A 65,000-nucleotide genomic window follows, 5' to 3' on the forward strand; every position below is an offset into this window, starting at 1 on the left:
TGTCCCAGCGATGGGAAATGTGGGTCGCTACCTCCCAGTGGAAAGCTAGCAGCAACGGTGTCGCGCTACCCAGGTGTCTGCGTGTTTAGGTGTATTCAGCCACCTGCACTTATGGCAGAATGACCAAGGTCTTTTACGTGCCATTGTGGTCACACGGGGATGGGACATGGCTTCCGTCTCTGGGTTTGCACATAAAGTTGACCGATGTCCGTCCCGGCCCGAATTCGAACCTGCGACCTTCCGATCACAAGTCCAGTGCTCTACCAACTGAGCTACCGGGCATAAATGTGTGTACATTTCATGAATATATAAACAGTAATAAAACATTTTTTTAGGTTTAGAATGTAACAGATCCTGTGATTGGTCAGATTATCGGTGTTAATCTCTGTTGAACACCGAAACATTGCTCATTGAACACCTGCTGGCGAGGCGCATTGATACAACCTGAACTAGTCTCGGTTAACATTGAGGATCTTTGTTTCAAGTAGAAGGTCGGAACACACCTACACAATGATGTTTGCGAAGGGATAGCGTCAATTGCATGACTTAAAGGCAGAGTAAGCCTCCCGTAAACCATCACAGATACGGTCAGGCTTTTACACACAGTACAAACACCATTTCATTTAAACACTCACCAATGAGCGCTTCTGCTAGGCAAAGAAGGATAACTCTTCGGTACTTCGCCGCTGGGGGCGCGCGAATACCAGGACTCGCTTTTACTTCCGCCTGTCCGCTATCTACGCTTTCGCTTTGGACTCGTTCACTCCACGCTCAGTTCGACACTTCTTACTTTTTTCGCATCAAAACATGTCGAGGCCGTATGGTACCTGGACTTTGTCCGAGTTGAAAGCTGAACTGCGACAGCGGGATGCACGAACTTCGGGTCGGAAAGCAGATTTGGTTGAAAGGTGAGTTCAAAGTTGCTTCAGACTGAAGTTCAGTGATTTCTGTCAAGTGTGTGTCAGTTTGTGATCGCCGAAACTGACTGAGACTGACGTCGGCACGGTTTTGTAGCCTTTATTTTGGGCTTAGTTTGGAGAAAATTACTGCGGAAAAAATTAAAGGTTCTTGTTTAAAATTTAGCCCAGATTACTATGATAGTGGCACTCTTGACTCTTGTGCTGACTGAGTAGGCATGTTTTGAGACGTTCGTGAAATATTCTCCCACTCCACTTCCCACCGATCAGCTGTCATGTTCCCTCCACTGTGTGATAAGACTTAGTTTAAATTAAAATGTAATGCAGATACAGACACGTTGCTACACAAAAAAATCATAATTAGAATTAAAATTGTGAAAATCAGACTTAGCAACTTAATTACTTAGTTATAGTCATTGAGTCATTGTCATGGCCCAGTGATGCATTGAGAAATTGGACTGTCCCAGAACATAAATAACAGAAGACAATATTTTGAATATTCAGCTATATTTAGTTTATATTTATTAGCTCTACTGCTTGTAGAGTTTACATATGAACATTTAAATATGCACACATTAATTTCATACCCATTGTGTGATTTCAGGTTGGAGTTCTATGGGATGGGCTGAACAAACAACTACATCACTCCCCACATCTACCTGTACCATTAGTACACATAAAAATACCGGATAAACCCTTTAAAGGAACAGAGAAATTTACAATCACTGAGCCTCACATAAGCCTCAATCACTGAGAGGATATTTGGATAATCAACCACCAGTACATGCAAGTACACCCCAACAAGGGAAATGAATAATAGTCATCTATAAATGATTATTCTCAATCGAGAAACAAAATGATAAGGATATGGATTTAAATAGTTGTCCCCTGATGAGGCTACCTTTCAGTTTCCCAAAAAAAAACACTATACAATCACACATTCAAAGAAGTTGTCCAAACAGCTTGAAACTGTAAATATAGCCGAAAAGTACCATCTTTGGGAGAGGTACTTAGGGATCTCTGGGCTGCCAACTGCATTTGCCGGGTTTCGCAGACTCTTGATTTTTAACCCCTATTCTTTAAATTTAAGAGTTGTTGCAGGTCAGGTTAGTTTCAGTTGTTCATGGTTTACTTGTGTCACTGTGTGATGAATAAAGTGTCATATATATGCCTGAACGAATTGGTGAATGTCTGTGTGTGATGAGAGTGATAAATGAACGAAGAATTGTGCAATGCATGGATGGCATTTTGTGTTTGGGCAGACTTCTGATAATATAATATTTTTTGCAGTTTGCAGCAAAAAATAAAATTATTATCTGAACTTGATCGGTCAATTCAACTTTATCCATTAGCTGTATATGAAATATCAGGAGGATGCATAACACACTGTCAATCATTTTGCAATTGTTTAAAAAAAATGTGAGTTTATGAATTCAGAATCAGATTGCTAAGACTGTGTAGTGCTATTTGGCAGAATATATTAATCTGTGAAGAATCACTTTGATCTTAATTTGAGCATTGAATGAACTACTGTATAGCTAATATCTCCTTGTAATCTTGCAAGAATGAGCACTGAAGATGTACTGATTCATAGAGTAGGCTTAGCTCTCACTCACTGATGCATATAAAAAACTAAATAAGCACACGCACAAGACTCAGTATTCACTGCTCACAAAATCAATGCATAAAATAAACTGTACACACAGACAAATGTTAATGTAAAGTTTCAGTTGATTAATCACTAGTACAGTAATAACCAACAGTTAAACAAAGCACACAGACCAGCACAAAAAGTGAACAACAGTGATGTGCACCATTATACAACACTCAGTACAGTATATGAAATATATCTTGGCAAACAGATTCAAGCCTGCCATATCACATACTGACTAAACACAGACATTCCAGGTACTATGGCTCTGTGGTGGTGACCACAAACTAAACAGTTCCAGCTAGCAGCAGATATTTGGTCAGTCACAATGGCTCACACCTGCATAGATGAGCACAGCTATATGTGTGACTGTTCACAGTTCAGTGTACACTGAACTGACTGTGAACAGTCACACATATATTATAGCACACTCACACATATACTAAATAACCTCTGCTCATGTCTTTCAGTATTGGCGTTAACCGCTAATTACCGGTATTTTACCGGTTGAAACGAGAAAATACCGGAACAAAATTGGCTGCCGGTGTGACGTTTTCATCTTTCGCCGTGTTGATATTTCGCTTCTCGGCCTCGTTGATCTAGAAAAAACTCTACACTGAACAAAAAAAAACACCCTTCGATAGTACTGATGAGCGACCTTGTGTACCTTACATTCATGGGGCCAAATTTGTCCAACCAATTTGTTTTATTTAACTTAGAAATTTGATTCATCCTAAAATGTTTCCTTCTTACTCAAGGGACGTAACCACTCAGTACACGTTTTCGAAGAATTCGATTTTGGGGTTGAAATCTATTAAATGTTACCACCAATTTTCTTCACATGCAAGAAACTGACATGCTTTTCTTCCTTAAATAATTTCACTTCTTAATTTTACCAGGAAACAACATTTCAGTCTTGAGGGGGAAATATGTACACAGGCGAAAGATGAAATCGTGACACCGGTATGACCGACGAGGTTGATTTTTAGAACTACCGGGTTTTTTTTCGCTGGTTAAAAAATAAAATCAGTACTCTGAGTTGGACTCTTACTGGTTCCAACGACCAGCCTACCGTTTTTTTCTGGACTGTTTGCATCATTAAAGTTTGCGTACCGGTTTGAAAAAATACTAGCGCCATCACTGGTCTTTACTCAAATCGGATAATGAATTTTGGAATTTACCCATTAGTATCACTAATACATTGATCCGCCACAGCTGCATTCATATAACCAGTGAACAAAAAAGTGCAACAGGGCTTATTTGTGCCCTATGATGTTCAGGTGAATACCACTATCCCAGATGCCTTTAGAAACAGATGTGAAAAAAAAGTTTATGATTTTCTCAAGAAAACACAAATGACTGTAGTATTATGCAGTACTTGTAGAAAGAAAAGTACGCATTCATATCAAGTTAGGACACGTCTACCTCAGTGTGAGCATGCCTGCATAAAACAAAATAGCTTTGGATTTGACTAAAAGAACAAGAACAAACATTATGCATGTTTAGACACGACGTTGTTCCTGAAGTTGCAAAGCGCAAAGCACACAGACAATATGACTGTGGCCTGCTAACCATCCATCGCTTTCTCCTTTCAACATCTTTGGAAAACTTAAATCCCTTAGCTTTGTTGCAGTTCACTACACAACACTTGTTCGGCATTCTTCCGCAAAATATTATCTCTGCCGCTGTATCCCGGTCAGTGACACGACTGTGTTACCCTTCCGCAGCGAAGCGAAATTGCGGGCCCGCCGCTGGAGCACAGGCCTGATTCTCGTGCGCCACCTAGCGGTCAACCCGGAGAAGCGTGTTTCCAGCAGAAGCGCTCATTGAGAACATCCTAGGTGCCCTCCGTAAAGAGCGAACAATTTTCAAAGAATTTATTTTTGCGTGGTTTATCTTACCCCTGAGCCATCGTGAACCCGTGTGATCCAGTTTTCCCTTTTCACAATGCAGTCGTCATAGTTAGTCATTTGAATGCGACTCGACGTGAGCTTATCTACAATAGCACGTTTTTTTTATGCAGGAAACAACGGCTGTGGTTCACAAGAACTCTAGCGATGGCTTTTGACTGTTGAGAGGAACGGCGATTTGCACTGATAAACCGGCCGTCGTCTGCTACGACCCTTGCGTGACCCTGCTTCCGGGCTTTTCTTTTTTTAAACTTTCACAACTTCGAATTGTTCTGATCTTGTCTTGATGAAAAACGAATTCTTTTATGATTAAAGAATGTTTGTGTAACAAGCTGTCAATTTATTATTTATATTTTAAAAGTTAGGTCTAGCGCAAAAACGAGGCGCCGTTGTTGTTAACGGAACAAGTCTACGAAAATAAATTCTTTGAAAATGTCTCACGCTCGACAGAAAGCAGCCAGGATGTTCCCGTTCGGTGAGCGTTCAAATGGAAGTATGCTTGTACTGTATTTAGACGCTCGGGGAGCTCTGTGATGGTTTACGGGAGGCTTACTGTGCCTTTAACTCGATGATATGAATTCTTCTGGGCAACGTGGGTCAATTCGAAAAAAACATTCTTTTTTTTCTTTAAAAATGTTTGATTCAGGCAATTTTACATTATGTCATGCAAAGCATAGAAGTGACATAATACTAGAGTGGATATGACGGATAAAAACATATTCAATACAACATACAAGCAATTATAATAAATGCTGTTCCACAAGGGTATAGTATTAAGCCCACTTCAGCCTAGATTGTCCATAATTCAATTATGTACAGTGGATATGTTTATCAATCTTGTATGTGTAGGCCAGTTCCTTTAGAAAAATGTTCAATGTTTGTTGTAGATGCTTGGGGTGCTGAAGCATTTATTAGGGTGTGGGGAATGCAGTGTTGCAGTGGATTCACACCCATTCAGCCCGATGTCACACAAATGAAGGCTTGTCCAACAGGTTTGGTTCCGCAAACGAGGTTTATTAGGTTGTTGAACCTGTCGAAAACTGTTTCGACCAAATTTATTATCATGGCAAAAAACATCATTCATACAAAATCATTTACACAAAAAACAATCAACACTGGCAGCAGCAGCAATCAAAGGGTAAATTTCAGAAAACAAAATTGCGTTTCAAGTTCAGATAAATCAACCAATTTGGGTGAAAAAATATTCAATGTCCAGTTTCAAGTGAAAATCATGTAATTGTTCTACAATAAAGGGTGAAGTAATCCACCAAACCGTCGACATGTTCAGTTGATCACTCCACAAAGCAAACACAACAAAATGCTACCAAACTGTATAATTTTCACTGTGTGTTCAATTTAATTCAAAAATAAATCATGGTCTGAAATTACAATGACATAGCAGTCATCCGTTCCAATATCAATATCAAGAACAATAAATAAATCAAATTATATTTTACCCCAATGATCGCATTTGCCGACAGGATGATATTTCAAGAATTCATTTCAAAAAGCGCAATAAAAGCGCAATAAATTCAGGCTGTTCAGTCACATTTCATATCAAATCACAAAAGGATACCCAAAAAAAAAGGGTTCTCATTGCGGTCAGCAAGATTGTCTTTATCCTTTTTATAAAACTTTAAAACTGGCAATTAAATTAGTTCATCAGACCTGTTTACCCCAAAAACATTGCATGTGTATTTTCTGGGAGCAAAATGAGGCAAATGTGTAGTTTTGTAATTGAATGTGTAGAATTTCTCGTCGACCTATCACAACAACAAGAACAATGATTGCTACTTTTTACCACATGTATTGATTGACTGACGGAAAAATGGGAATTGCAGACAGTGCAATGAGCATGATGTTTTCCTTTCCGCGAAGACAAGGCATGGGTAGTCCTGATGATATTTTGGCAGAAAGACTTGGTTCGGCACATTGCTCGTGTTTTTCATTTTGGTCGGTGGCCTTTCGGAGTCATTTTCTTCACAGTTCTCATCTTCACTTTCGTGTGCTCTGCGTTCAGCCATTGTGTCGAAACGCCCGCATGGTTTGGCAGTAACGCTTTCAGTTGTGCCCGGCATTTGCTTGGAGAAGCCTATTCGGCATTAACAAGCTACAACGCAACGCCCGTGGGCGCTTTACGCGCTGCACGCAGCAAACGACTGCTGGCCGAAAACATGGATTGGAAAATGGATCGGTCAAGGGAGATGAAGAAAATTACGGATTGTGATATGCGTAGCCGAAACAATACCGTTTGCGTGCAGGGACGGGGCGGTGTGAGAGCACAACGGGACAAGGAACAGGTGTAAAGACGGAAAAAAAAAAAAAAAATAAAAACAAAAAAATTTTTAATACTGTTTGCGTAGAAAACGACAGACTTGCGTAGTTGCGTAGTATATTATTCAAATTCGTAGTTTACTACGCTCAATGTGTAGTGTAAACAGGTCTGGTTCATAAAAAGGCAGAAAAACAAGCACAAAAAAGGAATAACAATTTATCACAAAGAAAACAACAACAAAAATGTTTCTATAAAGAAACTTGACTCAAAAGGGTTTTAAGTTCAAAAGGTCAATTGAGAGTTCAGAACTTTTCTTATGCCAATTCCAAGGTTTATACTTTGAGAGAAGCCAAGCATTCTTGTGCCAAACTTAGTTGAAAAACAAGTCAAATCATAACTTATGCGCTACAAGGCACAAAAACAATAGAAAATTCAACACCTTTGTTTTCATCATTCCTAAAGATGCTGACCACAATTTGACACTGTTCCACCACTAAATTCTAGCCTATTTTCTGTCAATTCGAGACTAGCCTAATAAAACTGGATTTTATTTCTAGGCTGCAAGGCTAAACTAAACATAAAAAGTAAAAGTTTACCTATTCCTGGCCTGTGAGACTTCGGGTTTTCAGAGATAACTTCTGAGTCTTCTTAACTTCTGGAGATTCTTCTTCTTCATCTTCAGTGGGTTCTTCTTCAGACAATTCAACTTCAAGGGACGACCCTTCGCCTACCAGCTCGACACACCAACTGAATTCTAAGTTCGTTAGATGCAGAGACTCAGAATTCTTCACGTGACAGAGTTCACTCACAAAAAATAGACCGATTTGGAAAGAGCGTGACACCGAGAGCGGCCTTGAAGGGGAGCGGCTATTTTTAGTAAAACGTAAGTTTGCGTAATGTCAAAAAACGAGGTCACAACTTCTCTACCAGAGGTTATAAAAAGGGTGCCGTTTCTACTAAAAATAAACAATTAATGGTCAAAATATGCGCTGATCTAAATTTTAGGTTTTTACTATTTCCATACCTCCCTTCGAATCTCTCCATTATAAATCTCGGTGCAGCGAACCAACATAAGAATCTCAAGATCCACGCAAAACACGTGTGGCCACAACATGCAGTGTCGTCGAGCAGCAAGTTCTAGATTTCGATTCAATAGGCCTACTTTTGCAAAGGCCCACGATCCAAGGAGAGAGTGGAGGTTGGGGATGAGAGAGAGAGGGGGGTAAAGCGGGTTGCTATGCCGGCAGGCACATTGGCTTTATTTTATCTATCCTACATTTGTATACAAAAAGTGTGGCCTACAATAAAATACAATCAAAACCTTCATCAGTGTTTGTTATGCCGTCTTGTCCAAATAATACAAGTGTGGGGTTTAACTCAATTCGAGCCTGCTGCAGTTCAAACCTTTTTCTTTCACAATTATACTGTTTAAGGTTGTTCCAAAAGGTCTGAACTTGACAAATTCACACTTCCATAAATAATGAACAATGGTGTCTCTTTGTAAATTGCAAAATGTGCACAGGTTACTTGTTGTTACCCCCATATTCTTCGAAATAGAGTTTGTACTGTTTATATTTATGGCCAAACGTTTGTATTATCTATACGTTTTAGGATTGTGATAGAAGTGCACTGCATTGGTTACTATCTCTTACCAGCAACTCATGTGCGCGAGAGTGTGCGTGCGAGTGTGTGTGTGTGTGTGTGTGTGTGTGTGTGTGTGTGTGTGTGTGTGTGTGTGTGTGTGTGTGTGTGTGCAGTATGGATGTGGGTGTTCTTACTTCGTATGTTTTATTGTTCTTATTTTTGTTTGTTTTAAGGTTGTTGTCATATGTTGGTTGGTTGTTTTAAGAGCAGTTGAACCACACTTTTACATCCATTGTATTAATTGTATGGACAATAAATGATATTATGCCTTATGTCTTATGTCTTATGTAATTAAAATTCGGTAAGTGTAGGTAAGTGAACTGAAAGGAGTACGTGAACAGAACGAAATCAATTCTGTCTTGTTGAAATCGCATGAAAGCGTTATCAAGTTCCGTGACAGATTGAGTGACAATAACAAGAAAGCAAGTAAGGTATAAAGCACATCTAGGATTAGTATGTTAGACAACCGAGGGATCAAGAAACTGTCGATAAAAAAATGGAACACAAACTTGAGAAGAGTCGAGAGAACGGAAGAAGCTTAACCACCGGAAGGCGTAGGAAGTGTACTAAAGCTGGAAAAGATGTCAATCTCCGGAAACACACACACAATACCCCACCTCCGGAAAAAAAATGGCGACAGATGTCTTCAGCATGTGATACAGCATTCAATCCCTGCCCAAATCTTGTGCAGCAAACGCCCACGAGAGTTCGATCGATAATGTGTAAGATCTCTGTCGCAAAGACAGTATATATTTGTTAAAAGGATGATTAAAATTGACCCATTGAATTATAACTGGAGCCTCCAACCAGACTTTGATTGATGGCAACGAATGTTTTAGCTCAGCAACAAAGCCTACACACGAGGGGCAGAAGCTGAAAGGCCAGGAATATCCGTTAATAAACATTTATTTTCGTGTAAACAAACACGTTCAGTGCTACAGACCTTCACCTGCCAAAACATAAACAGCCTAATGTTTCATTTCTTCTTCTTCTGCGTCCATGGGCTGCACCTTCCACGTACACTCGTGTTCTGCATGAGTAGGGTTTGACGTGTATGACCACCCCCACCCCCCCCCCCCCCCCCAAAAAAAAAATAATAATGGCAGCCATACTCCGTTTTCGGGGGATGAATGCTATGTGCTTTCGTGTTTCTATAACTCACCAAACTCAGACATGGTTTATATGATCTTTCCGTGCGTCCTTGGTCATGTGCTTGCGTAGGGGGATTAAGCGCTATAGCAGGTCTACACATAAATTGACCTTTGGGAACGAAAAAATATCCATCTTTATCCCACCAAGCGTGTCCGGGATCCGGAACATCGCGCGCTTGACACATAACCTTTTTTACATTTAGTCAAGTTTTGACTAAATGTTTTAACATAGAGGGGGAATCGAGACGAGGGTCGTGGTGTGTGTGTGTGTGTGTGTGTGTGTGTGTGTGTGTGTGTGTGTGTGTGTGTGTGTGTGTGTGTGTGTGTGTGTGTGTGTGTGTGTGTGTCTGTGCGTGTGTGTGTGTAGAGCAATTCCGAGTAAACTACTGGACCGATCTTTATGAAATTTTACATGAGAGTTTCTGGGTATGATATCCCCGGAAGTGTTTTTCTTTTTTCGATAAATACCTTTGATGACGTCATATCCGGCTTTTTGTAAAAGTTGAGGCGGCACTGTCACACCCTCATTTTTCAATCAAATTGATTGAAATTTTGGCAAAGCAATCTTCGACGAAGGCCGGGGTTTGGTACTGCATTTCAGCTTGGTGGCTTGAAAACTAATGAGTGGGTTTGGTCATTAAAAATCGGAAACTTGTAATTAAATTTTTTTATTTTTTGTTAAACGATCTAAAAACAATTTCATCTTATTCTTTGTCATTTTCTGATTCCAAAAACATATAAATATGTTATATTTGGATTAAAAACAAGCTCTGAAAATTAAAAATATAAACATTATGATTAAAATTAAATTTCCAAAATCGTTTTAAAAACAATTTCATCTTATTCCTTGTCGGTTCCTGATTCCAAAAACATATAGATATGATATGTTTGGATTAAAAACACGCTCAGAAAGTTAAAACGAAGAGAGGTACAGTAAAGCGTGCTATGCAGCACAGCGCAACCGCTACCGCGCTAAGCAGGCTCGTCACTTTCACTGCCTTTTGCACTAGCGGCGGACTACGGTCTTTGTGAAAAAATGCAGTGCGTTCAGTTTCATTCTGTGAGTTCCACAGCTTGACTAAATGTAGTAATTTCGCCTTATGCGACTTGTTATTTTGTATTCCTACACTGGCGTATGGAAAATGAATTGCTGGGCGAGACAGAAAAAAAACCTTACATTCGCCCTATCATAATCCATGATAATCCATCAATCAGAACCTTCAAAAGACGTTGACTCTCTTTGTCTATCCCAAAGGGTCACTGAAAAATATGTCCAAATTCACAGATGGCATTACATTCATAAACATCTGTGTTACAGGCGCACACGCATACACGCACTAAAATTCGCTCGAACGCTTACGGACACAGACACAGATAAAAACACCTACCCTACACACATATATGCGCGCGCGAAAGCACGCACACACACACACACACACACACACACACACACACACACACACACACACACATACACACACACGCACAAACAAACAAACAAACAAACACACACGCACGCACGCATACACACACACACACACACGCACGCGGCAGACACATACACACACACACACACACACACACACACACACAAACACACAGTTAAAAGTAAACACACACAAACACACATATGGACACACACACACACACACACACACACACACGCACGCACGCACGCACACACACGATTTCTCAAAAACTATCACGATGATGTACATTCTGTTTATGTGAGTGACAGTTATGTCGTCGCCTGACATCATAAAACAAGACATGCACGCACTTCACAACCTGAAGCAACAACTTATCTCACGATCATGATCTACTTAGACTTGAAATGATAGCCTACAGATGACTCGCTTGTCAAGTGTGTGTGTGTGTGTATGTGTGTGTGGTGTGCGTGTGTGTGTGGGGGGGGGCGTGCTTGCGTGCGTGTGTTCGGGTGTGTGTGTCTGTGTGTGTGTATGTGTGTGTGTGTTTGTATGTGTGGGTGTGGGTGTGTGTGTGTGGGGGGGGGGACAAGCGCTTAGAACTGTACCCACGGAATACGCGCTATATAAGCTTCATATTGATTGATTGATTGATGTGTGTGTGTGTGGGGGGGGGGGGGGGGGTTCAAATCAATGTGAACAGTTTGCAACCTATCCGGAAAAAGAAAACAAATAATCGTCGCTGACGTTAGAGGCACAACAAATCAGAAATTGCCACTGTATGACAAAATAGCCTCTCTGTTGGTACATAAGTTTGTTTAAAAAATATGTGATCAAACAAGAGCATTTTTACATGTTCGTTTCAGTAGAACGATATTAAAATACAAGTAGTGTCGTTTCATAATTAAAATATATATTCTACCGTTTCTTGTAATGAATAACCTTCGTATTAGTCTCATTTCTGACCACAAATCCCACGGTGCAGAAATCTCCCTTGAGCGCAGAAGAAGTATAGAACAGAAGAATTGAATACATTGAAAAGTGTACACAATTAAATCAAAACAGAAAGTAGAACGCCTTGATCCCATTCCAGGAAAATCCGTCAAAATAAAGAGGATAAATATTGTGTTGACGCTGCGCTGTGAGCACATCTTATACATCATTGACGCGAGCTCCAAAACAGCCTGCAGCTTTCTGTTTTGGAGTGGAACACACACACGCGCACCGCAAATACACACACACACACACACACACCAGGCGTGCCAGTCGACACGAAACTGAGTTACAGAACGAAGCGCAGAGATCCTGACGAAATGCCTCTTCTGATAAAGTTGGTTCACCTTTAGAAGTAAAGTCGGATCGCACCTTCCTCCTACGTTTACGATGGAATGTATGTTGTGAATAATTATCTTGCTTGTTAAAAGATACATGTATCGCAGAAACTGATGAGTCGTGGGTTAATTGTAAAAATGATGTCGTCAGCGATCGTATTTTGTTGTTATTTTTTTGCATTTGTGTGTGCTTGTTTCGCTCTCATAGTTTCTTTGTTGTTTGTTACTTTGTTTCTTCCCGGTCTTGGGTTTATGTTTTTGTTGCTGCGTGTTTGTTGTATCTCTTCTGTATCCATGTTTTCCTTATCTATTCTAAATATGTCTACATAGAGCCAAATTTGCATACCGTGCTGTACCTCAACAAATTACTCTCAACATTGCAAAACAACTAACATAAAAAGTGCTCGAAAACACACGTGCTTCCTTATCAATACTTACTGCAAAACCAAAACAGAAGCCTTGACCTTTCCCGGAAATTCGATAAAGGGAAAGCACTCTCTTTCATAAGGTCGATTCGTAGTAATGTCCTACTTTCTCTTAGTGACGCGCATTTCAAAACAATCTCAACTTTCATTTCGATTCGTCGTTAGCTCGTAGCCTAAGATTTGTGGAACAAAATACCGGTGCAAACGTTCAGTGAAATCATCGGCGGAGCTTAGAGTGAGAATGTGATATTGCTCGAAGTCGAACAGAAACGAGAGAGGAACGGAATCACGAATCTCTAAATAACGTACATCGGGAGCTAGCAGGAAAAGGCAGAACGCAGTACTAAACAGAGCGATGGCAGCGCAGGTGAGTGAGATGTTCTTAAAAGGTCATGTTATATCTCGCATTTCATCATGCAAAAAAACATCCGGACGGAAATGTAGAGGTTTATATAGTCTATGGACCATTTCGAAGCTGGGTTGGGAGTGGGGAGGAAGAGATAGCAGAATCTTTGTTTCAGCGTGCCGCGTGACGAAGATTTTCTAAATGGTCGCTTGGCTATTATATGTCGATATTTCTTCCGTAAACACAGAGCACACCATTAACTCGATAACTATGCACGCAGACATGGCTGTACATCAAGAGGGAGTTCTTTCATGTTGTCATATCGTTCATCTGTCACACTGTCTTCAAAGACTTAAGGGTGATTTTAACTCCACAAAAATTGCACATTAAGTTAAAATTCGTGTGCTCTTCCATTCCATATGAAAAGCAATTTTTAAACTAGTGTTGAAACGTCAGGGGAAAAACAGCTTCTCTGTAAAACCTTGTGACACAAGAATACTGGTGATTTCATTTGTCACATGGAAGTAAAAACGTCACCCTTTCTCTTGAATCAAGCAAGATTATTTACAACTTATTGCTATAAGATATAATTATTTTTCACTTTTTCACACCGTTCATATTTCATTTGTTGACCGTGTGTTTGCAGGGATGTTAACCCTCGTTCGATAGCATATATATAATGTTTATTTTTAGTTTGATACAAGTCTTGAGTTACTAACCGATTTCACCTTATTGTCTTCATAACAAAGGTTTCTGACGTGCTTATGAAACTGGCTTATGTTAACAAGCACACTTTTGCATTTTTTATTTTTATTTTGTTATACTTTTCCCTACATAATTTTGTTTTATTTGATTTTTTTGATTTTTTTTATTTTTTTTTTATTTTTTTATTTTTTATTTTTTGATTCTTCATATTTGTTCTTTGTTTCGTGTGTGTACTATAGTAGGGACTAGCTGTAAGAAAGGACCATATGGACCTAATGCTATCATCCCTCGGTAATACAGTTTTCGAGTTCGAGTTCGAGTTCGAGTCACTGTAAACAGCCCTACAAAATCTGTTTGCTTCAAGAAATACGAGCAACAACAAAATATCTGCCATTAGCCTACTTATTTATTTTGCAAATCATCTGCGCGCTCTGCTGCAACGGTGCAAGCCCACTTTTTATTACGTACACAAGCATATAGGCTAATGTAAAGAAAATGATGTATGGATATATTCATCTTACCTGTCACTTGAATTATCTGCATAACTGGGGTAGGCTATTCTGATTGTGTTAAGAAATTGCACACATCACTCAGAGCATCATAAGAAACATCATTTTCTTCATTTGATTGAGTCTGGTTTTAATTTCGTGCAAAAGGTAAATGACTTATTGTTTCTGGTATTGTTAGGAATTCATTGGCGCCGGAATTGAGAAAACTGGTGCGAGAACCACATTCTGCTGTTGAATACGGCTTGTGTGGTTTGTTTTTTATATAGTATTTAGGCGATATGATTTAAAATCAAGCAGCACTGACCAAAGCCAAACATGAAAAGTATACGCAAGCATAGGCCCACATATGTGACCCTCCACCACGGAATGAGTCACATGTCACATTATTATGATTTTCATATTTTTACATTTTCCCACAGAGTTTTTCATGCTCTATCCAGTGGTGAAAACCGGTTTAGAAAAGAGCAAAAACTGTTTGAGTTATCAGCCTGTGACTAAGGTGATCCTCACACTGTTACCAGACACTTCCTGGACTTATATTAAGCCTAGCGCAGAACCGCGCAAGGTGACATGCGACTCCTTTCGTGGTGGAGGGTCACATATATAAATACGAGAGAGACATTCTGCAGTGATACATGCTACCTTTCATTGTATCGTCACATGGGTTATTTGCCTAACTAGGTTAAACAAACTAGCTGTTTCATTGTCAGCTATTATCAAGAGCGTTGATGAATTACCTACACCGAGCCATTGTATCAAAAGATAGCTTTGGTTTAGATGTAGGCTATACAGTGCACGGTGCATTTAAATATATATGCATGTACCTTCCTTATCGAATACAATGATTAGACATAGACATAGAACACTTTATTATCTCAACGAGGAGAAACTCAGGTGTGGTGTATACAGCATTACAATAAACAACATAAAACGTAAGAACATAAATAAAATATCGAGGCGCAAATAGTCCACTCATAATAGTCAAGATTAGGACGACAATATCAAAACTAATCTCTCTCTCTCTCTCTCTCTCTCTCTCTCTCTCTCTCTCTCTCTCTCTCTCTCTCTCTCTCTCTCTCTCTCGCTCCATTCACATCACAGTCACTACGTCACAAGCAGACGCGCGGGCTCATACTATAGGTGCATGCAATCATATATATATGTTAAAAGTTGCATGTTTACCTCCACATATTATTCTGTCCAGGCTCTCCTGTTCACTTGGACACCTGCCAAAGATGAATAGTGTAACTACAATCTGTGCAGAGGTGGATTTTCTGTTGGATCAATATAACAGATTGAAATAGGTGTCAACACACTCTTATGACAGTCTCGTGTAGCTTACAATTGATTTGATACAACGCCCGTCACACACACACACACACACACACACACACACGCACGCACGCACGCACACACACGCACACGCACACACACACACACACACGCACACACACATTTGCCTGTCAAATAAAACTTGGGTGAAGCTAGACAGTGTTATCAAGTATATCTTGGACTGCTATATATATGTTACACAACCGAGGGGTCAAGAAACGGTCGATTTAAAACTTTGGACGAGTCGAGAAATTTGAAGAAGCTTAATCACCAGAAGCCGTCGAAAGTGTACTTTACAGCTAGCAATGATGCCAATCTACAACTTACATTCACCCCCCCCCCCCCCCGACACCCCCCCCCCCCTCCCACCCTTACGCGCCGTTTTCAGGACTTTCATTTCCCTTTCACGCAGTTTATATTACAGAATAACAAATGTACATGACAGCATGACAGTGACAAAAGGGATAGGGGTTATCCTTTAGATCTGTGTATTTTGTGACATGTATGTCTATAACATCCTTTTAATGTTTGTAATGTTTGTGATATAAGCTAAACGATGAATATAATGTAATATTGCTACTTCATATGTTACGTGGATTTCCATTGGTCAATTGGGTAAAACTGAGCTCAGTGCAAAAGTGATATCGACAACATTTCCGTCGATATCAGTTTTGATATCGACGACCTCTTTATTGCTTCCCCACTTCAAAAACAAAAACACCTACATTTAAAAACAAACAAATATATATGAAAATTTAATTATCCCAGAATTTAGTTCAGCAAGTGACTAAAGACTTTTTGAAAGAAAAGACATTTTGAAATACTGAAAAGTACAAGAAAAGAGTGAACAAAAAGAAATAATAATCAGAGGGAGGGATATGGAACAGCCAAAACTGAGACAAATACTTTTGTAATTTCTTTACAGTAAATACAAAATGTCCAGTAGCAATATATCTAACATTGACTGACTGTGTGACGATATCTTCTGCTATTGGTCTGTTTCGACAGTGGATCTCGATTTTGATATCACTGTCTCAACAGACCATAGGCATAGCAGAAGATATCATCACACAGTCCGTCAATATTGGGTATTATCATTTCTGTCATGGACGCTCTACTTTGTCAATGATACCACACACACACACAAAATGCACTACTACACACACACACAAACTACACACACACACAATGTACATAACGGATATTTGCTGACGTTTCATAAAATAAATTCCTTGTATATTGGTATCTAAATCCATTTTGCATAATATATTCTGATTTCCACGTTAAACAAGTAATGCACTTTAATTGCTTGCATTGAATTTCAACAAATCAGTCTCAGCTGGTGTTTTTAGACATTTTCCTTGCAGGGTAGCAAACATGTTTGGAAACCGCATTCATAAATGAAGGCAACTCATATGGTGAAATCTTCTCATTGCTCGCGTTGCATGGTTAATACCGGTACCAAGCTTTACATAAGTACCAATCGATAAGTAAATAAGATGGATTCTTTATAATATTATGTGGAATATTCTCCAGATCTGTGAGCAGGGAACTTATGTTACGAAGGTGATATGTCTTTACTTAACTGAGACATTGTAACCATACACATTGATTATTTTCATGAATAGTAATAATAGTATATATCCTTGTCCTACAAAGAACTTATTAGAAATACTTGCACATTTTGTTTGTCTACGTTCAGTAAATTACACGGGTTTCAAAGTACATTACCTTCGTAACATGGAAACCAAAGGGTGGTACATGGATTTGAATACTAACAAAAAAAGAAGACACAAATAAGTGTACCACTATGTTTCTGTTGCATGTCTGTATTATAATCTTACTGGAGTATTACTGAAAAAGTAAAGGGAATACATTCTAGTTGCCTTTTGATATACGTTATGATTATTTAAGAGGACTGAAAATGCATGTCACAAAATGGTATACAGCGCTGGAGAATAACCTACACATCGATAAGTAGATATAATAATAATAATAATAATAATAATAACGGGTATTTATATAGCGCTTTTACGCAATATATCACGCATTCACATCGGCCAGTAGATCAACAGCCTATAGGCGCTGCATCCACCTTTCACGGCCTATTATTCCAAGTCACACGGGTATTTTGGTGGACATTTTTATCTACGCCTATACAATTTTGCCAGGAATCGTGGGATCTTTAACGTGCATACCCCAATGTAGTGTACACTCTGTTCATTACACACTGTGTACTAATGTGTTGCAGGGATTACAGTTCACGGAGATCGTGGGTGACGTGTTTACCCGGGATCCTCACGACTCCATGGCAACGTGTGTTAGCAACGAGTTTAAAATGAGCAAAAGCCTGGCAAAGCAGTTCAAAGACACCTTTAAGGGAGTGGATGAACTCAAAGCACAAAGTAAGACAGAAGACTTTAAAACATTAGAATATTATGTATTGTGATGTCAAAAGATCTGATACACAAAGGGAAGTAAGCGCTCTAAATGCATACAACATGTGTAATAGAGTAAGTGAGAATCTTAAACAGAATGAGGCAGAGCGATGTTAAGGCAAAAAAAAAAAAAAAGTCTGTTTACGGTATCCCGACCGACCCTATTTTTTCGCGCGACCCTAGACTTTTTGGGGGCATTTGGGGGAGAGAAAAAAAAATTAAAAAAAGGCTTTGTGTTTTTTGCAAAATAACTTAAAAAATACGGTTTTTTGAAGAAAATAAAAGAAAAAAAATCCCGACCTACCGACCCTATTTTTTTGGCCTATGTTACCGTAAACAGACTATTTTTTTTTGCCCAAGATATCAAATAACCAAAGGGAAGTAATCGCTCTGTATGCATACGACGTGTAATAGAGTAAGCAAGATTAATAGATGTAATAGGTTCCGTACAACTCTTGCTTACTCTATTACACATGTCGTATGCATAAAGAGCGATTACTTCCCTTTGGTTATTTGATATGGAGTAAGTGAGAGTTATACGAAACCTTTCTCCTGGCACCTGAGAGAAGGCCAAGCATTGCAATGAAAAAACGACTTTCATCCTCAAATGTTGTAATGGCAAAAGCGTCTTGCTTGTTTGTGTGTTTGTTTGTGTGTTTGTTTGTTTGTTTATTGTTGTTTTTGTCTCAAGATCCCAGGGGGTCAAGCAAGGCCGATCTTAATTATTTTTTATTTGTTGTCGGTCTACCCTTTAAAAACTATAGTCTCATTTAAGGCGTATAATCACGGTAAACAAAAAAATGTTCCTTGTAACTCAGATTATTTGACAGTCGTTAGTTTAAATCTTTTTTACAATCCTGACTCTTTCAAAAATATTTAAAAATATTATGTCCGGGGTCACGTCCCAGAATGACTAAGAGCCACGCAAAGCACTTTGGTGCATTTTGGATGGAGTCACGGAATTCCAAGCACAAACTACACAAGTCTTTGCTCGCATGCACACGTACGGTATTGGCAGCAATGTGGAAACCAAGTAACATATATCATGTTTAACCGTTTTTTTGGTTTAAGGCTCTTTTGTTCAAAGCATAGCAAACCAGTTGCATTGCTAACTGCAAAACAATGTGCAGAAGAGCAGTTCAGTAAAATAACTGTAATTGAAGAATAGTACTTTTAATTTTTCGTTTTCCGTGTATCACTGTGTGGTTCAATTATTGTAGGTGTGCACATATGCCTCAAACAAACAGTTACACATGCAAGCACATAACTGGTGAATTAACCCACCCTTTCTCTCTCAAAAAGAATGTTCACAATTTAAAAATTTAAATGCATCAGAGCTATCATAGAGATATCCCTCGAGCCTACTTAAATTCAACACAAAGTATATTATGTTGACCTTCTAGTGGGAGATTAAAAGCTGTATTCTAGGTATGATTCTATTAATTCATCAATGAACATATTGATTCATCAATTAAAGCACGGGCTAGAACTGAGAGACTTAACGAGGTTTAGTTTAATTTTTAGACACACTTACATTACGGTTCATCACAGCTGAAGAATGTTAACTATAATTATGCCTGCTCATTTTAATCTTAGTGTGTCTTAATGATGTTTATTTTTCTTCTTTTGCTTCATTCTTTTAATAAATGTCTCTGAGTTCTAAGTAAAGGTTCCTATATAGTGTAAATATCTAGTACTCTCACTTATGCTTCACACATGTTTTTAGCTCAGTCACCCAATTGTGACCCTCCACCACGAAATGAGTCGCATGTCACCTCGCGCGGTTCTGCGCTAGGCTTAATATAAGTCCGGGGAGTGTCTGGTAACAGTGTGAGGGTCACCTTAGTCACAGGCTTATAACTCAAACAGTTTTCGCTCTGTTCTAAAACAGTTTTCACCACTGGATAGAGCATAAAAAAAACTCTTTAAGAAAATGTAAAAATATGAAAATCATGCAAAGGTGACAGGCGATACATTCCGTGGTGGAGGGTCACAATTGTTATAGTTTTTTAGTCTCGTTTCCTTTGTTGTGTCACTTGCATCGGTCGCTAATAGCATGAAGCTGCTGAAGAGACAATAGACAATAATAACCAACCAATCTCTTTCTCTTTTTCTCTATTTACATATGTAATACTCCATCAAAACGACGTTAAACACCAAAAAAAAAAAAACTTGTGTGCTTCTCTGCTGCTGTTGTTGTTGTTGAAGTACTAGTTTTGTTCTCGTTATTCTTATTATTGTTGTTTTGATTTGATTTGAATGACGAATGTACAATATCGTCCGCCAATTCATTATTTTGTCTCTAAGAGCACATTCATAAGTTTATCTTGTTGTGCTCTTTTAATAAAACATATTTTTCATGGCTTTGTAAAGTTGTATTTGAATAAAACACTGTTAAAACCAACCAATCTTATCATTCTTTCTCCTATTCCTTTCAAGACAAAAGTACAGGAGAGGTGGCAGTGCTGTATCGAAACGGAACCTATATCTACCACCTGATCACGAAGGAACGAGTCTTTCACAGGCCCAGCACTGACACATTGCGGTCTTGCCTGGTCGCCATGAGAGACCACTGCAGGCAGAACAACGTTACCTCCCTTGCCATGCCGAGGATTGGATGTGGGCTGGATAGGCTGAACTGGAGTGAAGTTTCGGAGATAATCAAGGACGTGTTCAAGAATACAGGCATGACAATTAAAATATACAGACTATGATCTGTGAGATGTTTTGTGATTTGCAGAGTTTAGTTTTCTATTTTGCTTCGTGAAAACTGTACACATCATGTAGATCACTATGGCCGAAATTGTAATGTATTTCCTTCGTGCCTTACAGGAGCAAATTAATCAATAAAACACACACAAACACACATATACACACACGCGTATGCGTGCTCACACACACACACACACACACACACACACACACACACACACACACACACACACAGGCACACGCGTACAGACACACACACAATAACAACACACACACACACACACACACACACACACACACACACACACACACACACACACACACACACACACACACACACACACACACACACACACACACACACACACACACACACACACACACACACACCATTGCTGGTCAGTAGCAGGTGCCTGCTTGTCGATTTTTCCATTCCATATTAGTACAGTTGACATTACTGGAAAGAGAATAATTTGATCACAAGTTTAAATAAGGAAACGAGAATCACATGTCAGATATGAATGCAAGATTTGTTGTTGGTTTTTTGTGTGTACTTTTTTGCTTTTATCTCGATGCACGATTATATGTTCCTTTGAGCGTTGTGGATTTAGTAGTAATCATCAAAAATGAATGAAGTTATTTTAATCGATTGTCCAGTATTTAATTTAATTCTCTATTTTTGTATGAACTCAAATGTTTAGTATCCCCCGCGGGTTAGGGGGAAGAATTTACCCGATGCTCCCCAGCATGTCGTAAGAGGCGACTAACGGATTCTGTTTCTCCTTTTACCCTTGTTAAGTGTTTCTTGTATAGAATATAGTCAATGTTTGTAAAGATTTTAGCCAAGCAGTATGTAAGAAATGTTAAGTCCTTTGTACTGGAAACTTGCATTCTCCCAGTAAGGTCATATATTGTACTACGTTGCAAGCCCCTGGAGCAATTTAAGCTAAGCTTAAAATTGCTACGCCCTAGCAAATAATCACAAGCATGCAACTGTTCGCTTATTTTTTGTGAGCTCTGGTACTCATTTCTGATTAATTCTCACTCCGTGTAGAGGTCGGAATATCGGTCATAAAACATTTTCCACACTAAACAATGGCACTTCAGACACTCTCTATTGTTCTTGCTTTCCAATGCAAAGCGCCATGACACTGCCATTCGGCGGTGAACGGCGCTATAAAAAGAATGTTTTATTATTAAATAAACTTTTTTTTTAAAGTATATATATATTCTTGCACAAAAAAAGCATAAATGCGGATGTGCGAATAAATTTCAGACAATGCTACACTTAAACACCATTGTCTACGTTGAATGTTTTTAAAATTTAATATTACAAGGTTTAAGGCTTCACAACGGTTGGCAGGTGTGTGGGAATATACTTCAATGTCGCGTGTGGATTCCGCTACTGAATTGGGAATCTATTCGGTAAAAACCACGAAGGTTATATCGCGACGAGGGAAAGGGGGGAGATGAGATAGGGGAAAGGGGGGAGATGGGATAGAGCCACTTGTTAAGTGTTTCTTGTTCACAAAAGCACTAATCAAAAAATTGCTCCAGGGGCTTGCAACGTAGTACAATATATGACCTTACTGGGAGAATGCAAGTTTCCAGTACAAAGGACTAAACATTTCTTACATACTGCTTGACTAAAATCTTTACAAACATTGACTATATTCTATACAAGAACCACTCAACAAGGGTAAAAAGTGAAGAATTTTATGGGTGAGAAAAGGAAAGTAAAAGGACTTTGGGGAGGCAGAAATAGAGAAGAAACAAGAAAAAGATCCTAATTAGGTTCACGGCATCGAGAGTGATGCGACCTTCTCTCAGAAGTTAGTAGAGAAGGCTCCCCCATCCACCACCCGGGGGACGCGCCTCTACGCCAATTAGGGGGGGGGGGGGGGCGAGGTGTTAATCTTGTCTAAACATTTGAAAAGCTGGCTTGCCCCTGTCACCGAATTTCAGTGAATCGATGTTACTATTTCTGGCCATGAAAAAACGTCTACTTGTCTTATTTGAGAATAATTAAGTTCTCGCAGCTGGTCCCTCGCTCAGAACAAGGTTAGAATGTAGGTCTTCATCCCTTTCTTTCATTTTAAACAAACCTTCCTCCCCGTGTAAACAATCTGAGCGTTTGTTTTACATCCACGTGGACACATACCAAACACTAACAGCCTGGCTGCGGTTGGCCTAGTGGTAAGGCGTCCGCCCCGTGATCGGGAGGTCGTGGGTTCGAACCCCGGCCGGGTCATACCTAAGACTTTAAAATTGGCAATCTAGTGGCTGCTCCGCCTGGCGTCTGGCATTATGGGGTTAGTGCTAGGACTGGTTGGTCCGGTGTCAGAATAATGTGAATAATGTGCCTGTGCTGCGACTTCTGTCTTGTGTGTGGCGCACGTTATATGCCAAAGCAGCACCGCCCTGATATGGCCCTTCGTGGTCGGCTGGGCGTTAAGCAAACAAACAAACAAACAAACAAACGCCTGGCTGCTTCGTGCGCAGACTTGAAGTTGTCTGCTAATTTACTCATGTATAACCTTAACTTCACAACTTTACACCCATTGAGAATGATAACGTCCGCTTTTATGGCAATCGTTACGCAGGCCTGAAAGAGGCGAGTATTTTATTTACTCGCCATGGCAAGTAGAAACATTTAACTGCATGGCGAGTAGAAATGTTCATCTACTCGCAAAATACGAGTAAAGTTGCTGAAACAAATTGTTGGTGTGGCAAGAAAAGATTGCTTTCTGGCTAGTACATTTTCAGAATCACTAGCCAAAGGCGAGTACACCATTAATTTGTTGGACTTTCAGGGCGGTTACCTCCCTTTCGTGGATACAAAGCAACAGTTACGTACCTTGACTTCTGGGACATTCTCAAGTTGTAAGTGACTTCTATGTCAATCTGCAAAATTAGTTCAGTAAAAGATGTTCACACCAAAACTAAAGCAGTCATGCTGTAATGTTTTGGATATGTGTCCTAATGAAAGATTGCTATAGTCTCATGTTTAAGCTGAGACTTTCTTTCTTTATTTGGTGTTTAACGTCGTTTTCAATCACGAAGGTTATATCGCGACGGGGGAAGGGGGGAGATGGGATAGAGCCACTTGTCAATTGTTTCTTGTTCACAAAAGCACTAATCAAAAATTTGCTCCAGGGGCTTGCAACGTAGTACAATATATTACTGGGAGAATGCAAGTTTCCAGTACAAAGGACTTAACATTGTTTACATACTGCTTGACTAAAATCTTTACAAAAATTGACTATATTCTATGCAAGAAACACTTAACAAGGGTAAAAGGAGAAACAGAATCCGTTAGTCGCCTCTTACGACATGCTGGGGAGCATCGGGTAAATTCTTTCTCGTCCCAACCAATATGGGACTCCCCTTAACCCGCAGGGGGTTTAAACTGAGACAAGACTAGTGATTCACAGAACACTGTAAACCGAAGTGTTCTACTTTTGAACACACTTTTTGTAACCACTGTGTGACGAACTATATAATTCTATTCGGAAAAAAAATTGCACGCATGGTAAAACGCTATTAAGAGTTAATCATGTATGCTAATGTTGCTAGAAGAAGTATTTAACACAGTGTTTAGGCCTACAACTAGTGTGTTCAAAAGTGAAACACTTCAGTTTACCGTGTATGGTTTAAAAGGAAAGGAAAATTATCTTTAAACGCGTACTTTACTGCATTCAACAAAAAAATCTTCAGCCATGAGGTCAGAGGCTGAAAAAAAAGAGAAAAAATAAATATTACTTCAAGCACCTGTTGTTCACAGCGATCGTGGCTTTCCGACCACAGTTGCACCGTCTTTTAACGGTCGCAAGAGGATGTATGTCTTTAGGCAACAGGGACCTGTTTTTTGGACACACAGTTTCAGAGGCAACTATATGCTTTTTTGAGAGGTCAGGCGTGCTATACATCACAGGGGTGACAGTATTCGTATTCAGGCGGATAGCCGAGGCTACAAAAAGTTACATATTTGTATGCTTTCAGTCTTAAAACATTAAGGAATTCTAACTAAAATCGATCGATACATTTTTTTTTTTTTTTTTTGGGGGGGGGGGGGACCATTTTACACCGATCTTGACAGTCATTGTTCCCCTCGACCACAGGCGCCGTCTCGGAGGAATACTGAGTATCTCGATCAGTGTAAAATGTAATCAAATACAAATAACGTATAATACGTGAACTTACTTTTCAATCCAAAGTCTCGCCTTTGCGTTGCTGAAAGAGCTTTGAAAATATAGCTTTTCGTTTCGGAATAACAACATTTTCTTTAAAACTGGCAGTGTAAATGAGTGCTTCGAACCAATACATGCACCAATATAGCCTGGCGGGTTGTCTTATTTAGACGCATTTTTTGTTTCTTCATTGTGCAAAAAAAGCCTTTAGAATTTCAGCATAAATCCTCGTGGCATTTTGGACTTATAATAATGATAATAACTGGACCTGTGGCTCTAGGCCCTTTACAAAGAACATAATTATACAGAATAGAACAATTAATTTAATAGACCTTTCACTCAATAAAAAATACAATATTTAAAAGAACAACAAGCATACTTCTATGTTCCCTTTCTGCACTCCAAGGGAATCAATTACACGCCGCAGGAATATTCTTCTTCTGCATTTGGAATATTTCTGCGGAAACAAATTACTGTTATCAAAAGGTCTTTCTGTCTTGAGAAAAAAATTGTGTCTGTTTCGAAATGCATTTTCATTCAGTATATATTCAGTTCTTCCTTTTTTTCTCATAAATGAGATCGGACACAATATTTAAAGTAACTTTCCCTCTCGTTTAAAACATCAAGTCATCAACCACGAACATTGTATCTGCCTAACTTACTTCTTGGGATGAAAGCATCTTTTCTCTTGGGCATAATTATACACTGAGCAAATTAAGTTAAGGATATTTTTCAGGGGTATATCCGCTTAGGTGTCAAACAGCAGCGTTTTTGGTCAGAAACATACGTGTATTTGAAGTTCTGCCTTTCTTCCGCTCAAAAATGGCCGGGTTTCTTAAATTTAAGCAATGTTTGGTTATGACGTCACAGGTCCCTGACCACGCCTACCCTCAATAATGGCGTATTTTGACGGCATGATTCACTTTCAACAGTCCAAACGGTGACTTAAACTGAACGATAATTTACATTGTTTACATCCGAAAGTTTGTTTGGTGCCTTACCTAACAGGACATACACATTTAGTTTAAATCCTCTGCGCAGTCAGGCTGGTGTTTTTGCTGGTTAGCTGCAGTTGATATCTAATAAATCTATAACTACACGTAGCAGCCTCTCCAAATTTCACAGAACGATGACAAAGACCCTCATCTATATTCGTTCTAGTACGTAGAGCAACAGAATCTGACTTTGTAACGATTTTTCGTTCACATGTTGTAAACATTCGTAACGCCCCAGAGACAAAAGTGACATGCATGCAACTTTGTATGCTTAGCAAAGGATAACTAGTGCCATTACATGTGTGCCAAGCTTCAGTAATATTTTTTCGCGGGATCAAATGTGTATGCCCTGTTAGGTAAGACACAAAACAAACTTTCGGATGTAAAATATAGTTCAGTTTCAGTCACCGTTTGGACTGTTGAAAGTGAATCATGCAAGGGGGGGGGGGGGCAGAGAGAGAGAGAGAAATACACACAGAGAGACAGACAGACAGACAGACAGACAGACAGACAGACAGATGGAGAAAGACTGACAAACAGACAGAGAGTGATAGAGACAGAGAGACATAGACCCGGAGGATATGTTTATCGTTAAACACACACAATAGACATTTGACACCATTTTAAAAACCTTTGACGCTGTTTTCTCAGAATCATTTTTTATTTAGCAACAGTGCCGTCTTTGGGACATATTCATCTTCTAGACTAACTGTCCAATCTTCTTGCTCTTTTTTGTATTTTCAACAGAAATGGTGTCTTTGTGCAGTAATAGAGAGACATTTTAAGAATTACCAAGGAATGATTTTAGGAATTTTGTCAAAGCACAAAAACTTGCCTTTTTTCTGAAATAAATTTTTTGCTTATGATATAATATATACCCAGAAAATAAAATCAGTTTATAAATCTGAAGAAAATGCTCTGTTGTTCCATCCAGGGATCATTTTTAGAGTAAAATAAATCATACTGCATAATTCTATCTTTATGTTTGTGGAAGATAAATCTGTCCCCAAAACTACATGTTTTATCCCCAAAAGTCGCACAAAACGTCCATTTTGACCCATAATGCTTTGAACAACTATCGTTTGTATGGACAAAAAACACTTTTTCTGAAGATTTTTATCGAGAACCTTAAAACCAAACTTGAAAGTTGGCCAAAGAAGCAACATTTAATGTCCGTGCCACCTCTGCCCTTTTTGGGCGTCCAAGGTTCCTCCTGGTGGAGCATCTGTGACACCCCGCTGATGTTTGTTTATTTTTTGTTTTGTTTTTTTCTTCAAATGTTCCCTAAAATAACAAAAAAATACATTGTTTTCATTCAAAATTATGTCAACATTTATTTTCTTATAAACAAAATATCTACATATTTTCCAACCCTTCATCACCTCTTCGCAATTAAAAAAAGAAATGTTCAAGGGTGTCTAATTCATTACAAAATTCACACTTATTCGATGTTCGTAATCCCATTTTGTTTGATAAAATATTGGTTGGGTATATTCTATGCAATAACTTCCCGTGCAACAACCGTAGCCTTTCTTCTTTTCTATTTTTTACAGCCAATAACACCCCGCTGATGGTCTACACGTTCGTTCACAAGGGAAAAGATGAGAGTTTATAGCCATGGCAGCCAGACAAACTGAGGAGTTGCAGTCAATAGCTTGTATTTTGATACCAAAAAACTGTCACAATCAATTAGAACCCGTTAGAGCGATTTCTTGGCATTTTCACATACAACCTAGTATAACTCCTTGATTTCTCGGTTAAGCCGAATGATACTTGATGTGCACTGGTAAAGGGACAGATGATGGGCAGAATGAGTAAGTTAACAGGTTATGGTTTGACGAAAAAGATTAACCTGTCACAAATGACAATTAAAGTAGCCCATGAAAATGTCAGGGTCGGAGTTTTTGCACTACATTTGTCAATTTACCCTGATGGTTTGTTAGATAAGTAAACTTATGTTTTATGCACACACACACAAACACACACATATAAAAACACACACACACACACACACACAGACACACACACACACAAACACACCTTGGGAGACAAACCTCACCCTCCGCCCTCGCTAAATTATTCAGTCATCCTGGTTGCGGCTATCTGTCAAGAGTGGGGTTGGTTTGTGAGTGCGTATATGTGTGTGTGTGCGTGCGTGCGTGCGTGCGTACGTGCCTTTTAAATACAACATTCTGAGCTCAAGGTAGGAGGTGGGGAGTTTGGGAGGGGAAAGTGAGTTTTGAGGGGAGGGGGGGGGGGGGGGGGGGGGTTGGCGGTCGAGGTGATGAGGTAACTTAATTGTGAAACCAGAAACAAGGACAGCTGTCCAAGGGAGCGCACCTCTGGTTGTTAATCCTCTCTAACACATTTCGATCTGAACAGTTGCGTCCCTTATAACGGTACTGAATTGCAATTGAATTACATAGGCAGCACTGTCCATCGTTGCAGTAACAATCTATTCAAATGTGACTTCTTGTCAAATGAATACCACGGTGTACATTACTTTGTTTAATCACAAACTAAATCAGTTAATTCATTCGGTGATTTCTTTCTCTCGAGGTTTCACAACCTCTCTACTGATGTCTTCGAAAGTCATCAAACACGCACTATTGCACTTACTAATAAATAACGAGACAACATTCTAAATTAAATTGCTGCATGTTGTATCTTATAGTTCCCCCGAAAGCGGCGTATGGTTGCCTGCCTGTCATACACGTAAGAATCCACTCGTGCAAAAACATGAGCAAACGTTGGAGTTTCAGCCCATGATCGAAGAAGAATAAGTATCGTATAGTGAACGAGAAACACGATTCGTTCATGCTATATAGCTACAGTGCTAGTGTCAAAGTTGCACATCTTGCTTGAGCCCTACTTCGTTGTTTGATGGTGGTAGTGTTGTGTGTTTGAGGAGGGGGGGCGTGTGTTTGTGTGTGTGTGTGTGTGTGTTTATGTGTGCGTGCGTGCCTACGTACGTGCGAGCGTGCGTGCATGCGTGTGTGTGTGTGTGTGTGTATGTGTGTGTGTGTGTGTGTGTGTGTGAGTGTGTGTGTGTGTGTGTGTCACATGTCCTTGGTCTCGGCGAAGAGTCCTGTCTGTCTCACGCAGTGACATTAGTCAGTCACGGTCTACATATGTCCGCTCGTCTATTTGTCATTGTTTGTTTGCTTGTCTGTTTCATCTCTCTGTACAACAGTTTACTGCAGATCTTAGAACATAATCGAGAGCACACACACACACACACACACACACACACACACACACACACACACACACACCGCGGCACACACACACACACACGCACACACACACACACACATACACACACACACACACACACACACACACACACACACACACACACACACACACACACACACGTGTACACCAAACGAAGTTACTACAGTACTTTCATAATATATTTGCTGAGACATAAATCAAAATCATAACATTCCACATAGGCTTCCAAAATGTCTCAGATATATTTATCTCAGATTGCTTTAATATCCTTTTAAACGTTCATCACAACTCACTATCAATGCAAAGGTCAACAGCACGGATCTGAAGACTGAAACAAGTCGCGTAAGGCGAAATAATAACATTTAGTCAAGCTGTCGAACTCACAGAATGAAACTGAACGCACTGCTTTTCACTCGTAGTTTCGTCAGTCCACCGCTCGTGGCAAAGGCAGTGAAATCGATAAGCCAGAATAGTGCGGTAATTGTCACGCTGAGCAGGATAACACGCTTTTCTGTATGTATCTCTATTCTTTTTAGCGTACTGAGTTTGTTTTTAATCCAAACATATCATATCTATATGTTTTTGGAATCAGGGACCGACAAGGAATAAGATGAAATTGTTTCAAGTCGATTTCGGACAACAATTTTAATCATAATTTTCATATTTTTAATTTTCAGAGCTTGCTTGTAATCCAAATATAACATATGTATATGTTTTTGGAATCATAAAATGACAAAGAGTAAGATGAAATTGTTTTGGATCGTTTAAAAAAAAATTAATGACAAGTTTCCGATTTTTAACGACCAAATTCATTAATTATATTTTAAGCCACCTTGCAACCTGAAATGCAATACCAAAGTCCGGCCTTCGTCGAAGATTGCTTTGCCCAAGTTTCAATCAATTTGATTGAAAAATGAGGGTGTGACAGTGCCGCCTCAACTTTTACAAAAAGCCGGATATGACGTTATCAAAGGTATTTATCGAAAAAAAAAAAAAAAAAGTCCGCGGATATCATTACCAGGAACTTTCATGTCAAATTTCATAAAGATCGGTCCAGTAGTTTAGTCTGAATTGCTCTACACACACACCCACACACACACACACACCACGACCCTCGTCTCGATTCCCCCTCTATGTTAAAACATTTAGTCAAAACTTGACTAAATGTAAAAAAAAAACTCATGACACACTAAAACTGACAAAAAATGGCAATGTTAAAGTCACAACATTCAACAATCAAGATGCATAAATTTTCAATCATCCAAACACTAGACAGGCGGATTTACCAACTTGTCTTTCAGTTAAACTCCGACCAGTCGCTTTGTCTCTTTATCTGTCTGTCCACTATGTACTTCTCGCGATGTTGTGAGCAGTCCGGGCAATGCAAACTCGAAAACACATGACACTTCGCGGTGCGGCTAAAGCAAAGACACGATTGTGGCTAATCAATATCGTGAATCGCTCTAACATTCTTCGGTTCAAATATTTCGAAAAGATCATGTACTTCGGCCTCCAACCCCCTTCACCCTTGCTAAAGGCCAGTGGCCTGCAGCAAATAAACATTCGTATTCGTATTCGCATTGTCCACAATGTCTGCCTGCTAACCTGTCAGTGTGACTGTCCGTTTTTTGTGAGTGTGGCTTTTTAGGTCAAATAAGCACATCTCGCTTTTGATACCAAAACCGAACCGAACCGAGGAACATTAGGCCAACAAAAAAAAATAGTCTGTTTACGGTAACCCGACCGACCCTATTTTTTTCGCGCGACCCTAGACTTTTTGGCATTTGGGGGAAAAAAAAAAAAAAGGCAAAATAACGTAAAAATATGGTTTTTTTGGGGGAAAAAAAATCCCGACCTACCAACCCTATTTTTTTGGCCTATGTTACCGTAAACAGACCTTTTTTTTTTTGGCCTTAGTTCAACTTGATGGGGGATCTTCTTCTTCTTCTTCTTTTCATCATAAAGGCACAGTCCTTCCTTTGAAATGTCTTCGGCTTACTATCCCATATCAGTGTCCAGGCTTTTCTTGAGGATAAAACCATCCCTCAGCTTTGTCACATACCAAAATTCAACAGTCTTGCTGCGTCCTGTGCAGGGTGGGGATTTTTAGAGAGAAAAAAAGATTTCTCTAAAGCCGATAGTATTGTTGTGGGTGTTTTTCCAAGAAATTAATTCATGAAAAAATCCCACTCTAAACAGAAAGGTGTCAGGTTATTGATTTGTGGTATGTGACCAATTTGAGGGATGACTTTATCCCATGTAAAAGCCTGGTCAGATCTGAGATGATGGGCCAAATATGCTCACACGGAAGGTAATGTGCATTTTTTTCTTTTCTACTTGAAATCATACGTTAATTGTATGTTTGACTAAAATATGATATTTTACACAGATCGAGACAAAATCAAAAAACAAGAAAGGTAGGTTGTTGGAACGTTTGTTATTGACAAAACAATACATTCACAAATATATTGACCCAACGGTCTTTTAAGTGCACAGACAAACAATAACGAAAACTTATGTGTAGGCTTACGCATACAGAAGAACAACACAAACAAGAGGGTTGCAGTCAGGCAAGATGAGCAAATCCAAAAACAAAGGTAGGTTTTTGTCAATAACAAACGTTCCAACATCCTACCTTTCTTGGGTTTTTTATTCTGAATTTTGGAACGTTGGCAATCTCTTTGTTTTTGGATTTGCAGATTGAGACAGTTAGTGTTCCCATAAGACTGCACTAGCGGTCGAGGTGAACAATGATGGTCGAACCTGCCCTTGTGACCTTCTCTCGAAAGCGAGTACTTGATTGCAGTGACCAGCCCTAGGATCCCAGGCTAGTGTTTCGTCTATGGATTCATCTCTCCGTATCGACCGCATGTGCGACAGGTGCGACGGTACAAGTGTTCAAAACTTTCTTCTGCTGGGACACTGGTCGCTCGTTCCCTCCACAAACGTTAGAGGCAAATTACACCTGCGCAGAGTCAGCGGCTGCGATAGAGATTATGACGAGTACTTGGCCTGTTTTCTTTCACGCAGCGTGTAGCGGGCTGTGAAAAAAACATTACCTCAATAATCTGCAGTGCGTCGTCTGTGCCGCTGACTCAGTCTGCGCAAGTGTAATTTGCCCCTTAGAAGTGTCGGTACGCGCGGTACGAGAACTGAAATGACGCAGAACGAGAACACACATCTCTTGGTTCCCTTGTCGGTGTCGTACGTAGGTTCCCGTCTTCCCAGCAACGTCTATCATTGTGTCAAACGTGATATGTCATCATCTTGCATTCAAGTGTGTTTTTTTCTTCCATCCTTTTCACCATCCCACTGTGGTTTTCATTGAATGTACAGTGTTCAGACAAGTTCACATCTGCGACGACAAAAATCTTCGCATGTATTTGTTGACTAAGTCTGGGCGGTCCATCTGCACAAAGTGACTAGCGCCCTCTATTATCTTCACAGTTGCGCCCCCTTCCACGTTCAGCTCCGAGCTGAGCTGGGCTAGCCGAACCTCCAACGCCTGATCCTGGTCGCCCCACACGATGAGCGTGGGACAAGATACCTTGATGTGAGCAGTCTTCGCAGGTGTTCTCATGTCAGTCGAGCGAAACATCTGCCGGTAGTAGTTGATTGGAGCTGTGAATCCACATCCTGAAAAATTCAAAGTGCATGTACCTAATATAGAGGTACAAAATGCTAAGAAATGGAAGGAGAAAAAATCCGTCTGAGAAAAATTGGTCGTAACGTCGAGGGAGCGTTGAAATAGGCCTAGAGGGGTGGTCAGGGGAGATACCCCCCAAAAAATAGGTGTGGTTAAGGTAACATAGCCACACAAAAATAGGGTAGGAAGGTAGGCAATCACTTTTTTTGTTTTTTTTAACTTTTTTTTCTAATGTGTACAAATTAAACCTACTTGACAGGGAAATAAGTGTGCGACTCGAGCGCTTTCGCTTTCATTGCGTTTTCTGCACTCGGGTGTTTTTTTGTGTGTGTTTTTTGACAAATGTAATAAAAAGTTACAGGGTCGGCCCCTAAAAATAGGGTAGGTCGGGTTACCGTAACCACACCTATTTTTTTTTTTTTTAGGCCTAATACAATGTAAGTTTAAAGGCACACACCTTCTCGTGAAAATACTTCTGACTCACCATCTTACCTCACTTGGTCAGTTACGCTCACAGAAATAAACAGCCTGGGTGCTGTTTCTGCGTCATTGGAATTTGTTCATGAATTATTTTTGTAATTTTAACCAGAAGGTTATTAATAAATTAATGTATGAAATGGGGCGGGGATGTAGCTCAGTCGGTAGCGCGCTGGATTTGTATCCAGTTGGCCGCTGTCAGCGTGAGTTCGTCCCCACGTTCGGCGAGAGATTTATTTCTCAGAGTCAACTTTGTGTGGAGACTCTCCTCGGTGTCCGAACACCCCCGTGTGTACACGCAAGCACAAGACCAAGTACGCACGAAAAAGATCCTGTAATCCATGGCAGAGTTCGGTGGGTTATAGAAACACGAAAATACCCAGCATGCTTCCTCCGAAAACGGCGTATGGCTGCCTAAATGGCGGGGTAAAAAACGGTCATACACGTAAAATTCCACTCGTGCAAAAAAACACGAGTGTACGTGGGAGTTTCAGCCCACGAACGCAGAAGAAGAAGAAGGTATGAGAAAAAAATGCCACGGTGCACAGAGATCACCCATGCTGTTCATGTTTAGTATGTGACCAAGTGGAGTTATGGTCTTATTTCTTGGAACATCCTGGGCAGATCTGAGACGGCACGGCGAGTCAAACCGTTTTCATGAGAAGGAGTGTGCCCGTAAAAGATGTCTCTCGTAGCACGTTAAGTAACAATTTGAAATTAAAACTTCCGGATTTTCCAACATCATCAAGAACCACGTCACTAGCACTTACGCCCGAATGTGTATTTGTACGCCTCTACATCCTCCTGTGACATCGTTCCTGACTTGACGCCCGACTGGTCACCAAGGAGAACCTGCTCCAGCAACAAGAAGTCCCGCATCCCTATGTACACCTCTGGCAGCCACGGCAGTTGAAAGAAAAACATGTACCTGAAACACGACGGAAACTTACAAAAAAGTACATTCGTTTTGAACATTGTGAGAAAAATTGAAAGTTCAGTGTACACTACTGTGGAGCATACAATTCAAACCCCAAACCACACACCCTTGCCACTCTAGTTTCTGTTAATGACATCCGACACCGATACATGTACAGCCTGGTGGTGGTGATCTTAACAATTGGGTTTTTTCTACTGACATGACCATGTCACCGAAACAGACTTCTGTTTCGAAATTCTTTGTCAGTTCCTGAGAGAATTGACACAAGGTTTACGTGACGACATGCTTTAAATTATGACGTCTTCTCCCACTCGTTTCGTTTATGATGTCAGAGATGTCACTTTGGAATACAGGGTCAAGAAGAGAAGTCTCTGTTTGTTCAATCGGTAACGTTTATCATTAAACATCGCTCGTATTCACTAAAACGCACTTTTACATCTGAGAACAATACAAACGCTAACAAGGCCAAAAAAAATAATAGGTGTGGTTACGGTAACATAGCCCCCAAAAATAGGGTAGGAAGGTAGGCAATCACTTTTTTTTTTTTAAACTTTTTTTCTAATGTGTACAAATTAAACCTACTTGACAGGGAAATAAGTGTGCGACTCGGGCACTTTCGCTTTCATTGCGTTTTCTGCGCTCGTTTACTTGTTTTTTTGGGTATTTTTTTGACAAATGTAATAAAAAGTTATAGGGTCGGCCCCCAAAAATAGGGTAGGTCGGGTTACCGTAACCAGACCTATTTTTTTTTTAGGCCCAACAGTTGTGTTTGTTTTCTCCCTCTGTCGGACAGAACTGCATAAGGTTTTACTCACCACGACTTTTTGAGCTGGCTGAAGCCGCCCTTGCTCTGGGTGAGCTTGGCGTAGGCTAGGGCCGTGGGGCAGTTCATGACGATTAGCTTGTCCACGATCTCGGGGTGTCTCTGCGCCACATTCCACGTCACCACGCCGCCCCAGTCGTGGCCAACCAGCACGCACTTCTTGTAACCTGGGTGACAAGACTTTGACGTCACTGGTTATTCTTCATTTTAAAAATGGCCAACCAGCACGCACTTCTTGTAACCTGGGCCACAAGACTTTGACGTCATTGGTTATTCTTCATTTTAAAAATGGCCAACCAGCTCCCACTTCTTGTAACCTGGGCAACAAGACTTTGACGTCATTGGTTATTCTTCATTTGAAAATGGCCAACCAGCTTGCACTTCTTGTAACCTGAGCGACAAGACTTTGACGTCATTGGTTATTCTTTATTTTAAAAATAGCCAACCAGCACGCACTTCTTGTAACTTGGGCGACAAGACTTTGACGTCATTGGTTATTCTTCATTGTAAAAATGGCCAACCAGCATGCACTTCTTGTAACCTGGGCGACAAGAGTTTGACGTCATTGTTAATTCTTCATTATTGCCCTCTCTCATACTCTCAACCCCCCCCCCCCCCTCCCCCTTTCCGCCTTTCTCTCTTTTCTTGTCATCGAATCAACAGTGCAGTGCATGTACTTGCCAATACTAATTTTAGCCTCTTATTCCCCGAAACCGGTTTGCACCAAACTAAATCTGCAGCCAAACATTCAGTTTTCGCACACACGCAAACACTTACCCAAGGCCGAGACGAGATTCTTGATATCAGTGACAAGCTTGGTGATGTCATAGCTGGACACTGATGACGGTTGGTCCGAATCCCCGTACCCTCGCTGGTCAATGGCCACCACCCTGCAATGGTAATGGTAAGGGTGAAGGTAGTCCTAAACCACTTCTGATCGTAGGGGAGCGAGATGTTACTCTCAACTTTATCTCGGGCCAGCTTTATGAGGGCGGTGCCAACAACTCTCCCTCGCTGCCTTCGCCTTCCCCGGCCCTGAAAAGTGTCAGGTACCCATTTCCAGCTGGGTGGACCAGAGAGCGCTCGGAAAAAAATCGGTTCTGAAACGACTTTACGATGAAACGGCACTAGCACTTCTAGTACGTTCCACTAAATGAATACGATGAAACTGGAAACGAAAAAAGGGACACATCTACGTTTAGAACAAAATGGCACTAACCTGTAGCTGTCTCTGAACTCCTTGAGCTGGTATCTCCAGGAGTACCAGAACTCGGGAAACCCGTGAACCAGCAACATCAGCGGCTTGCCTTCCGAGCCTGTGCTGACGTAATGCAGCCGTACTTCCTGTAAAACACATACCGGCGATTTCTGCACACACACATACATGTATGCACGCGCACGCGCACACACTCACGCTCGCACGTACGCCACGCGCACGCACACACGCACGTACGCCACGCGCACGCACACACACACACACTCGCGCGCACGCTTATACACGCACACACGTACTGGCGGTGCATGCATACCTACTCATGTAACTATATAGCATCCACTTCCACACAACCAAAATCATGTAACCGTGCTTACGGTGTGTATCTCACCTCCAGGTAAACGTAGCCATGCGTGCCGAGGTCCGGGTCCTGCAGACAGGGCGGGGGCTGAGGCCGAGACTTCTTGCCGAACACAGCACGTGGACCTCGCCTCAGGACTTCGAACACGAGATGCGCGATGACCATCACGCCAAAGAACACAGCGATAGGAGTCAGGACCAGCAGCTTCATCGCCTTGTTCAACAGCCCCATCTGTGTCGGTGGTGTACGTGGCTTTGGAACGTAGCTGTGGCTGGATTCCTGGTTGCTGCTCAGTTACGACCCCTGTGGTAAAAGATACAATGGTTCGTGTTTGATATTTGTTGTCTGGCGGTGATGGTGGTGGTGGTCGTCGTCGTCGTAGTCCTCGTCCTTCTTTTCCGTTGTCATCGTCGTCCTCCTCCTCTTCCTCCTCCTCCTCCTCATCATCCTCCTCCTCATCATCATCACCATCATCATCATCATCATCATCATCATCATCATCATCATCATCATCCTCATCCTCGTCATCATCATCAGCAGCAGCAGCAGCAGCAGCAGCAGCAGCAGCATATCATCATGTGTGTGTGTGTGTGTGTGTGTGTGTGTGTGTGTGTGTGTGTGTGCATGTGTGCGTCCGTCCGAGCGTGTGTGCGTGCATGCGGACGTGTGTGTGTGTGTGTGTGTGTGTGTGTGTGTGTGTGTGTGTGTGTGTGTGTGTGTGTGTCTGTCTGTCTGTCTGTCGTTCTTTCTGTCCGTGTGCAGAAACATGTATTTACATACATGTGTTACTAAGCTTTAGTGATACAACCACTTGTTGCTGGAATGCGTGCTAAGTTCATGCACAACCCTATACAACGATCGAGGCAAAAGAGTACGGATTTCCCTTTGCTGCTAACGTTGACAACACAGAATTAGGGCCTATACTCGTATCATAAATTAATAACTCAGTTGTCGAGGAGTCATCTAGGGCCAGTGTCACAGAAGCCGCTTGCATCAACATGATTCACTGGGGAGCTTGTCATTAACGACCAGTACAAGCCCCTGTGCCGGAGTCTGGCCATGTTTAACCCAAGCGAGTGGTCAGTCAAAACGCGAATGTCTTACCGGCCTGATCAACAGCAACTATCTGGGTTCTAAGTTTGCATGTAAAGGGCTGAGTTTCACGAAGCGAAAGTGGGCGCCACCCAAACGGGTGAGAACAAACCGCGGGGTCTGGTTCGTTGAAATCACTACAAATGGCTCAATTTCAACCAATCCAACACCGCGTCTGGCTCCCACCGGGTTGGTAACTTTCTCGTGCATCCTAACCATGGTGTCCATGAGTTTGTCATTGACAGTGCTGATAACCTCTGTGCCGGATTGGACGGAGAGCCTGCACACTGTTACACACGTAACGACCTGTCAAGGTCAATGTGCTCGGCGTAGCAAATAACGTTGTAAGTCAGGATTGAGCTAAATGTGTTCCATGTTTTGTTTTCTCCAGTATGACAAATTTGGTTGAGTAGGTTGCCTGTTTCATACACACTGACACAGACACATACACAGACATGACAAAGACTGACAGACATGCACCAGGAGCACGAGCGCCGCAATGACACACACACACACACACACAGACACACGCACGCACACACCGTGGCGCACGCACGTACCGGCACACGCAAACACACATGGCAAACTCACACACACCGCGCGCACACTCACACACTGTAACACACACACAGTGACACACACACACACACACACACACACACACTGTGACGTACAGCACGCACGCACGCACTGACACACACACACACACACATACACGCACGCGCACACACACACCGTCACACACTGACACACACACACACACACACACTCAGGGCCGGACTAGGCTAAGAGGAGGGGGGGGGGGGTTGCCAGTGGTGGTCCAGGGGGATGTTCCCCCTGGCGGAGTCAAGGGGCAGAGCCCCTTTTGGGGTAGGTCATATTCTGAGATAGGAAAATGGTCGCTCCTTGCATGATTGAAACGGCATAAAATAAACAATGATAAAAAATGTTTTAAATAAGTGAGGTACATGTTTAGGCTAAGGGGGGGGGGGGGGTTGCGCAACCGACCCCCATAACCCCCCCCCCCCCCCCCCCCCCCCGGTAGTCCGGCCCTGCACACTGGAGCTTCGGCTTGTATCAGTAGCTCTTACTGCGAGTAATGCCGACTAAGAGACAAATCTCATTAAACAGGTAAAGAGTACGCATGTTACTTACCAGTTCCAAAGCGTCTATTGAGGTATCCGAGCGGACTTAGGCGAGAAAAACTTCCACGGCAGTCTAGTATATCTAGCACCAACAGACACTGACAACACAGTATCCAGCATGGGACCAATTCAACTAATCCACCTGCTGAACCGTTGGTCAGCAAAGCTTTACTTCACTACTCAGACAGTGTGTGCTGTACTTAAAAGGCTTGCCGGTGTGAAACTGAGTGCATGTAGTATCATCACACCACGTTATCGCATCAACCTGAAACAGCAGTGGTACAGGTCAGCGACCAACACAGGGTAAAGTACACCTGTGAGTTCCTGCAGGGACATCTACTGACAGACAGCTGCGAAACCACAGGCGCATGATCCCTGTACTTTTATTGATTAGCGGCCTAGGGCCTGTGGTTACTGTCGGAGACAGGGTTAAAAGTATCCGACCCGAGTGGATGGATACACGCTTTTTGTACTTTTATTAATCTGAGACATTTCACACGATATTAAACTTTACTACAGTCATAATAAATGCGGTGCTGTACCTATTTCTTGTCGCTTGATTTGCATACATGCAGTCTCTTGAAGTATTAAAACACAACATAATGCAATGTGCTCACACAACTGCTAAAACACACACGTGACAAGCACACACACACACACACACTTTGCAACTGATATTCGAATGTTAATGAGAAACGTGACTACTTAATTTTTTTAGCTACACGGCTGTACTGAGTCGATCTGGATCAAGTTGTTTGACAAAAACTTGATTTAGAAATGAGCAAGTTCACCTACTAGTCTTTTGCCTCGTCTCCCTATCTCTACCCTCCCCCCGCTATCCTATGCCCCTCAGTCCCTGACTGACCCTTCCCCCTTCCCCCTAATGAACTGACTACATTCACATTCCCACCGTGCACTCACACACACACACACGCCGGGTAAATATTGGCCGTTGGCCCGGAACCGTAAAAAGGCAATCATCAATACATTCTCTTCTAAAAAGGACAACCAACAAAGAATGAATACATAAAATAAATGAATTAAAATTGATTAACAAAAAGAATAAAGATGTTGTTCGACTCTCACAGCATCCACGGATATATTCCGGTAAAAAGATGTACTGTTTTCCTCAAAAAGACGCTGTCACGACATGCCGACAATGTTCTAATTATTCTTGAACCTGTGAAATTGGGCAGATTTCATGTTGATATGATAAGAATAAAAAGAATGCGAAGGAATACAAGTTTAAATATCAGTATACATATTTTACAACAATAAAACTTCCGTGTATTTTCTGTTCCAAAATTTGCACTTACCATTCGCCATTTTCCGGCGCGTTCGAACAACGTGAGGCTTCTCCGCATCAAAAGCGTTGGATTTTTTAACCTGCGTGAGATATTACAGAAAAACAGGACACCATGGCGTACAAAGGAGCTGGAACGAAGGTGCAGAAAGTGATGGTGCAGCCGATCGTATCCTTTAAATTTCGTTTAGAGAGTTATGCATGTTCTTGCGTGAAAGATCTGCACCGCTGCACGCTCTGGGAATGAGGCGACAGTCTCAGTCTTTGTCATTTTGTCAAATTTGTGTCTTTCCTTCCTGTGTTGTTCTGTCACAAGACTAGTGTCACTGTCAGTGTTACTTGGTTGATTAGTGTGTGATGTCGTTTGTTTTTAATTGGTAATCTTGACGTCTGCTTAAGCATAGGTTTTTTTCTGCTTTGTAGCTCGAACAACTCACCACAGTTATTTGTTTTGTTGATATAAAGAAGAGTTAAGAGTAAGCCATTATAATCACACACACACACACACACACACATACTATATACTATATATAATTAACGTTGTCTGCATAATTTTGTAAGTAAGTAGGCATGTGACCAGTAATTCTCATGGATGTGCAGGGTTTAGCCCGGGAGAAAAAGGCAATGGGACATTTGTTCCCCTCAACCAAATTCCGATGGGACATAGTCGAAGGCAAGAAGCGCCCGAGAGGCCCGCACACGTTTTGGCAAAATGGTGCCATCTGAGGATTAGCCGCTATATCGTGTTATTTATGTGAGTGTGTGTAATCCGATGTAAAGTGCAGTGTTGTTGCCAGGCCTCGGTCTTCGGTCTCTTGATTTGACGCATTGGACCTAGCCTTGTCCGGTCGATGGACCGATACGTTTTTTACGTTTTAGTGGTCAACTGACCGATACATATTCGTACAAGGCGGACAAGGTCTGCAATGAATGGAATGGGAGTTGCAAAGTCGAAAAACAAACCCCGATCGAAATACTCATGTTCGCTACGAGTAAAAAAAAATGCATTCGGTGCCGGGGGTCCTGATTTGGCCTGTATGGTCCGCTGGACCCCAAAAGCTACAACAAACTAACTCGGTGCCGAGTCCGTGTTTGTCGTCATTGACACTCGAGGCTGCGTTTACAGAAGTACCCGATCCAGCCGGTGTACCTATTTACCGAAAACGGCGCAAACAGCGGAAAGTTCATCAATATAATACTACGGCATGGTAATGCGAAGATCAGGCAGAATCCCTACATTCGCACACTGGGCACTGTATTGGAAAGGGTAGCCTTACATTTAATGTGTACTGCCAAAAAATCAGCAAATGAGCGCCCTACACTAATTTCTGTGAGAATCAGCAGGGTTCGACACTAGCGGGGGCGGGGGGCGAAACGCCCCAGAGTTTTGTGTTCCGCCCCAAACATTGCCGAAGCTTGGGGCCCACTCCGCCCCAGGATAAATTCCAACAATGACAAACCGAAAATTCTAATGCCAGAGCCAATCACTAAAAATCGCCAGTCAAAGTCGTCACTGAAATTTGCGTTACAATCAATGCCGCAGTCAAGAAACAAAAACATTGAAATCGTCGAAGGACAATGCCGCAAGGAAAATAACTCCCAGATTGCGCTCTTTAGCGTGAGAGATAAGTATCGCCTTCAAATGCCAAACGCAAAATGTGGCGACACATCCCTGGTGTAAAAAGACATGGAAATGAAGATGAAGAACAGGGTGGAGAGAAACGAAAAAAGGAGACCGATGCAGCCAAAAGCGCGAAGCGCTGTCGTAATTTCAATGTCAAAATAATGGTTGAAAGAATTTCCCTGGCTTCAGTACGATGAAGTAAAACAGACAATGCATTGCCGCCCGTGCAGATCTTATAGCGGATAACCACTTGGAAAAAGTGGGGATTCTGAAGGTACATATATACTTAGCATGAATAAGAGTGGGCCCCAGATTTTTGTTTTCCGCCCCAGCAATTTCCATCTCTGGGGCCAGTGTGGCCCCAGGCCAAATAAGTTAGTGTCGACCCCTGATCAGATAATAAAGTGTTATCATTGTTTAATGGCTTTATTGTCATATTTGCGTAAAAAGATAGATTTAACTTCGGACTGTAAGTTATTTTGCAGTGCATGTATCAAAGGTACGGCGGTACAATTTGGACCTATTGTTTGTGTAACCGTGTGCCGAAACACTACGATCACCTCGGGAAGCGAAGTGCAATCAAACAGGATTGAAAATGTTAGGGAACATACAGACAATCGGAAACCACCAGACCCTATCACAAACAGAATTCTACAATACACCGGTGTTGACTTTAAAGGCCAACAACTCGGGTGCAGAGTCTGCTGTGAAAGGAGCGGTAGCCTCCCCTGTCACATTTGTTTTTTAGGGAGGTCCACATGACCTATTGTCTTTTAGGCTGGCAACCACACTGAAAGTGTACATTTGGTGGCGCAGACGGAACGTAATATCAATGCGCCCTTTGACGCACTGAAGGGAATTGTGATGGGACATTTTCAGATTTAATGGGGCAGGGCGCACGAGTAATTGAAACCCTGGGTGTGTTCTTTTCAAAAACCAAGTTCTACTTCTAATGAAGAAATTGTTTTCTTTTCACAATGTCAGTGTAAACAGATTGTGTGGTGATTGTGGTGCCCGATATCATAGACAACCTGAGTTTTTCCTTGTAATTGTTTGTGTTTGTTTGCATTTGCAGCTGATTTAACTTTTGTTTAACTTTAAGGTTGTGGCTGTTTGTCAAATGTTGTATTTGGGAACATTCAGACCTAGGAACTCATACGATATCGCCGTATTTTGTACGCATGATTGTCGAGAATACGCTCAGTACGGTCAGTGAGAAAAAAATACGATGAGAAAAATTCCTAGACTACTTTTCTTCACAAGCCCATCCTGAAGCCGATCCAGTATTTTGGCACATGATTACGTCACTATATTAGCCGCCGTCAAAAAAAATATAATCGGTTCGTGTCAATCAATCAAAACAACCAGGCAAACGAAAGTACGGTATTTGGCGAAATCGGCTCCGAGAATAAACAAGTGAAACAAAGAAGAAAAGTGAAAAAGTTTGAAGAAAAATATCACACACACACACAATTTGTAACCAACACACACATGTAGTCCCGCCCGGAATAAGCTTTTTTGGGATGATTTACAACTTTTGCGCACATTTTGAACAGACGAAAACACAACATGGCGGCTCTCGCTCCTCCAACTATCGCGAGACACACAAAAACGAAATCCCGCGCGCGCGAGATCCTGATACATCCGATGTTTCTCTGTACTCTTGTCACGACGACTTGTTGACAAACGAAGATTCGCGAAAGAAAGAGAAAAGCGCCGAGTCTTGAGTAGAGAGCTAATAAAGTACCGGTAATCGCTAATCGAGTGAAATGAAAATCCGCGGCGACTTCCTTTAGGTGAATGCTATTCAAGTTTAGGTAACGTTTTAGCCGCATATTTTTATAAGCCGCAATGACTTTTTTTTTTTTAAAGTCGCGGCTTGTAGTCCGTCAAATACGGTACAGTTTGTGTCAGTAAAAATTGAAAAAAGCATTTGTTTTAAATGTATAGGTAAACTTAATTAACGGTGTGACGGACGCGCATGAGGCATGTTTTAATCATGGATGTGCAAACGCTGTGTGGAGTACGCTCATTTTTTTGAAAATACACCAAGTTTGTTTGAGAATACTCAAAGTGCAAAACAGGGGTTCCCAGGTCTGAACATTTGATTTGGTACATGTATGTAGAATGATTGAAACAATCTTTGTCTTCCTTGACCAGAAATCAGAACTTGATCTTCAGGTATCTTCAGAATGTAAGTAACATTCTTTGTTCTTGCAGAAGTGTGTGTCATCAAAAGTTGATTACCATAACCTCAGAAGAGTTTATTGTTCACTATGACCTTATGTATTGAGTTTTAAAGTTGGAACTTTTCCAGTTCCACAGCAAGTAAAAGCCCTGAAAGAGTTAATTCATCTGTGCCAGTAACTATGAGCCCTTGCTTAGCAGTAGCCATGTTATTGCAGTACTTTTTACAGATTTAACAAGTGTTATTGCACTGTGCGACATAGAGTTTAAGACAGTCTATTGTCTAGCACCAGCTTACAAATTTGTACTACGTTGCAAGCCCCTGGAGCAAATTTTTGATTAGTGCTTTTGTGAATAAGAAACAATTGACAAGTGGCTCTATCCCATCTCGCTCCGTCGCGATATAACCTTGAATGGTTGAAAACGACGTTAAAGAAAGATAAAGAAAGAAGCTTACAAATAATTACGTGAAAGAGAGTAAGATCAGAATATTTATGTTTTTCTGTGTTGATTTTGCAGAGATCTCGGATTCAAGTCTGGCTGTACGAACAGATAAACACACGAATTGAGGGCTGCATTGTGGTGAGTTTTTGATTGCTGGTCAGCTGGTCAGCTCAAAGTGGCATGTGCACGTGTTAACTGACAATTCTGTGATTGCATCACTCCGTTAAGTTTGTTCTGTGTCCCAGAAACCACAGGCACTTGGTTTAGATGCAGATCAACAAGTTAAAGATTAGTGTGGGTGGTCACTGGGCATGTCGTTGAAACTGAAAGTATGAAACATTAAGTGATTAACTTGTATGGAAAGGGCCAGTTGCCTGTACAAGAGTGGATTGGCTTTCTTTGTCGTGTCAAATACACAAATTTTGGGGGCGCTGGTATTGTTTTTTGTGCTCATTCTGATTAGGCCAAAAAATAATAGGTCTGTTTACGGTAACATAGGGTAAAAAAATAGGGTCGGTAGGTCGGCTTTTTTTTTTTTTTTTTCAATTTTTTTTCTTTTTTTTCTCCCCTCTCTATGATGTTTCACAGTTCATTTCTTCTCATCAATCCCTGTTTTTGCCTGTTGAAAAACGTTAATGATACTAAAACTCGCTGGATAGGTACTGATAATTTTCACCCCATCCTTTTCATGACAACATTTATCAAGCTTTACAGCTAGCGGGTGGCGAACACCACTGCGTGCATCCATTTTGAAAGGAAGTAACACGAGTGACGACCCTTTACTCCTGACAGTACTTTGAGCTTACCTCCCTTCTGTCGTCTGCTGTTTGAGCGCAAACAGCTCTATTTTGGATGCGGGTTTTTTTTGTTTTTTTCAGACGATCCAAAAAAAAGATTAGTGTCGGGCCTAAAAACTAGGGTCGGTCGGGTTACCGTAAACAGACATTTTTTTTTTTTTGCCTTACACTTACAGTGGAATCCCTCCATTTAAGACTCCCTCCCATTTATTTTAAGACTTTCTTTCAGATTTTCGTTTCATAACTTCTGTCAATTTAACTCCATTCAAAGACTCCGTCCTTTTTTGATTTTCTCAGGGTTTTTTGAGGTCGTATAAAAGGGGGTTCCACTGTACGTTGCTCATCATAGAACTTTTTCAATTGAGGCGTAAGGATATTTTAAAATGTTATGCTCGATTATGACGATTACATCTTGTGTGTCTTCTTTCCCAGGGGTTTGACGAGTACATGAATCTGGTGCTTGATGACGCAGAGGAGGTCCACATGAAGACACAGAACAGAAAAACACTGGGTAGGTGACGCCGCCTTTTCTGTCTGTCATATGAGCGTTGATGCGTTGAGCTGCCGTTATGCGCCATACATGGCCCAGCTCATCCGGCTTCAGCGTGTTTTTATATCGGAGTGATCCTTCTCCTAGACTGGTGGCTTTACAGGGCTGTCGAGTCCAGTCTACCCGGCTATTTGGCCATAGCTGGCTGGTTTGTTTATCTGAGGTGACCTTCCCCAGGGCTAGAACTTAAAATGGCGGCTCTTGTTCGCATGATGCTCCCGTCATTGGACACCTGGGGTATTTCTTGAGTGTAACAGTGCCACCTGTTACCCCGCCCCCTCCTGTTGGAAGCACCGCCAGTTGGTCCGCGACTGCTTATTCGTCCTGGCAAGCCTGGCTTATTTCGCAGCTAACCTCCATATCTGAAGGCCATCACACTATCCGCCACCTGTGAACGCGCCTGGTTGGGGGTGGTCGCCCCTACAGGACGCCGCCTTTCGTTACCATCAGGTCCTCCTTTTCAGGGATGTCAATGTCATTAGGCTTCGGGCATCGGTCATAGTCCGATTAACTACCGCCAATGTCTGATTCATATGGTCAGGTGTCGGTCAGATGTCTGATCATACTTCGTAGAGGGCGGACAGGGTCTGATTACATTTTGTTTACCCCCCGCGGGTTAGGGGGAGTCCCATATTGGTTGGGACGAGAAAGAATTTACCCGATGCTACCCAGCATGTCGTAAGAGGCGTCTAACGGTTCTGTTTCTCCTTTTACCCTTGTTAAGTGTTTCTTGTATAGAATATAGTCAATGTTTGTAAAGGTTTTAGTCAAGCAGTATGTAAGAAATGTTTAGTCCTTTGTACTGGAAACTTGCATTCTCCCAGAAAGGTCATATATTGTACTACGTTGCAAGCCCCTGGAGCAATTTTTGACTCACATGCGAAGCAAAAGTGAGTCTATGTACTCACCCGAGTCGTCCGTCCGTCCGGCCGTCCGGCCGGCCGTCCGGAAAACTTTAACGTTGGATATTTCTTGGACACTATTCAGTCTATCAGTACCAAATTTGGCAAGATGGTGTATGATGACAAGGCCCCAAAAAACATACATAGCATCTTGACCTTGCTTCAAGGTCAAGGTCGCAGGGGCCATAAATGTTGTCTAAAAAACAGCTATTTTTCCCATTTTTCCCATTTTCTCTGAAGTTTTTGAGATTGAATACCTCACCTATATATGATATATAGGGCAAAGTAAGCCCCATCTTTTGATACCAGTTTGGTTTACCTTGCTTCAAGGTCAAGGTCACAGGAGCTCTTCAAAGTTGGATTGTATACATATTTTGAAGTGACCTTGACCCTGAACTATGGAAGATAACTGTTTCAAACTTAAAAATTATGTGGGGCACATGTTATGCTTTCATCATGAGACACATTTGGTCACATATGATCAAGGTCAAGGTCACTTTGACCCTTATGAAATGTGACCAAAATAAGGTAGTGAACCACTAAAAGTGACCATATCTCATGGTAGAAAGAGCCAATAAGCACCATTGTACTTCCTATGTCTTGAATTAACAGCTTTGTGTTGCATGACCTTGGATGACCTTGACCTTGGGTCAAGGTCACATGTATTTTGGTAGGAAAAATGTGTAAAGCAGTTCTTAGTGTATGATGTCATTGCTAGGTTTAGTTATTTGACCATGTCAAGGTCAAGCATGTGAGTCGTATGGGCTTTGCCCTTCTTGTTTGATTAGTGCTTTTGTGAACAAGAAACAATTAACAAGTGGCTCTATCCCATCTCCCCCCTTTCCCCTATCCCATCTCCCCCCTTTCCACGTCGCGATATAACCCTTCGTGGTTGAAAACGACGTTAAACACCAAATAAAGAAAGAACATTTTGTTTGCATCGGTCATACATAGTGCTTACATTGCTTTTAATTTAGATCACAAAATTTGACCTTCCCAGAGTTTTGCAGCCAAGTGCTCCAGAGCACAACATCAGCTAACCCTTTTTGCAATCAGCAAAATGTGTAAACCACCCCGAACACAGCAACTCATTTACAACAAGAACTGATCCAGGGCATCTGTAGCTGGTAGACATAGAAAGAACAGTTGCTAGCAGACGATGATGCGTATGAGTATGACCACAATGTCCGTCACGTAAAATGTCCTATTGAAATTCATGAAGCTGGTCAAATGTCCTATCCTTGTTAGATAATGTCAGGACGATTGTCCGATTCACTAAAAATTTGTAGCAACATCCCTGTTTAAGATATCCGCCTTATTGAAAAAAGGCTCTACTTTCTCAGATTTTTCGTTTAGGCCACACACACAAATATGTTGGTTTAGGGTAACGTGACCCTCCAAAATAGGGTCAGTAGGTAGCCTTTTTATTAATTTATTTTTTTATTTAGTTGACCTCTTCATAATATGAAAACATCACAAACACCATTTTCTCTGAAGCTCTTGAATTGGTGTCGAGTTCAAAGGAGGTTACTTCCCTTAGTCTTGGTATGGTTCGCAATATGTGCTAAAAAGTTTGTTTGAAATTTTGTTTTTGGTAGGTTTTTTAAGAAATGAAAAAAATGTTTTAGGGTCAGCAGGACAAAAATAGGGTCGGTGGGGTTACCCTAAACCAACACCAGGGCTCTTTTAATTTACCTCGGTTTTACAACCACCTCTTTTTAAAATGTTATGGTCTGGTTTTTGGTGACCTTCAAAGGGGGTGCCTTTCTAATGTGAATCCCTCAGATCTGTCTCATTCTCTCTGTGCCAGCCTAGCACTGGATTGTTCTAATTATCTTAATCTGTTCGATTTTGTTCCAGGGAGGATAATGCTCAAGGGAGACAACATCACACTCATCCAGCAAGTTCAAGTCCCAGGGGAATGAGACGAGTTATCTTGTTTCTCTCCTTTTTTTTTTTTTTTTAAATAATCTCACTCTCTGTATGTCAGTTCATTTTATTCTCAGAAATTTTTGCTAGGGTGAGTCAGGGGTTAAAAACACATGGTGAAATACACAGTTGACAGTGTATGTATTTTGTAATGTGCGGTTTTGATGTAAGAACGTAATGTCGAACTCTTGTCAAGACATAATTTGAAACTTTTTTGGGGGAAGTGAGGGGGTCTTAATTTCACCCATACCACCCTAATGTGAAAAGAACATACTTACCTTTGGCAGACAAACTGGCAGACAGATTTCTCATTTATCAACATTTTTTTTGAAAATACGCATTTTCATCTGTGTTCACATGGCCTCTCATTGGTTGAATGTTGTCTGTTTCAATGCTTTTATCGTCCTTATTTGATACATTTCATGATTCATTGTTGTTTTAAATAAAATGTAAAAGCCAAACTGTGTTTTTGCCTTTGTGTGTAATGTCCATCGATTAAGTGTTATGGTTGGTTTGAAGACTGAGTGACTGTGAGTGAAGGCATGCAGTTATGAGTGCTGTTATATGTTTTGTTTTTTACAGAGGTAGTTGGATCAAGAGAGTCAGAGAGTGTTTGTGCACGTGTAACACCCCTTGATACAGAAAGTTGCTTATTTTTGTCAAACCAGTGGCAACGCACTTGCGCTCGGAAGCGAGAGGTTGCGTGTTTGACCCTGAGTTGTGGTGGTCAGTATTTTATGGAGATAGTATGCATTATATCTTTCCAGAAAATCTCTTTTCGTTCAGGTGAGGGTTAGATGTCGAACTGGAAAGACTCGTGCAGAAGATGATCGGGTTCAGTGATTGACAGTGTGAAGAAATTGGCCATGCTGAAGTAGGCGATGCAAATGAGAGCTTCCAAGGAGTTGCAGCAAAGCAAGTACAGAGGGATGAGATTCTTCCGCCTAAGTCCTTACCTGGAAGGTCAACGGGGGCGCATAATTCCAATTATGAAATGAATAAGATCTAACCAAACATTAATAAAGTCATGCCTCTCGATCCGTGACCTCTTTGATACCTAACGGTAAATGTTCGGTGAAGATGTGTGTGGATGCAGTGCCCTGCTGTCCTCACACCCGTCGCGATATAACCTTGAATGGTTGAAAACGACGTTAAACACCAAAGAAAGAAAGAAAGAAAGCTGTCCTCACAGTCCAGATGTGAAAGACCCAATCTGTCTTGTGAAAACATGGGACAAGACGATCCCTCCACTTGGTCATTTTATACCAAAAACGAACAACCAATGGACAGATTATATTTTATAAGTAAATGTCATAAGCAGTTGTTGCAAAATATTTCATTACAAAAATTCCAACTCCCCACAGCAAATAGACAGGGGTTTATTTTTGGTTTGACTTGTGACCAAGTTGAGGGATGGTCTTATCCCATGCCATATCTGAGACTGAGGCAAACTTTGACAAGGCGGAGTGGGCCTTTTGAGGCTTTTTGTACTGGTAACCTGTTTCTTGAGAGCAGCTGTACAGTGAAGGTTGTCAGAGAGCTCGGAGAATACAGTGGAACCCTCCTTTAAAGACCCCCCAATTTATTACAGGCATGGGAATTGAAAAAAGTAGAAAAGGCTGAACATTTGAAAGTAATGGCAAAGTCGACTAGCTCTGCAAGGGGGTTCGGGGGCATGCCCCCCCCCTTCCCCCGGAATTTTTTTTCTCCAAAGAACCCAAATGGTGCAATTTGGTGTCTTCTAAGCTCCAAGTTTGCCATTTTTTGGCGGAACAAAAAAAAAATCGGCGGAAATTTGCCTTTCAGCGGACAATTCCCATGCCTGTTATTATTTCCTTCTGAGACCTTAATTTTTCAGATTTTCTGTTCATAACTTCTGTACATATAGCCCCATTTTAATTGTCTCCCTCCCTTTGAAAACCTGGTCTTAATATGGGGGTTCCATTGTACTGGCTGATGAGGAGGAGACGACAGCCTTGAAACACTGGCTTTAAGTTTAAATCACAATCGCACACACATGGTACATAATGAGATTGACTAATTAGACTTGACTACCGTCACCCCTGTAAACGATTCAATAATGGGAAAAGGCAATCGCACACAACAATAATCTGTATTTGAAGAAATAAACTTTATTTAAATCCTGCAACATGTGTTTCAATTACTGAATACTTTCAGCACTTCAACACAACTGAATTACAAAAAAGAAAACACTTCTAATAATTATTTGTGACACTCAAGCATTTCATATAATAAACAAGAGGTGCCAACCCCACACCTCTTCTCTCAGTGTCATTTGGAAAAAAACCTCCTTATTTTTAAGAATTCACAAAAACAGAAATCTAGGGGGGAAAAATCACCTCGCCCATTGTGCTTATTTGTATTTCATATACATTTTACCTTCTGGTCCAGTGTTGCTCCCAAACATACATAATTATACACTTTTTATTCTCAAAAGCTTAAGTCCTGCACAATAGTATACACATTTACAGCCTGAAGATTTCAGATGAAACTATCGTGATTCAACAAACAGCTATTATATTTGCTTGAACAGGGATTAATTAATGAGTGTCAAATTTGTGTGTGAGATTAATAATTTTTGCAGTCATTGGCGTTCATTGGTTTGCAACTGTAAACTAGTACAGCAACAATGGGATGGTTGGCACCTCTATTAAAGGCACGGTGCGCCTCCCATAAACCATCACAGATACTGTCAGGCTTTTACACACAGTACAAACACCCTTCCATTTGAACGCTCACCAAACGGGAACATCCTAGGTGCCCTACGTAAAGAGCGAGCAATTGTCAAAGAATTAATTGTGCGGATTGTGTCAGAGACAATCGGACCGTGGTGCGTTTTGGTGCTAGACCTAACTTTTAAAATCTAAATAATAAATTGACAGCGTGTTACACAAACATTCTTAAATCATAAAAGAATTCTCCTTTCATCAAGACAAGATCAGTACAATTCCGAAGTTTTGAAAGTTTGAAAAAAGAAATGCCCGGAAGCAGGGTCACTTTCTTTCTTTCTTTCTTTATTTGGTGTTTATATCGTTTTCAACCATGAAGGTTATATCGCGACGGGGAAAGGGGGGGAGATGGGATAGAGCCACTTGTTAATTGTTTCTTGTTCACAAAAGCACTAATAAAAAAATTGCTCCAGGGGCTTGCAACGTAGTACAATATATTACCTTACTGGGAGAATGCAAGTTTCCAGTACAAAGGACTTAACATTCCTTACATACTGCTTGACTAAAAGCTTTACAAACATTGACTATATTCTATACAAGAAACACTTAACAAGGGTAAAAGGAGAAACAGAATCCGTTAGTCGCCTCTTACAACATGCTGGGGAGCATCTGGTAAATTCTTCCCCCTAACCCGCGGGGGGTAGCAGGGTCACGCATGGTCGTGGTTCTTGCAGCAGACGACGGTTTATGCCTATCGCCAGTTCCTCTGAACAGTCAAAAGCCATCGCGAGAGTTGTTGTGAACCACAGCCGTTTGTTTTGTGCATAGTCAGAGGTACATAATAACGTGCTATTGCAGATAAGCTCACAGCGAGTCGCATTCAAATTACTAACTGACGATTGCATTGTGAAAAAGGGAAACTGGATCACACGGGTTCACGATGGCTCAGGGGTAAGATAAACCACGCAAAAATAATTTCTTTGAAAATTGCTCGCTCTTGACGGAGGGCACCTAGGATGTTCTCAAGCAGTGAGTGTTCAAATGAAAGGGTGTTTGTACTGTGTGTAAAAGCCTGACCGTATCTGTGATGGTTTACGGGAGGCGCACTGTGCCTTTAAAATACAGATTCTGAACATTAGCAACATAAAATGACAATGAAACAAAAGGCAACAAAAAATAAGAAATGATGCAGGTATATTTTCTTGGACGATTGCCTCATCTTCTAAATGTTGGGTACATCAAATCAAGAATGAAAATCTACCCTTTACTCACTGGGATTATACATGTATGCATAGACCAAATAGCCTGGACCGCCAACTCGTCACGTGACCCTTCGAAGTTACGACGCTCGATTTTCACAGGGGCGCTCAGCGTCCGGTTTGAAAGACAGTGAAAAGAAAGCACGCTCTAGTTATCTGTGACAATGGGAGGTGACAATGAACGTGATTTTCCAAAACTCCAAACTAAACTTAACACAACTCATCGAAAAACATGTTCCATATGCACTTTAGCTGAGTTTATTTTAGCATTTTCAGAACTTACCTCGGCAACTTCGTCCATGTTTACAATCGACACCGGATATGACATCCCCCTGATTTCGAAAGGCCAAGAAGAGCGGGGTAGTAGTTGCGCTGAGAAGAATAGCACGCTTTTCTGTACCTCTCTTCGTTCCTAAATGCGTGAGGCCGCTACCTCGTAATAGAGAGAAAGAGCGGAGAGAGAGCTAGTTGGCGGTCCAGGATAAATGGTCTATGATGTATGTGAACGTGCTGAAATTACAGAATCAAAAGGAAAGCAATCAAGTTTCCATCACTAGCCCGCATATTTACTTAAGTGATGATTCTTTCTTTATTTGGTGTTTAACGTCGTTTTCAACCACGAAGGTTATATCGCGACAGGGGAAGGGGGGAGATGGGATAGAGCCACTTGTCAATTGTTTCTTGTTCACAAAAGCACTAATAAACAAGAAGAGCAAACGCTCGATCGAGTCACTTTCGCAGTTCTGAATATTATATGAGGCATCAGATGGACAGGAAGAAATTGCTATTCACAACACAATGAGTCACGTTCACATAAAATTTGAGCCCGGTCACTTTTATAGTTTCCGAGAAAAGCCCAACGTTAAGTTGTGTGTTGCCGAACAGAAAAGGCTAGTTATCTCCCTTGTTTTTCTGATAACATTCGTAAAAGGCTACAGATGTAAATACTTTGATGTAAAGAATAATCCTACAAAATTTCAATCACATCCGATGAACTTTGTCAAAGATATAAAATGTCTAATTTTTCCTTTGACGCTGACCTGTGACCTTGAAAAAGGTCAAAGGTCAACGAAACCATCGTTAAAGTGTAGAGGTCATTGGAGGTCACGACTAAACAAAATATGAGCCCGATCGCTTTGATAGTTTCCGAGAAAAGTCCAACGTTAAGGTGGTGTCTACGGACGGCCGGCCGGACAGACTAACACTGACCGATTACATAGAGTCACATTTTCTCAAGTGACTCAAAAAATTGCTCCAGAGGCTTGCAACGTAGTACAATATATTACCTTACTGGGAGAATGCAAGTTTCCAGTACAAAGGACTTAACATTTCTTACATACTGCTTGACTAAAATCTTTACAAACATTGACTATATTCAATCAATATGAAGCTTATATTCTATATTCTATACAAGAAACACTTAACAAGGGTAAAAGGAGAAACATAATCCGTTAGTCGCCTCTTACGACATGCTGGTAAGCATCGGGAAAATTCTTCCCCCTAACCCGCGGGGGGAGTGAATTAAGCATGAAAATCTAACTTTGATTCAGAATCAAAGCTAAAAAGCAATCAGTTTTTCATCACATTTTCATCAAAAGCCTGCATGTGTCTCATTACTTTGTTCCAAAGAAAAACAAACATGAACATTCAAAATCTATCCTGTGATTCTGTATGTGTGTACACTGATTTTTCCGACTCAAAACATTAAAGCAATCACATTTTATTTCAAGCGTCTCCTTTCACCAAAAGACAAAAGGGTAAAGAAAATAAAACCAGCTTCTCTTTTGCTGTGATGAAACGTGTATAAGGAGGCTTCCAAAATCACAAAATAACAACAGAACAATAAACACGTAGTGCTTATTACATTCAGAACACCACAGGACTTGTAAACCCTTCACCACATCAAGAGAAAAAAAAACCATTATGCAGCAGCGCTAAAAGTCCACGAAATGGGGCACTGGCCTTTGGCTAGTACTTCTCATAATTTACTAGCCAGAGAGCAAATTTTTGTATTTTTACTCGCCAAACCAACCATGTTTTAGCAACTTGACTCGCACTTGGCAAGTAGATTTTCATTTCTACTCGCCATGGCGAGTAAAATACTCGCCACTTTCAGGCCTGTGCAGGTTTTTCCCTTCATATCCACCACACTAAAACAAAACAAAAACCAACAACAGCAAATTCATCTTCCATTGTGCATTTTTGAAAGCTGCAATGCAGACATGATGAAGAGAAATTAGCTCCCTTAGATGAAGCAATGACGTATGTGTGCTAGTCACTCATTTTTCTTCTTCAGCGTTCCAGGATTTGTTGGTTACGTGTGAGCTCCTTTGCCCATTTGAGTTCCCCAAACAATACTCTGAGAGCATAGTCAGCTTCACTCCGCTTTCGTTGAGCAGGCATGCTGGGTATTTTCGTGTTTCCATAACCCACCGAACTCTAACATGGATTATATTACAGGATCATTTCCGTGCACACTTGGTCTTGTGCTTGCGTGTACACACGAAGGGGGATAAGGCACTAGCAGGTCTGCACATAAGTTGACCTGGGAGATCAGAAAAATCTCCACTCTTAACCCACCAGGCGGCAGCGACCGGGATTCGAACTCACGACCTCCCGATTAGGAGGCCGACGTCTTACCACCACGCCACTGCGCCCATCACTCCGATTCATTTTTGACCTTGTATGTGTCATAGGCATTCTTCCACTCTGTTTAAGCTTGATGTTTTCACATATGTGACCCTCCACCACGGAATGAGTCGCATGTCACCTTTGCATGATTTTCATATTTTTACATTTTTATAAAGAGTTTGTTATGCTCTATCCAGTGGTGAAAACCGTTTTAGAAAAGAGCAAAAACTGTTTGAGTTATAAGCCTGTGACTAAGGTGACCCTCACACTGTTACCAGACACTCCGCGGACTTTTATTAAGCCTAGCGCAGAACCGCGCGAGGTGACATGCGACTCATTTCGTGGTGGAGGGTCACATATTTCGGTGTACATGCTGCAGCCAAGGGTTTTGAACTATCAGCTTGCGTTAGCAGATGATTGACCACATATATGTGACAGATCATACTTTTCAACTTCGTGGAGAAATATGCATTGGTGGCTTCAACAGAAATAACCCATTCTATAATGAAACTGCGAAATTACATAACATTTCTTCTTCACAAGACACTTCTTAAGGAACACTGAAAATGGATTCGGGCAAAGCGCTTCATGTTTTAAAATGGAGAAGGTATTCTGTAATAATCGCTTCATAGCAAAACAACATAAATAAAAACATGCGCTCATCCACGCAGCTTATTGAATTACGCACAAAAACAAAATTTTGAAACAAAAACCATGCATGTTTGGTACAACTGAATGGCACAACTTTGCGGCAAGGTTAACTTTAGGTACAGGAGCAAACAAAAAAGTGTTCAATACATGTACAATAACGATGCTCCTCAAAACCCGATAACAAGATATTGGTACATTCCACACGCACATAAACCTCTTTCAACTTACAACAACAAAATTACTGGTTTGCATCAACAAATATCAAAAAGCCAAGCAGGCTTCTATGCTCATAGCAAAAGGTATAAATGGGACATAGTTAGTTATGCCCAAAACACAACACAACCAAAACCAAAACCAAAAGTGCAGTGGTATGGTGCAAGGGAGACAATTCAGAGGAAAAATGTTGGCGTAAAACACACACGATTAGCAGACAACTTTAGTGCCAGTACTGCCAGTTTCTAACTAGCAAAAATTAACAATCAGTACAAGCAGCACATGGAGAATCGAGGTCTAAAACAACTACTTTAACACAAAATTCAATGTGTATAATTGAACATTTCCAACATTTACTTGGCATGTGATATGGTTGTTCTAAACTAAGAGGGACTCCCACTGTAGTGGAAAATAATCAATGAAGTTTTACAACATTATAGTTTCAAAAGCCACACATAACTATCCACAACGGGACATCTGACCATTAAAATTAGCAGATTCTTTAACAACAAAACAGCACACCAAAAAATATATATTTTCAGACTACTTTTTTTGCAGGTGTATGTGTATGGTGATATCGAATTATCTCCCTTGGTATACAGACTGGTGATGGTTCTTACTTTTTCTTTCTTTATTTGGTATTTAACGCCGTTTTCAACCATTCAAACTGGTGATGGTAGGTGCATAGTACAATGGCACTTTTCATTAAATACTTAATTCATCTCAGTAAAAACTAAAAACACACTTGCTTATTTGATTCAAGAGACACACATAAATGCTGATGTCAAATGAAAAAATGTGTTATCAAGAAAAGTTGCCACAAAAGGCTTATGCAGCAAAGCTCTCTTCATGGAAATATAATCATGAACAAGTTTTTAAATAATTATATTACATTTACAACAACAGGCATACAAAAAACAAAGGTGTAGGAGGATATTGGCCCACCTATACAGAGATACCAATATTATATGTTATTTGTATTTTTGACCAAAGTATGACATTTTACACAGATCGAGACATTAGCGTGGCCTCGAAGGAACACCGACTGTCTCGATCTGTGTAAAATGTAATATTTTGGTCAAAAATACAAATCGATCGATTCTGGTTAGAAATCCTTCTAGTTTTTATGATTGAACGCACACAAACATGGACTATTTTGTAGTCTCCGCTGGCAGTCTAAATATGAAGTTTTGTCGGCCTCTGACATCACATATGGCTCATAGAAGGGAAATCCAGTGTTCATTGAAACATACATGTTTAATTGATCAGATTTGAGCAAGACGATTGAAAGTTGCCAGGATGCATATATATATTTTCTTCAGCAATTCGCCAAAAAGCTTTGACAATTGTCCAGAGTTTCAGGCAGTCCTTGTGAAGAACCTTTCCCTCAACCCCTTACAAAGTTGAAGCGCCAATTTTGAAAAGAATTATGAGTAGAACCTATGAGGTGAAGCATAATGTGCCAACCTTTCAATCGGCTTTATCCTGCAATTGTGACGAACAACTAACTCTGATGTGTATGCTATGGAGCTTGCGCACAATTACATGGTACCCCTTTCTATCGACAATCAGCGCTTGCGAGTTCATCAGAGTTTATCAGAGTTAACGATTTGTTGCCTCAATGACCGCTGGCCCGTAGTGATCACTCACAATGTGTTTAAACTGGGGTCACATGGGTTTGGTTTGAAGTCTCTTGAGTTGTAGAAAACTTCCAGTGTTCAGCAAGCAATCGGAGGCGAAGCGTGGTGTGTATATTTTTGAAAGAAAAGGGTATCATATTGAGCGCAAGCTGCATAACATACAAATCAGAGTTCTAAAGTTGTTTGTCCCGATAAAAGGATAAAGCCGATCTGAAGAGACACGATACATGCTTTGCCTTGTTTTGAAAGCTTCTTCTTGTAAAAGGGGCTCTTACTCTACCACATCACTTAAAAATCCTGAAAAAATTATTTCTGGAAAACGTCTACTGCCAATGTCAACAGAAATCCCTGTTAGCATTCTGTGCCATTAACCGCTAAGATTTCTCAGAAAACATTCGGGGGGAAAAACAACAACGCAAAGACCAATATTAACCTTCACCAGACTGCCGATTTGACTGCACGTGGAAGACGGCGTGGTTCCGTATGGACCTACGATTCTCAGAGAAGCAAAAACGTGCATACCCGGCATTCGCCGATGGTGTGCGTCCACTTGAACCCACGACTCTCAAAGAAGCAATACTTATGTGTACCCCTTCACAACTTTTTTTACAGTGTCAAGTACCGGAAATTATCTGTCGCCTTTGGTTTTTTAACTCTGTTTTACCTACTTAAATAACATTTTAGGAAAAGAAAGTAGTTCGGGTGCCTGAAGCATTTGTAAAATTTCATTGAAAATTCCAAATAGTTAATGAGATATCGGCATTAAAAGACCCCTCTGGTTCTGAATGGACCTACAACGTCCGGCGAAGGTCAACTAAAGACCATGAAAAATTGCTCAGTTTAGTGATAAAATTATATAAGCAAATGGAAGAGTTCATGTATATCTAAACACACCATATTCCTTCAAATGTTTTTTATTTATTTTTTATTCTTTTCTTGGTTGGTCTTTAAACCATAAAGCTGTAATCATGCATGATCAATTAAACTACAAAGTAACTTTACAGGCTTAACGTACATTTAACTTAAAAGAGTTTACGTCACAATTACTGTCATAATGGTAGGTTTTTCTCTTTGCTTTCCTCTAAAATTTGCAGACCTCAGGAAAATCCTTCAGCCTGTTTCCCAAATCACCTATCACATGACAAAACAAACTAACAACAAGAAGAGCAAACGCTCGATCGAGTCACTTTCGCAGTTCTGAATATTATATGAGGCATCAGATGGACAGGAATAAATTGCTATTCACAACACAATACAGATGTAAATAATTTGATGTAAAGAATAATCCTATAAAGTTTGAATCAAATCCGATGAATAGTTTCAGAGATATGATATTTCAATTTTTTTCCTTCAAGACATACCTGTGACCTTGAAAAAGGTCAAAGGTCACCAAAGCAGACGTCAAAGTGTAGAGGTCACTGGGAGTCACGTTCACATAAAATTTGAGCCCGGTCACTTTTATAGTTTCCGAGAAAAGCCCAACGTTAAGTTGTGTGTTGCCGAACAGAAAAGGCTAGTTATCTCCCTTGTTTTTCTGAAAACGTTCGTAAAAGGCTACAGATGTAAATACTTTGATGTAAAGAATAATCCTACAAAGTTTCAATCACATCCGATGAACTTTGTCAAAGATATAAAATGTCTAATTTTTCCTTTGACGCTGACCTGTGACCTTGAAAAAGGTCAAAGGTCAACGAAACCATCGTTAAAGTGTAGAGGTCATTGGAGGTCACGACTAAACAAAATATGAGCCGGATCGCTTTGATAGTTTCCGAGAAAAGTCCAACGTTAAGGTGGTGTCTACGGACGGCCGGCCGGCCGGCCGGCCGGACAGACTAACACTGACCGATTACATAGAGTCACTTTTTCTCAAGTGACTCAAAAACATATGCATTATTCCTGCAGCATGCACGTCAATGACAAGCAAGTAACGGCAACACTCTGTGTTCCTCATCTACTATCAAAATTTACCAAAACCTGTGTTTCTTAGCCACTGAAGATGTAGATTTTAACAGTTATGCCTGTGTTCTTGAAGACTTCCTTGATTATCTCAGTGACGACGCCCCAGTTCAGCTTGTCCAATCCACATCCGATCTGCGGCATGGCCAGGGAAGTGACATTGTTATGCTTGCAGTGGTCCCTCATTGCTTCCATGGAGGACTGCAGCGTTTGGTACGAGGGTTTGTGAAAGTAGCGTTCCTTGGTTATCATGTAATAAACGTAGGAAGCACCTACCTGCAGTACAGCTACCTCTCCCACCTTCTTACCTGAAATCATTAATGAACCAACCTTTAGATGGTGAACCTATGGCATTTCTTCACTATAAGTTTAGCCTGCAAAAGCAAAGCAGCCCTAACACACACACTCTCGCTACCAGTACATATTATATACACTAGGTCAACAAACTATTGCAACAAATTTCGCACCCAAATAAATGCATTAATTCCCGTGTCATTTCATTCAGACAGTACATATGCCAGTTAAGGCCGTTCACTTTACTATGTGGATCACCTTTCGGATTAAAGATTTCTTTTACATGGATAACGTGACCGCCTCTCAAAAAAGCGTACCCTCAAAATCGACTGGACAAAAACGGAAGGGCCCAATTCACAATAGGCAAAACTTTGCAACTTTGACATGCGAGAAGGAAGCCAAATCAATTATTTACCCCGAACAGGTTGTTATGTTTAGCTAGCTTGCGTATTTGATATGCTATGCTATTCCTACTTATGCAGGTGTCTATCGCATGCGCGGTCAAAAACGGGACTTTATTAGTCAATTTTGAGGGGTATCAGGACAAAAAGCGCTGTATTTCAGCAATGACTTGGTGGATTGCTTTGAAACTTTCTGAAAATTTTACCAACATACTAGACGTACTTCGAGTAAAATTGGATTGTTACACGTATTTGTTCAGATGCTATGCAATGTTTGAAAAAAAGGTTTTAAACTCGTCAAAGGATTGTTCATTTGTGTCCAAAACATTCATGACTGCGCATGTCTTTAGACAAATGATTGATACAAACACTGTGAAAGTTGTATATGCGTATTCGCACTGACGCAAATTTGCTAGGCATGTAAACTCGCTTGATATTTTAGGGATGATTCTGGTGCCACAGCGATGCCCAGTCAATCGAGACCGCAGCATGTTTTGAGAGACACGCAGCGATAATCGCTTTCAGTGCGTAACGTTACATTTTTTCTCATTTATTTCCATGACTAGCAAATTTATGTGGATACACGCAAATGAAACTTGGACAATATCTGTATCAATCATTCTGCAGACATGCAAAGTCATGAATTTTTGGGACACAAGTGAACAATCTTATGATGAGTTTAAAAACTTTTTTTTCAAACACTGCGGTTTAAAGGTACAGTTCTCCCCGTACACTACAGTTCTGCTCACCACCTCACTCTCAGCTTAGAGTGTTCAAGAAATTAATTCATACAAAAATTCCCACTCTGCACTGAAGTGATCTTACCCCATGCAAAGACTCGTCAGATTTGAAAACGTGAGCCAAATCGTCTATACAGGAAGGTGACTGTGCCTATAAAGATTTAATGTTAACAGTTTGGAACAATTAGACCATACTTTGAGCTCTGAGTTGACTAACTTTTCCTTGCTTCAAGTAAACTGCAATGCCTTTTCCCATCTCGAGATATTGACTGACGCAGTGGGCCATGGCATCATCAACTGCGCAGCTAAAAAGGTCGCCTTTGGTCTCTTTTAGCTCAAAACCCTGGAATGCAGAAAAGTACATGATTAAATAATGCAGGGATAGTGTTAACTGGTCATATACTAAAACTTTACCAGGAAACCATAGAGTGGCAACAAAAATAAGTCATACGGTACTTACCCGCTGCCAATTAGTTTGCAAGATTTGTTCACATTAAATGTGAAATAAATGTCAGGCCAATTTTTCCTAATCCCAAACCAATCCTGTTTTCCCCAACCTGGAACTGTTTTTGACCCTACAAAAGAAAAAAATCAATGAAACAGATTTGCTCTTAGGCCTTGGTCTTCTGTAATTACCACATTATTTTCTTACCTGACATTGTTCTAACCCCTGGTCCGCCGACCGTCTGATACACATGTAGGTCTTCTGACAGAACAATGAATCTATAGCCAGGGCACATGGATCACATATTTTCAGTCCAGTTTAAACTGACCTATTGTGTGTAAAAGTGTGAACTTTTGTGTACACAATATCCCTTCTTCCACACACACACATGCGCACAATAAACACAACAAAACAAAACTGACAGTCCTAACAAACCACACACAGTGACACACAAACAAAAAATATCAACAACAAAATTACAAACAACATGGAATAAAAAGAGACACACACAAAAAAGACATACAAATATCATGTTAAAAAAACAAAAACAATCATTACCACAATAGGTTGACAATCTATTCTTGGTTGTTCCTTTTCAACTGGCCATCCCCCAGCTGCCCCCTGGTCTCCTTTCTTGCCGCTTTTACCAGTTCCGTCATGTTTTACTCTTTTGGAGTTGTTTTTACCCGACTGTTCCCATGGCACTTGCCGTGAGCCAGCGGTTGAATCAGATTCTGTCCGATCACCCGAGCCTCTCCTAGGCGTTTTGTTGGAGTCTGACCTGCTTCCATCGGCGGAGCCTTGCCTCCCCTTTTCTTTGGAATCTGACCGTCTTTCATTCGATCTGTCCCTTGCGCTTGTGTTTCTTTTAGTATTTGAATTTCCATCCGCAGGGTTTGCTTCTGGCTTTTTGAAGGTATGTTTCCGTTCAGTGGAGCCTTGTCTGTCCCTCTCACGGGCCCCAGTTTGCAATTTTTCATTTGAGTGCGACTTCTTCCATCCAAAACTGACTGGTTTATCACTTGCACTAGAGTCTGTCATCTTCTTTGAAGGGGAGCCTTCTCCTTCACTGTTGTCAGTGGGTATTTTTCCCTTGCTTGTTTCCTCAGCAGATGCCTGTGAGGCAGATGATTTTTCTTCATCAGCAACAGCAGCATGGGACTTGTCTTCAGAAGCCTTTTCTTGTTCAACAACAGCGTCTTCCCAATTCATTGGAGCATCATCATCATCTGGCTGTGTCGACTCACTGGACTTGGCAGTTGTGGTCTTCGTTGATTCTTCTCCCGTCGCCTCTTGTGACTCCGATTTGGTTTCCGTCGACTTTGGTGCTGTCGTTTTGTCAGAGTCTGGCTTTACACCATTGGTGACCTGTGGTGATGTAGTTTCAGCGGAGTCGCCTTTAGGTGTTTTGGCATCATGGTCCGAATCCTGTTTGTCCTTGTTCTTCTTTTTCTTCTTTTTGGGTTTCTTCTTTTTCTCGGACGTATTCGTATCTGTTGTACTCGTATTTTTTGCCCCATCGTCTGAATCTTCGCTGGAAACGTTTAGCCACGGACAAAACTCGTTTTTCGCAGGTGATTCTACTGCTTTTTCTGGTTTTTTATCCTTCGGCGTCACAACAGACCCTTCCTTCGCCGTTTTTGACGCGGTTCCATTCGTAGTTTGAGGTCTCTTTTCATTGCCCTTTTTAGGCTTTTCCGGACTCGTTTGATTCCCCTTTCGATCCTTCTTCTTCGATTTCCCAGAGTTCTGAACTCTCTCCCACTCTTCATTGTCTGACATCGTTGTGAACTCTGTCGTGGATATTCCTGAAAGATGATGAAAGATTCTTACAAACCTCTGGCGAGCCGAAAATTCTGAACAGAAAGTTGCAGGCTGTCTCGCAACTCGGGTCAGTAGTCGAAAACAGGACGTAAGCATGACTCGGCCACGTCAGCCAGAGTGCTTTCCCTTTATCCGGAATTTCCAGGAACGGAAACAAGGCTGCAGGCCTACTTTCAGTTTTGGTTTCACTGTGAAAAGATAGGCTTGAAAACGAAAGGTAGTTTCAGCTCGTATGTATGGATTTTTGTGAACCTTTGAGATTAACCTGCATGGTGACAGCAAAGAATGTCATTAATTTCACAAATAATGTGTGAACGGACATGTAATGTCTGTGGATAAATTAAGGCCAAAGATGGCACGAAATTATTTTGTTTGAAAAACGTTTTGGGGGGTTCTCAGCATTTACAGGTAGGTCCCTACTTTGAATACCAAAGAATCATTGTGCGATGTAATTTGGTCATCGACAACCTCTTTCTTGCAATAAAATGATCATTTTTAAAGTTTTTTTGTGTGTAAACATTTGAAACCATTTAGAACACTTTTGACGCTGTTTTCAAGTTCAAGTTTTCTAAATCGTTTTTTGAGCATGAGTGCCGTCTGTCAACGTACACAAACTTTATTTTGTGCCTATGATATCTACCAAGGAAAGAAAATCCGGTCATAAATAAAATCATTTAAAAAGCTCTGTTACTGCATGGACCTGTTTAGATTGAAATAAAACACCCTTCAAAATTCTATCTGGAAGGGGAATTGTTTAAAACAACAAAACATGTTTTATCCCAAAAAGCCACATGCACACATAAAAACGTCCATTTTGACCCAAAATTTAGTCAAATATCACTTTATGACTAAAAAAGCACACCATTTCTGTGGATTTTTATCAAGACCCTTGAAATAAAAATTGACTAGCTCGCTAAAAAACTAAATCGTAATTGCCGTGGCATCTCTGCCCTCACTAACTCTGAAATTGAAATGTTAGTCATGTGCATTTGTCTTGATCTGCAAGGCTTAAGTTGGCACTTGTCTTAGTGTCGCATTTTTTTGCGACAGGGCAAGCCGATTTTGTGATAGAACAATTTGAGACAAGCTATGAATCTCCCGCATAGCTGCGGTCGCAGTGAAAAATGATCTTGCCATGTTTGAGTTGTCATGTTTTTCATGCGTGAATAGGCCTGAATAAGATACCGATCCTATGGTTTGATTGCACAATGTTTTACTCAGTTTCTTCTTCAGTCCTACCACCTTGTTCCCGCGCTCAATTCTCCACCTCTCACTGAATAATAATCTTGGTGTCATTATAGTCTATGTTTACAGCGAGAGAGACCGTGCACAAGTCTAGTGTAGTAGGGGGGACAACCAGTGATAGGATTTTAGTGCGTGAAGAAAGGCGGAGTTATCTCCTCATAATATTGAGGAGAGCGAGAGAGACAGACAGACAGACAGAGACAGGCAGACAGACAGACATACAGAGAGAGGGAGAGCGTGTGTGTATGTGTGTGCGTGTGTGTACACGTAAGATGTAAGCTTAGTGTTATGCATGTTAAATATTCACAAAGTATATTATGTCGCGCATATGTCAGTCAACCTCGAGTTTAAAACTGGTGTGTGTGTGTGTTCATTCGTGCCCGCAC

At 40.9% G+C, this 65,000-nt stretch overlaps 4 protein-coding genes and 1 long non-coding RNA gene across 6 annotated transcripts; 3 read left to right on the forward strand and 2 right to left on the reverse strand.

Annotated features, from left to right (window-relative positions):
• The first annotated feature begins 638 nt into the window (after positions 1–638).
• On the forward strand, positions 639–2,093 carry LOC138962819 (uncharacterized). Its single transcript, XR_011454610.1, has 2 exons — positions 639–908; positions 1,522–2,093. It is a non-coding gene; the product is annotated as an uncharacterized lncRNA (long non-coding RNA).
• A 10,708-nt stretch (positions 2,094–12,801) lies between these two features.
• LOC138962820 (ADP-ribose glycohydrolase OARD1-like) lies at positions 12,802–27,909 on the forward strand. 2 transcript variants are annotated; one of them, XM_070334779.1, is made up of 3 exons: positions 12,802–13,098; positions 17,875–18,028; positions 27,512–27,909. In XM_070334779.1, exons 1-3 carry the CDS (start codon positions 13,087–13,089, stop codon positions 27,571–27,573), a joined length of 228 nt encoding a protein of 75 aa, XP_070190880.1. In that variant the 5' UTR covers positions 12,802–13,086; the 3' UTR covers positions 27,574–27,909. The 2 variants fall into 2 exon arrangements, with proteins under 2 accessions (XP_070190880.1, XP_070190879.1); XM_070334778.1 differs by lacking the exon at positions 27,512–27,909 and adding an exon at positions 20,501–21,106 and having other exon boundaries at positions 12,815–13,098.
• Positions 27,910–31,158: 3,249 nt separating this feature from the next.
• LOC138960991 (epoxide hydrolase 4-like) lies at positions 31,159–39,090 on the reverse strand. The gene is made up of 7 exons (XM_070332609.1): positions 38,900–39,090; positions 36,683–36,955; positions 36,298–36,422; positions 35,856–35,968; positions 35,071–35,245; positions 34,089–34,246; positions 31,159–32,831 (listed from the first exon to the last, which is right to left on the reverse strand). Exons 2-7 carry the CDS (start codon positions 36,881–36,883, stop codon positions 32,545–32,547), a joined length of 1,059 nt encoding a protein of 352 aa, XP_070188710.1. The 5' UTR covers positions 36,884–36,955; positions 38,900–39,090; the 3' UTR covers positions 31,159–32,544.
• A 1,097-nt stretch (positions 39,091–40,187) lies between these two features.
• LOC138962821 (small nuclear ribonucleoprotein E) lies at positions 40,188–49,086 on the forward strand. The gene is made up of 5 exons (XM_070334780.1): positions 40,188–40,361; positions 43,984–44,010; positions 44,523–44,585; positions 45,677–45,755; positions 48,557–49,086. The coding sequence occupies exons 1-5, from the start codon at positions 40,308–40,310 to the stop codon at positions 48,619–48,621; spliced, it is 288 nt and encodes a 95-aa protein (XP_070190881.1). The 5' UTR covers positions 40,188–40,307; the 3' UTR covers positions 48,622–49,086.
• Positions 49,087–61,252: 12,166 nt separating this feature from the next.
• On the reverse strand, positions 61,253–63,487 carry LOC138962822 (uncharacterized). The gene is made up of 2 exons (XM_070334781.1): positions 62,104–63,487; positions 61,253–61,443 (listed from the first exon to the last, which is right to left on the reverse strand). Exons 1-2 carry the CDS (start codon positions 63,463–63,465, stop codon positions 61,285–61,287), a joined length of 1,521 nt encoding a protein of 506 aa, XP_070190882.1. The 5' UTR covers positions 63,466–63,487; the 3' UTR covers positions 61,253–61,284.
• Between the last annotated feature and the right edge of the window lie 1,513 nt (positions 63,488–65,000).

This window comes from Littorina saxatilis, linkage group LG3 (genome assembly GCF_037325665.1).
Source record: "Littorina saxatilis isolate snail1 linkage group LG3, US_GU_Lsax_2.0, whole genome shotgun sequence".
Classification (NCBI taxonomy): Eukaryota; Metazoa; Mollusca; class Gastropoda; order Littorinimorpha; family Littorinidae; genus Littorina; species Littorina saxatilis.

What these genes read in the sequence shown, in the direction of transcription:
- LOC138962820 (XM_070334778.1), top strand. An exon ending in GGATGAACTCAAAGCACAAA is followed by an intron (nt 18,029 to 20,500) that starts GTAAGACAGAAG and finishes ATTCCTTTCAAG; the next exon opens with ACAAAAGTACAGGAGAGGTG.
- LOC138960991 (XM_070332609.1), bottom strand. Translation starts at nt 36,883, where the DNA reads ATGGGGCTGTTGAACAAGGCGATGAAGCTGCTGGTCCTGACTCCTATC. An exon ending in AGCCAGCTCAAAAAGTCGTG is followed by an intron (nt 34,247 to 35,070) that starts GTGAGTAAAACC and finishes GTCGTGTTTCAG; the next exon opens with GTACATGTTTTTCTTTCAAC. An exon ending in GTACAAATACACATTCGGGC is followed by an intron (nt 32,832 to 34,088) that starts GTAAGTGCTAGT and finishes TGAATTTTTCAG; the next exon opens with GATGTGGATTCACAGCTCCA.
- LOC138962821 (XM_070334780.1), top strand. Translation starts at nt 40,308, where the DNA reads ATGGCGTACAAAGGAGCTGGAACGAAGGTGCAGAAAGTGATGGTGCAG. An exon ending in AAGTGATGGTGCAGCCGATC is followed by an intron (nt 40,362 to 43,983) that starts GTATCCTTTAAA and finishes ACCAGAAATCAG; the next exon opens with AACTTGATCTTCAGGTATCT. An exon ending in ACAGAACAGAAAAACACTGG is followed by an intron (nt 45,756 to 48,556) that starts GTAGGTGACGCC and finishes ATTTTGTTCCAG; the next exon opens with GGAGGATAATGCTCAAGGGA.
- LOC138962822 (XM_070334781.1), bottom strand. Translation starts at nt 63,465, where the DNA reads ATGCTTACGTCCTGTTTTCGACTACTGACCCGAGTTGCGAGACAGCCT. An exon ending in TAGATTGTCAACCTATTGTG is followed by an intron (nt 61,444 to 62,103) that starts GTAATGATTGTT and finishes TCTGCATTCCAG; the next exon opens with GGTTTTGAGCTAAAAGAGAC.